General features: G+C 38.3%; 5 protein-coding genes across 7 annotated transcripts; 3 read left to right on the top strand and 2 right to left on the bottom strand.

Moving 5' to 3' along the window:
• Positions 1 to 13,606: 13,606 nt before the first annotated feature.
• On the bottom strand, positions 13,607 to 29,406 carry snap47 (synaptosome associated protein 47). 2 transcript variants are annotated; one of them, XM_041244656.1, is made up of 6 exons: positions 28,907 to 29,406; positions 26,765 to 27,316; positions 25,724 to 26,220; positions 23,295 to 23,416; positions 14,844 to 15,012; positions 13,607 to 13,646 (listed from the first exon to the last, which is right to left on the bottom strand). In XM_041244656.1, exons 2-5 carry the CDS (start codon positions 27,262 to 27,264, stop codon positions 14,866 to 14,868), a joined length of 1,266 nt encoding a protein of 421 aa, XP_041100590.1. In that variant the 5' UTR covers positions 27,265 to 27,316; positions 28,907 to 29,406; the 3' UTR covers positions 13,607 to 13,646; positions 14,844 to 14,865. The 2 variants fall into 2 exon arrangements, with proteins under 2 accessions (XP_041100590.1, XP_041100591.1); XM_041244657.1 differs by lacking the exon at positions 13,607 to 13,646 and adding an exon at positions 13,887 to 13,922.
• Positions 29,407 to 29,792: 386 nt separating this feature from the next.
• jmjd4 (jumonji domain containing 4) lies at positions 29,793 to 39,054 on the top strand. 2 transcript variants are annotated; one of them, XM_041244654.1, is made up of 7 exons: positions 29,793 to 29,882; positions 30,046 to 30,347; positions 30,744 to 30,909; positions 31,008 to 31,133; positions 35,959 to 36,226; positions 37,994 to 38,140; positions 38,564 to 39,054. In XM_041244654.1, the coding sequence occupies exons 2-7, from the start codon at positions 30,092 to 30,094 to the stop codon at positions 38,873 to 38,875; spliced, it is 1,275 nt and encodes a 424-aa protein (XP_041100588.1). In that variant the 5' UTR covers positions 29,793 to 29,882; positions 30,046 to 30,091; the 3' UTR covers positions 38,876 to 39,054. The 2 variants fall into 2 exon arrangements, with proteins under 2 accessions (XP_041100588.1, XP_041100589.1); XM_041244655.1 differs by having other exon boundaries at positions 29,793 to 30,347; positions 35,995 to 36,226.
• A 4,615-nt stretch (positions 39,055 to 43,669) lies between these two features.
• Positions 43,670 to 47,970, top strand: LOC121312836 (cathelicidin-1-like). The gene is made up of 4 exons (XM_041244653.1): positions 43,670 to 43,885; positions 44,636 to 44,752; positions 47,137 to 47,238; positions 47,771 to 47,970. Exons 1-4 carry the CDS (start codon positions 43,712 to 43,714, stop codon positions 47,864 to 47,866), a joined length of 489 nt encoding a protein of 162 aa, XP_041100587.1. The 5' UTR covers positions 43,670 to 43,711; the 3' UTR covers positions 47,867 to 47,970.
• Positions 47,971 to 59,174: 11,204 nt separating this feature from the next.
• Positions 59,175 to 62,217, bottom strand: LOC121312835 (cathelicidin-2-like). The gene is made up of 4 exons (XM_041244651.1): positions 61,983 to 62,217; positions 60,266 to 60,388; positions 59,654 to 59,755; positions 59,175 to 59,551 (listed from the first exon to the last, which is right to left on the bottom strand). The coding sequence occupies exons 1-4, from the start codon at positions 62,160 to 62,162 to the stop codon at positions 59,507 to 59,509; spliced, it is 450 nt and encodes a 149-aa protein (XP_041100585.1). The 5' UTR covers positions 62,163 to 62,217; the 3' UTR covers positions 59,175 to 59,506.
• Positions 62,218 to 66,518: 4,301 nt separating this feature from the next.
• On the top strand, positions 66,519 to 68,865 carry LOC121312834 (cathelicidin-7-like). The gene is made up of 4 exons (XM_041244650.1): positions 66,519 to 66,751; positions 67,826 to 67,948; positions 68,517 to 68,618; positions 68,720 to 68,865. The coding sequence occupies exons 1-4, from the start codon at positions 66,572 to 66,574 to the stop codon at positions 68,762 to 68,764; spliced, it is 450 nt and encodes a 149-aa protein (XP_041100584.1). The 5' UTR covers positions 66,519 to 66,571; the 3' UTR covers positions 68,765 to 68,865.
• The last annotated feature ends 2,584 nt before the right edge of the window (positions 68,866 to 71,449 follow it).

Here is a 71,449-nt window from a genome sequence, read left to right as displayed (position 1 = left end):
TCATTATGGATCAAATAAAGTTAGATATTCATGAACTTTTCTAGACTGCTATTAAACAACACTTTAAAACTATTTCCTGAATATCCCAGTCCACAAACTAGGTTTATGGTTGGCTTGGTTGGCAATGGTTGCTGTTGGAAAGCTAACCAAGGGTCAACATTGGCCCAACAATCCGCAAATGTAATCTACTCTCAAGCTGTGTATCATTATAGACCCAGTGTTCTAACAAAGAGAGTTTGTGGTGGTGGTGGTGGTGGTGAGGGTGGCATGGGGTTTTCTGGGGTGGCAGACAAGGAGTATGAGGGGTTTACAACAGCTGCCACGGGTGCCGGTGTCATGGCAAATTACTTGGATGGGCTGGTCTGACAGTTCTTTCCCAGGGTTCAAGGGAAGTCGGCCAGCCAGGAAGGGGGTGAGACTCTGTTGCAATAACGCACTGACTGTCTGTTTCATTACCGCACTGCATCACCCCTTCACCTGCATCCATTCAGCCACTTTGTCACAGGAAGTTATAATCCCACCCACCTAGAACTGCGAAAGCCGTAGCTTTGACTGCCTTTTTCAATTTTTGTTTTTATTTTGAACATAAACTAAAATATTCTATTTTATTTTTATATACAAGCCTGTTGTTATCTTTATTGGACCTGGCAGCCATCAATTACTTTGTTTTGTACAAGGAATGCACTGGGGAAAATATCAGTAGGAGAGATTTCATCAGAATCTCCAATCTGAAAACTGCAAAGCAGCAGAGTGCTGCTGCAGCTCAATCTGGATTCTGTGCTGCACTGAGTGACACACAACTAACAGAAAACACTTTTGCTTTAAATTAAAAGCTTCTTTCGTTTTAGTTTTGTATGAACATACATCTGTTTACACATCTGTTTTATTTTAGTATATTTTATATTTTTTGAAGTAGTGCTTTATATGTGGTAAGTTAGAAAAAAAAACTTTTTATGTTTAATTGATCTTTTAAATGTGGTGTTTCAGCTGTGCAGATGTTTGATATGATGTGGTTGAATAAAACTTTTGAGTTGTATCCGATGGTAACCTGTCAATTTGTCATGCACGTTTCATCCAACAATTCATCACCAACAATATGACACCAGCGACAATTTATCACAAACTTCTCATCACACACTTGTCATCACCAACAATTCATCACAGAGAATAACTGACCGATTAAGGCCACAAAATATCATAAAATCTGTGCTAAAAACAAATAGAGCTATAATAAATCATAAATAACAGATACAGTACATATTCACTTACAAATTACCTATATCAAACCCATTATGTACTAACTTTTACTAGTTTGTTACCACCCAACTAACAAAAAAACAAGCTAAAAAACAAAAACAAAAATAACAAGTTTGCTTTTCAAACCTTTATTTTAACACTAGAAGCGTGGAAATTTCGAACTACCTACAGGCGCCTCACCGGTCATTTTCACCTGTAGCATTTTAAACAGCGGTGATATGATAATGTACCCTCCGTGATGAATTGTCACTGGTGATGAACTGCTAGCGATGAATTGTCATAGATCCGTATGCGATAGTTTGTCTTTCATTTTTAATATTGATGTTGTTTAAAATGTAACCATCATAATGATTGCCTGTGGCGGTTTTAAGTATGAGTATAACTGCAGTGGTTCTAGTGGTTCTCTCTCTCTCTCTCTCTCTCTCTCTCTCTCTCTCTCTCTCTCTCTCTCTATATATATATATATATATATATATATATATATATATATATATATATATATATATATATATATATATATATATATAAAATGATGAGTGACTATGACTGAAGCATATGCACTTGAATCACCTAATTAGTGAGACAGTTGATTGGACACTGGATATGGAGTAATTTCAGCTGTTGAATTGCAAGCTTGAATAAAAGCAATAAAGAAAAGCACAAAAAAAAAAACAATGTGCCATGTCTGTCAAGAGAGCAGCACCTTCGTGCAATCGACATGTTGGATGCTGGACTAGGGCAGCGTACTGTGACTCGCCGGTTTGGGTGCTCACAGTCAATTTGCAGCATCTTCATAATGTCAATTGTTAATCAGCACAATAAAAAGTCACTGCCCCTTTCTTTTGATGCTCTCTCTCTCTCTCTCTCTCTCTCTCTCTCTCTCTCTCTCTCTCTCTCTCTCTCTATATATATATATATATATATATATATATATATATATATAGACACACACACACACATACATAAGTTGCTGACATTTGATTTAGTGGAAGAATTGTGTACATTTGAATTTAAATCAGAATCTGAATTCAATATTATTTCTAATACTTCTTTCTCACTGAGCAATTTTCGACATTTTACAGACATCGCTAAAATTTTTGTGACGGTTTATTGTATGTAATTCAGACAATATGTAGCAGAGGGCACAAGAGACCAATAAAAGGTGTTACAGAAACCTAGTGTTACAATATTATGTGGTCAGGGGTTTTGTAGGCTCAGTAATTCAAGTTTAAAGTTGCAGAACGTACTGGTACGTTCGTACCACTCAAAGGGTTAAACTCAGCCTACGGGTGGTTTTATTAGACATGGAAGAAATAGAGGGGAGGATTTTAAAAGTAAAAGCCAGGCTGGGCAGTACAGTGCATGTTTTTATTAATATTTATCCCCCCAATAGATTGGGGAATTAATTAAATTTTTTAAGAAATTGAAGCAAGCTCTTTTTAATATTAATAGTGACGATGTGGTGGTGTTGGGAGGAGATTTTAATTGTACTCTTAATTTTAATATTGATAGAAATAATGATGAACCACACCCTCAGTCCTCCAAAGAGCTTGCTGCAGTGTTAGAGTCCAGTGACCTAGTTGACATTTGGAGATGTCTGCACCCCAACTTCAAGACAATACACCTGGTCTCAGTCCCGCACAAACTGTATGTACAGAGCGAGGCTAGACTTATACTTCTAGAAATAATTGTAATGCATTTAAGAACATAATAAAGTTTACAAACGAAAGGAAGCCATTTGGCCCATCTTGCTTACTTGGTTGTTAGTAGCTTATTGATCCCAGAATCTCATCAAGCAGCTTCTTAGAGGATCCCAGGGTGTCAGCTTCAACAACATTACTGGGGAGTTGGTTCCAGATTCCCACGATTCTCTGTGTAAAAAAGTGCCTCTATTTTCTGTTCTGAATGCCCCTTTATGTAATCTCCACTTGTAACCCCTGGTCCTTGTTTCTTTTTTCAGGTCGAAAAAGTACTTTGGGTCAACATTGTCAATACCTTTTAGAATTTTGAATGCTTGAATCAGATCGCCGCAGTCTTCTTTGTTCAAGACTGATTAGATTTAATTATTTTAGCTTGCCTGCATATGACATGCCTTTTAAACATGGAATAATTCTGGTCGCTCTTCTTTGCACCTTTTCTATAGCAGCAATATACTTTTTGTAGCAAGGTGACCAAAACCGAACACAGTATTCTAGATGAGGTCTTACTAGTGCATTGTAAAGTTTTAACTACTTCTCTTGATTTAAATTCAACACTTTTCACTATATATCCAAGCATCTTGTTGGATTTTTTTACAACTTCCCCACATAAACTCCTAGGTCTTTTTCATAGATTCCTTCTTCAATTTCATTCTCTCCCATATGATATTTATAATGCACATTTGTATTGCCTGCGTGCAGAACCTTACACTTTTCAATGTTAAATGTCTGCCCAGTTGTCTGCCCAGTTCTGAATAGTGTCTAGATCATTTTGGAAAACTTTTGCTGCTGCATCAGTGTTTACCACTCCTTCACTTGTGTCATCTACAAATTTAACAAATGTGCTTACTATACCAGAATCTAAGTCATTAATGTAGAATAGGAATAGCAATGAACCTAATACAGATTTATTGAAGCAAGAATCACCCCAGCAATCTCAAAAAGAATAGAAGTGTATCTTTCCACTTGACATCTCATCAAGTGGGGATAACAGCAAAACTGTTGAAAATTAAGTTGAAAATTAACACCTGTAGCTGAAGAATGAAGGTCTGAATTGCCCTAGATATATGAATTGACAAACACATGTTTAATGTTACAAATCTTTTTAAAGTTGAAATGCAGGATTTTTTTTTATTTTTATTTTTTAACAAAACAAAAAACATACTGGTCTATGAGACATCATTTTCCCAGCCACAAGTGTGGCCAGTAGAGAAAGCCTGGATTAACTGTGTCTATGGTTAATCTTATTTTTATCTCAGCAGGCCACATTAATTAAAAGAGACAAATGGAAACCGCGCTTGGGGTGTTTTTTTATTTCAAGGGAAAATGATGTATTCCATATCCGAGGTAAATCTAAATGCAGAAGGATCAATTCTAGACAGGATTTCTCCACAGCTGTACATTATTCGGATGTTTCCACTCCCAACACATGACAACATATCTGTAGGCAGGAAATTCCAGATAGTGTTTCTGTATTTGGAAAAACAGCATGTTATTTAAGTATACTTACAAACCCATTTTCTCTTAAAATATTGTCTATTTCTTGAAATGTGCTTTTCAGTTACTGGTGGCAGGTGGCTATCAATTGGCTTTGTCTTGGGATCGATCAGAGGATGCCCACAAACATTCTACATTGTGAGGGAAAAGGGAGGTAAGATAACTAGGCCCTGTCACAAAGACTGCTGCAGTGGGTGACATCAGACCAGAAACAGGAACCAGGAAATAAACAACAGAGAGGTGGAGTCCTCAAAGGATGGGAAAGGCTCTGTCTCCTCCCTCCTGGGCTCTAGTTCCTCCTCTTCAGAACTGCGGAAGGGACAGCTTGAAAAGCGATGCCCCTGTTCGCAGAGGGGGCACACCGACGACGGCTGGTTGTATCGCCCTGGGTTCCCCACACACAAAAAAACTGCAGTCCATGCTCTGGTCTGCCTCTAGGAGACGCTGCTAATCCCGGTTCTGACACCACGTGTCACAAAGACGGCTACAGTGGGTGACGTCAGACCAAAAACAGGAACCAGGAAATAATCAACAGAGAGGTGGAGTTGGGTGGAGCTAAGTGATTGGTTTCGCTCAGCATTTAATGAATGAACAGAACAGTAAATAAAAAGGTTGTAACAAACAAAAACACAGGACACGGCTTTCGCCAAATTAAAAGAATCAAACAAAACGGACTACACAGACAAACATGGTGAGCTGATATTTGAACTATTATTATTATTATTATTATTATTATTATTATTATTATTATTATTATTATTATTATTATTATAACCTCCATCTCCAATCCCGTTCTCCACTCACTGAACACACAACCCGAATGAGTGAAAACATGCTGCTTTTATGCAGCTATACTGAGACTCAATTGCTAATCAATTATTCAATTGGAGTCGCGGTACAACTGCACATGAATTAATAAAGTGCAATTCCCCGTGCTCATATATTATTACATATTACTTGCACGTGAAGTGCTGTGCAATCCTCATGCCTAAATACAAACATACATTTTAAACACTCGTGTTACACAGACACGTTTATATCCCGTGTACCCATGACTATACAACAACACTAACACACAACACGTAACATACAACAGAAAATACACACTGGGTCAGGCAACATTGCCAAGGGCCCCCAAAAGAAATGAACATTTACTAACATTCTCTATATTAGACATACACACACTACACATCGGCAAAATGTCAATGATAAAAACATTGAAATCACATGAGCAAGCAGAGCTGTATCGCTGAATCAATGAATCTTATACTATAAGCTATTGGTGGTATTTTACAAATGTACTACTTTTACTGTTTAAAATAGTAGTGGTAGCTTATAAAATCGCTTTGATCTTTTACCAGACAAATGTCGTTTTACAAATTCGTTTTGCAGTGATGATGTTGATTTTTGCATTGGATCAATGAGGACAGATGGCCATAAAAAAAAACACATATTACCTGAACGTAGTTACAAAATTAACTTCAATTTAATTCATAGTAGTTAAATCTGCTTTAAATCCAGGAGGACATGATTAGTAAAAAAAAAAAAAAGAAAAAGAATGTCTCTATGATATTGGTGTTGTAAACACCCCTTTTAAAACCAATAAAAAACTAACTTTTGAAGCAAAGTACAGTGACATCCAAATATTAGCATAGCCCCTTCTTAGTTATCATAAAATGACTTCCATTGGCACAGACAGTGCTTTGAAATTTGTTATAAACCTCTGTCTTAATAAAAGAAGACCAGGGAAGTGTGTAAATAACTTTTTTTTTTTTTTTTTTTTTTTTGTAATACTACTGTGTATATCAACATTTAACTGTTCACCACAATACAGCACAAAAAAAGTTGTTCTATTTGAGGAATAAATAAAAAAATACAAGTATCAAGAGCTTGTACAAGAATTCCAGTTAATTCCACATTTTTCCACTAATTTCAGTGGCAGTACACACTGACTGATTCCTGATGTTGGTCAATATTTCACCACTTCCTGTGTCTTCAGCTCTCTTTATCTGCTCACTTCAGTTTTGCACAGTGGCTAACATGAACACAATCATATGTTATTTCACTAGAACTTACTGTAAATGACCACATAAGACTATCAATACATTAGTCAAATGAAAGAAACACCAGGCCATTCCATATTTCAAAAAAATGTAAATACAGTGCCACTGTTTTTTTTCTTCCATATATATATATATATATATATATATATATATATATATATATATATATATATATATATACAGTACTGTGCAAAAGTTTTAGGCAGGTGTGAAAAAATGCTGTAAAGTAAGAATGTTTTCAAAAATAGACATGTTAATAGATTTATTTATCAATTAACTAAATGCAAAGTGAGTGAACAGAAGAAAAATCTACATCAAATCCATACTTGGTGTGACCACCCTTTGCTTTCAAAACACCATCAATTCTTCTAGGTACACTTGCACAAAGTCAGGAATTTTGTAGGCATATAGTCAGGTGTATGATTAAACAATTATACCAAACAGGTGCTCATGATTATCAATTCAATATGTAGGTTGAAACACAATCATTAACTGAAACAGAAACAGCTGTGTAGGAGGAATAAAACTGGGTGAGGAACAGCCAAACTCAGCTAACAAGGTGAGGTTGCTGAAGACAGTTTACTGTCAAAGGTCATACACCATGGCAAGACTGAGCACAGCAACAAGGCACAAGGTAGTTATACTGCATCAGCAAGGTCTTTCCCAGGCAGAAATTTCAAGGCAGACAGGGGTTTCCAGATTTGCTGTCCAAGCTCTTTTGAAGAAGCACAAAGAAATGGGCAGTATTGAAGACTGTAGATGCAGTGGTCAGCCAAGGAAACTTACAGCAGCAGATGAAAGACACATCATGCTTACTTCCTTCGCAATCAGAAGATGTCCAGCAGTGCCTTCAGCTTAGAATTTGCAGAAAACAGTGGGACCCTGGTACACCCATCTACTGTCCGGATAAGTCTGGTCAGAAGCGGCCTTCATGGAAGACTTGCGGCCAAAAAGACATACCTCCGACATGGAAACAAGGCAAAGCAACTCAACTATGCACGAAAACACAGGAACTGGGGTGCAGAAAAATGGCAGCATGTGCTCTGGACTGATGAGTCAAAATTTGAAATATTTGGCTGTAGCAAAAGGCAGTTTGTTCGCAGAAGGACTGGAGAGCGGTACACGAATGAGTGTCTGCAGGCAACAGTGAAGCATGGTGGAGGTTCCTTGCAAGTTTGGGCTGAATTTCTGCAAATGGATTTGGGAATTTGGTCAGAATTAATGGTCTCCTCAATGCTGAGAAGTACAGGCAGATACTTATCCATCATGCAATACCATCAGATTGGCCCCAGATTTATTCTGCAGCATGACAATGACCCCAAACATACCGCGAAAGTCATTAAGAACTATCTTCAGCGTAAAGAAGAACAAGGAGTCCTGGAAGTGATTGTATGGCCCCCACAGAACCCTGATCTCAACATCATTGATTCTGTCTGGGATTACATGAAGAGAGAGAAGCAACTGAGGCTGCCTAAATCCATAGAAGAACTGTGGTTAATTCTCCACGATGTTTGGGCCAACCTACCTGCCAAGTTCCTTCAAAAACTATGTGCAAGCGTACCTAGAAGAATTGATGCTGTTTTGAAGGCAAAGGGTGGTCACACCAAATATTGATTTGATTTTTTTTCTGTTCACTCACTTTGCATTTTTTTAATTGATAGATATAAACTATTAACATGTCTATTTTTTAAAGCATTCTTACTTTATAGCATTTTTTCACACCTGCCTAAAACTTTTGCACAGTACTGTATATGTTACTCAACTAAAATTTTTGATCGGTTAATTTATGGTCATTAGTTGATTAATTGGTAGATTCATACACGCACATTTTTTAAATAAAGGTAACAATGTTATGGCTGTCCCACCCAATTAAATAGTTAAAAAAAAATAATGCGATCAACTCTTCAGTTGATTAATCGGTCAGATTAATCTGTTAATCGGAGCAGCCCAAATATATATATATATATATATATATATATATATATATATATATATATATATATATATATATATATATATATATACTATATACGTGTTGGAATGAAGCAACACACAGGAACAACTACCTGAGCAGCTATATTATCAACAATTGTTTTCTACCAAAAATAAATCAATGTATGCTCTGAAATAGGAAGTATTGGAGAGTGAAGCAAGCTTCCATGGTATGAAGAGTGTTTTGATCCTATCCTTCCTCAAATCTCTCCATTCCCAGAACTGTTGTTAATACTTGCAAAGGTCTGGGATATTGTCTTGTCAAATACCATATTTAATGTTTTGAGTTTTATTGGAGATTGTTATAAAAATCCAAAATTGTGATTTGTCCTCCCAACTTTATGAAGATATGAGGTCCAGACTAGGACAGCTTCACAATTCTTGTCAGATTAGAACTTATAATAAGGATAGTCCACACAATCAGCTCACTGAACCCAAAACAAGGCAGGCAGAATAAGAGCATCGACAGGTACACGGTTCAATGTAACTCAGCAGTCTAGAACAGAGATTTACTGCATTTAAGCACACACAGGATAAATCACAGCAAGCAGAGAGAGACTTACAGTGTGTAACATGGGGAAGGCAAATAACCTTCCCAGTGAGCAGAACAATGGTTCATTCCCCGTAACAAAATGGGGGAGACTAATCATGTTTGGTATAAAGAGGTATACGCATTTTGTAAACCAACAAGTTGTCCCAAGTTTCATAACACAAGTTGTCATTGAAACAAACACATATCCAAGCAGACCACCATCCATACAATAGTCTCTGAATTACAAAAAGGACACAGTGATGAGTAAACAGACTAATACCAGGGCAGAAAGGTATAAGTTATAGGTTGAGTGAACTGAGTCTACAGTATTAAGCCTTGAACAAAGGTGGAGACTTGACTGAAGTGCAGCACCGAGACCTGGACATTGGGTAGTTGGCATTTGGTAGAGACAGACTCAGGTTAAGAGAGCAAGAGACATTGTTTTACATAGAGTCAGTGTATGAAATGGTCTGGGTCTTGTGATCCTGAGCTAACTAGACAAAATTCTACGATCAGTCATCTACTAGGAACCAGACAAGCACTGATGGGCCATACCTAGCAACTTTGACATATATATCATAAACAGTGTGGGCTCTTATGGAGATAAAACAAGTAGTGTAGTGTAATATAGTGTATTCAATCCATGTTTTTTGCTCCTGTATATTTTAAATATCATGGATTCAATTAAAATTAAAATCACAGCCTCTTTGCATCCTTGCATCCACATCCTGCAGATGTATTTGTCATTAAACTGTAGTAGTTGAAGAGGGTTTTGGCAGGGGCCTCCACATCTCCTGGTCTTTCACCTGCCTTGTGGCTGTGAGAAAACATCCCCAGATTTTCATATGCCTTCATTTTTGTGGTCTGTAGGGTGTTGTCGCCAGATAGAAAGGAGATGAAATTGTGGTTCCGCAAAGGCATTCCAGCTTCGCAGCAGCTTTACTGTGGTTTAGCAACCATTATCTGCAGCAGCAGCAGCAGCAGCAGACCACATGTGGCTTTAAATGCAAATGGTATTAATAATGTTATTTCTCTGTTTGGGAGTGTGTCACACAATCCGCCGTAAACAAACACATCTGTGTTTTCCGAAAAATAATCAAAATACTGTTGTATAATTCTTGTTATGTTTACAAAGTAGTTTTTGTTAACCCTTTGTAGTGTTATCAACAACTTTTTTTTGTGATTATAAATCTACAATGAAATATGCTCTTCACTGGGTGCATGTCTTTATGACTTTCTTGCATGAAGATAGTGAGCATATTTTAAGCCGCCAAATAAAATGAAACTGCTTTCCTACTCATGGTGGTCCTTCTTCCCTGTGAAAATGGCATGGAGGGTGGTGAACAGATGTTGCAGGGAAAGTGCCAATTGTACACTATAATAACAAGGTGTAACAAGTCACAGTTGCTTTTTCTTCTTACGAGGCTTTCTAACTACTGCTTAATAACTGTAGTAAAATTATTGCAAAGTGTAATAAAAACATAGTGAAAGCATGATAAAGCATAGGTAAGCATTGGGAAGACCAGAGAGAAAAGCATATAAAATAAACATGGTAAACCATGATACAGAATGGTGAATTCATAGTAAAACCATGGGAAATGCAAGTGAAAACTGCAACATTACTGTTCAAATTTACCACGGTAAACTTTTATAGGGGAAAAGACTCCTAATAGCCAGATGGCATATAGAAGTGACCAATAAAACTGCCCTCCCTATAACTGAATTAAAAAGATGGCAGTGCTCTACACAAAATCAGTTTAAATTTTGTATTTCATAGTTAAAAAAGAAAGAAAAAAATTACAGCATATATTGTTTTCTGACTTCCACACAGCTTCAAGCTAAACTATATTTACACTCTATAATAACACTTCAACACATGTATTACTAACAATCATTCTGTACACATTATAGATTTGTTTTCTCCACAGACAACAAGAATATTATGAATCTTGCAACATCATTAACATCAATGTCCATGCCATAATGCATGTTCATTAGAACTAGTAAAACCTTACTTTCTCTTAACCACTTAAGCACAACTAACAATAATGTTTTCCAGTGTGCTTATTTCCCTAGTTGCCCAGTGGACCAGTCCCCCATTGGTAATAAGCCTAACAGATGCATTAAAAAGGAACTGGAATGAAGTCTGCCTTTTTGATACAAAATCCATTATGATCCTTGCCCACTGCAACGTCTGTTTCTGTCTACACGATGTTCTTTGTACAATGACATTTTCAAAACTAGAAGTTTCCTTAGCACGGTTCTGTTAGCTAAACAGTTACATTACATTACTTACATTAACATGTTCAGTATAGCAAGGGCCAGCGGTAGCAGACGACTTAGTGGCACAAGGTCCTTGCAGAGAATTCAAAAAAAAAAATCTCCTTGTTATCAAATGATATTACTCCAGTCTTAGCCACTTGATGCCACTACACAAGTTCTGATGGCTGAGTAAAAATATGTGTACCTTACAGAGCAGTAGACTACCAAGGAATTCTGCACTCTGAGCTTCATCTTGTTCAAAACGCCACTTTTTTGTGGTCTGATAGTTAGACACATAACAGTATTTAACAGTAATGAACGAGGCACCCATTATAGGCTATAAGAGAAATATGTTGTATTATAGTTATAAAAGACAAAAACAAAACAAAATATCTACATCATTTAAGTATATATTGCCAGATGGCCAATGGGTGAGATGATTAACGTTACAAATACCTCAATACAAAACTCTAAGCAGGTCAGCACACACAGATATAATCATCCAGTAATGCGTTCATGTAATTGTTTATTAATATTCATATTTTATAACATTCTGTCTTATAAAAATACATTACAGTCATGTTTGTACGTAAATACGCAGATAGTCTTAAGTGCAAACATGTTGCTCAATCAGAATTACAATATTATTGCACTATGAAAACAAGCCATGCACGTCAGAGTTCTTTCACAAGACTCATTCTGTTATAGTACAGACCCTCCCTTTGACTTCCAAGTCTGTCAGATTTATAATTGAAAACCATTGAGGTTTGGCTGGACTTACTTTGTCATCACCAAGGCTGCTTATATTGTGCAGGGATACCCTGGAATATATTGTTTCCTCTTCCTTTATGTTGGGGACATATGTATGTATGAAATTAAATTGATTTATTTGAATTTAGTTTATTTAAAACATTCTTGCAAGAAATATCCTGCTGAGACAGGACATTTTGGGCAGTGAGAGCGAGATCCAGGTAGTGACAGTGGGAGCAACACAAAACACAAATCTAGCGGAGATCACTGAGTTTATTTGTTATATTTTGTTTACTATTGTTTTGTTGTTACTATAAATTTTTATGATGACACCGACCCATTAACAATATAAACAAAACACTTCATTAAAAAAATCCATATTTGATTATGTCAAAACTGCAGTATTCCTTATTTAAAAGATGTTATTGTAATGAAACCATGCCTTGCAGACAGGGTAATTCAGATTTTTAACGAGTTCTGAATCTCACAAGTATAGTACTACAAAAGAAACCCTTCAATGCATTACACGACTGAACCAGACAGTTGACAGCTTATTTGATGGATTGGAAATTCAGTGGTTCCGGTGGTACATCCCCTAGAATTTTGAAAGCAGGTGAAAGAATGTAAATCATGTTTTTTTTTTTTTAGGCAAATCCCAGTGAGACCTGTCAGTTACCTCGGAACCGCTTTCACATAGGTTAGCCAGGGCAGCGGGATTGATGTCCTTTGACTTGACCTGCAGCATGATTAAAAGCCCACACTGACGACGATGCACTTTCTTTTGTATATACGTGAAGGTTTCTAATATGTGAAGAGGAACTGACATTTTAGAACCTGTATCTCAAATAGTCTGCAAATGTATCTTATACATTTTGTAAAATAGTAAAACATGTGATTTATATATATATATATATATATAATATATAATAATATATATATCTAGATATTATATAATATATATATTATATATATATATATACACACACACACACACACAGCTCTGGAAAAAATTAAGAGACCACTGCAAAATTATCAGTTTCTCTGGTTTTACTATTTATAGGTATGTGTTTGGGTAAAATGAACATTTTTGTTTTATTCTATAAACTACTGACAACATTTCTCCCAAATTCCAAATAAAAATATTGTCATTTAGAGCATTTATTTGCAGAAAATGACAACTGGTCAAAATAACAAAAAAGATGCAGTGTTGTCAGACCTCGAATAATGCAAAGAAAATAAGTTTATATTCATTTTTAAACAACACATTACTAATGTTTTAACTTTGGAAGAGTTCAGAAATCAATATTTGGTGGAATAACCCTGATTTTCAATCACAGCATTCATGCGTCATGGCATGCTCTCCACCAGTCTTTCACATTGATGTTGGGTGACTTTATGCCACTCCTGGCGCAAAAATTCAAGCAGCTCGGCTTTGTTTGATGGCTTCTGACCATCCACCTTCCTCTTGATTACATTCCAGAGGTTTTCAATGGGGTTCAGGTCTGGAGATTGGGTTGGCCATGACAGGGTCTTGATCTGGTGGTCCTCCATCCACACCTTGATTGACCTGGCTGTGTGGCATGGAGCATTGTCCTGCTGGAAAAACCAATCCTCAGAGTTGGGGAACATTGTCAGAGCAGAAGGAAGCAAGTTTTCTTCCAGGACAACCTTGTACTTGGCTTGATTCATGCCAAAGCTGCCCGATTCCAGCTTTGCTGAAGCACCCCCAGCTCATCACCGATCCTCCACCACATTTCATAGTGGGTGCGAGACACTGTGGCTTGTAGGCCTCTCCAGGTCTCCATCTAACCATTAGACGACCAGGTGTTGGGCAGCTGAAAATTGGACTCATCTGGGGGTGCTTCGGTAAGGCTGGAATCGAGCAGATTTGTCTTTGTGAAGGACGCATGAATCAAGCGCATGAATCAAGCCAAGTACATTAAACATGAGAGCTGCATGCCCAGTGTGGCTACAGATTTATTATTCTAGCTGTTTAAATGTACGGATTAGCAAAGGACTGTTATACATGTAAAACTACATGTGTGAGATCAGTTTAAACTTTGTGTTAATATGTAAATATGTTTTTACCTCTAAGTCCCTTACCACTGTAAAATAAAATGATTGTGCTACATGTGCAGGGGAATTTGCAGTATGTGAATGGCTGATTGTGCGTTTGTGTTTATACATTACCAGGGAAGGTAAGCAAAGAACATGGTTAAGGAGAAATAGAAAGCATTGCCTCAACTACTGTTTGTGCCTGTAGGGATGAAGGCATACGAATGGAAAACAATTCTATAGAATTGTACAGTAGGCCTATATACAGATGAATTCCTTTTCCTTATGTGCAGACTTCCTTGTACATTAAAAAGAAATTTAAAACCAGTTAACAGCTGCTGCTGCTGCTTCGGGACAGCTAATTCCAAAATTATTTCATCATCATTGTATAGAAACCTAACATACTGTACCAGTTTAAATTTATAATATAGTGCACAGCATAGAAATGTGTCTATATCAACCTCATTAAAGTTATATCACCAGCTAACACTACAGGAAGATTTTATTGTTTAAAAAAATGCCCAATCAAATAAAGTTTCCACCTTTTAGCAAAATCCCTTAATTAAAAAGTGTGATCATTTTTTTTAATGGCCTAGTAACGTAACACCATTCTTAAATAAGTGAAAGCTGTTTTAAAACCGTATTGGACACTACAGCTCTAAGTAAGTTCAGAAGAAGCAATAATAGAATAATAGCCAATTGGGTACTCTACATTAGCTTGTTCATATTTTTTTTTACCATGGACTTATTGGCTGGGGGGCTACAGTAGCTTCCTCATGCGACGTGTGTGTTTGTCAATTTGTGTCGTTGCGTGTTCCACGGAGGAAGTGATGATGTCTAAGGCTTCATCTTGTCGTTCCAACTCTGTCTCTGCTTCCAAGGCCAGGTTCTTCAATTTCATAACCATCTAAAAAGAATACAAATACACAAAAAAATCAGAAAAGTGCGACACAGTGCGTTGAAAACACGAGGCAAAGCCGAGTGGTTTCCACTGCACAGGGCATTGTGATAGTAGAGTATATCACACACCCGGAAGTGCCTCACTGCGCTTATTAATTGGGTTAACTAACTAAATTGAAAACAAAAAGAAAAAACAGGTTTTAATTTACAAAAAAATTTGTTTTTATTAAATATTTTTCCACTTAAAGCTGAGGTAAGAAAAAAGTTCAATTTACAGTAATTTAAAAAAAATAAAAACCAAACATGCATTAATTAAAAAAATAAAATAAAAAAAGACATTTATAGATGTTGAATTGAACAGTGCCATTGAAAGTGCAGTTTTTCTGTATTTGATTCCTTATACTTCTTGTAATTCTTGGTTTGTTCATTACATTTTAAAGTAAAATATTACTGTCAATTTTCATTATGACACAGCACAAATGAGTCTGCCTTTAAATCACAGACTTCCTCACAAGACCTTCAACTGTATCAAGTGAGAATGCTCTTTGTTTTCGAGAAATTTCTAGAAATTATACATTTCCATTGCGGTATTTAAACTTTTGACTTATATATAGTTGCCACCACTTACACTGTACAGGGTTATTTTGGGAAGCCGTTTATATTGGACAAAATAGTATTTGCCGTTTGCCATTTACATTGAATTCAATAAAAAAGGCAGCACTTTGCTGTAGTAAAAATGCTTGACAGATCGATCAACCAGCTGTGTACACTTTGTTACTGATTCCCCTGTACTGTACCTTGGCTCCTTAATCACTGTACGAAGTGTCAGGTTTATTTACAGTTTGAAAAAACAGCACTGGCTGCAGCACCAAGCATAGCTGCAAAGAGAAATGTGATGAGCATCAGCATGAAAATTCAGTGGAAATAAAATGTCTGTTAGATGCTGTGCGCTTGCAAAAGCATACTTGAAACTCTTGTCAGTCAGCAAAAAATGCAAGATTGCTTCAAAAAGCTGGGGACAATGTGGGAATGGATCTGATTATGGACTGGGGAAGGGGATGGGAGTACTCTGTAAACAATGTGTATTTGTAAAATGTGTTATTCTTGTTCAGCTCTGTTAGCGTTCTCTGTGTGTTTTGGTGCTTGTGTGACTTAGAGCTGAAAGACTGCCTGTGTGTGAGTGCGTCACTGAGGGGGGTGGGAGCAGGTCTGACATGACCAGTCAGAGATAGAGAGTGTTGGGCCAATGAGTGAGGAAGGGGGAGGTACGTGGGTGTGTGTGTGGAGACAACAGTTTGAAAGAGAGAAGCAGGATCTGGCAGGGGGAGAATTGAGAGAGAGAGTCAAGAGTCAAGTTTGCGAGTGAGAGGAAAGGAATGAAAGCCATTGTTCATTAAAAGCTAAAATAAAAAAATAAAAAATGCAGTGGTTTCCAACTGCTTTGAACCGCAACTATTGTCTGTCTCATTATAACCTAGAAACCAGCATTACAATATGTAAATAAATCCTGTTCGCATGCAGGGTGTATCAACTTCAACCTCCGTCTAGATCTACTGCCTGTCACTCAGCACCCATCCACACGGCAGGCGGCTACTCTGTCACAAGCATTAATGCCCTGTATCTTTCTAAACAAGAGATTTAGGGGAGCTCTCTAATAAAAGCTGAATCCCAAAACAATAATAATATAGTAATTGTTGCAGCTGTGTATAATGGTATTTAAAACAGGATTCATTTATCCACCTTTTTACATATTCGCCCCTACTCTGGTCCCATCACAGTAGGATATGCGATGGATTACTGTCACTTATTCAAAATCACTGCGCTGTCTCACAGAATTTAAAGTACCGGTAGCCATCTTGTTTACAGTTACAGATGTACAGTAACTATAAAACACAGTAGTCAATTACTAGCAAAAAAAATCCCCAAAGTAGTATGTAGACATGCTTATTTGGATGAAGAGTAATTAGGACAGCAAAACGAAAAAAAAAAAGTAAAAATCGCTGTCTTTCAGGACTGGCTGAAACAAAAAAACTAATTGTCTGTGGAACTGTGGAAAATGCACATCTTAAGAACATCTTTATAAAATACTCAAGGATTTCTATGGAAATGTAATACATGCCCATGAAGAATATCAAATTTCAAGCTATATTCATCTCCGAGCTGGAATAAACCACTGTCTAAATGAAAACAAAACTGTAAAAAAAGATCTGTGCTGTCTCAACTTCGCCCCCTGGTGGATCATTTCAATGGCAATGTACAACTCAACACAATATCAATCAATCAAGTTAATTCAATCAATCAGCTTAACTTAGTGTGTAGTTCGAAGTTATGAATGGGACTACTTTATTGGCGTAAAGATATGCAATAAAAATAAAATTCAATAAGGCCCTTCAGGTGTCCGTATATGTACAATATACTTGACTTTGTCTCGTGCCGTACAACACCCTGAGGGGTCAGTATATTGGATGTATACGGACACCCTGAGGGCCTTATTGCATTCACATACAGTTCAACTAATTGTGTAAATAAATACAATTACTGTATGAACATGTTTTGATGATAATAGCAACCAGGATTGTTGAAAAGCAGACAGAAACTCTCTTGCAAAGTATTTGGTGGGTAGACTTAAAAGCAACTCAATGATGGATACTGATCATGAGGCCGGTGGTCACTGTTTAAATATAAATAAGTACATGAAATCCCATAGGACCATTAAAATGTGGTAGTCTAGGTCTGTAAAGGTAGTCGTTATATAAGGTTTGATGGTCTATGTTTTTGTATTTATTAATTTCCTTAAGTCTAGTTGTTTATCCAACCCCATCTGGATCCCCAAAAGTGCAGGTCTTGTAATCAGCGTATGATACAGTTAATGGAACAATTTAAACAAACCAGTGATATTCCAAGCCAATTCTAATAAACACTCACCCCAAATCCCACCACGCGACCACAGTTACTAAACTAATATTATGATATCCTGACATATACACACAACCGATGACATTATTTTAGTCTTCACCAGCCAGCAGACATGGGCACAGCTACAGACAACAGGAACTCTGCCAGACAGGGCTCTTGTGCACTGTTGCTAACTCAATAACAGTCCAGCATACCACAGAGGTTAACTACAGCAAAGGATCGGGGGTGGGGGATGGGCGGGGGTGAAAGGCAACCCCTGACCAACATACTGAAATCAATCAATTGGCTGTACAGTAGATACATTAGAAAACAGGTAATAGCTAATCATGTATCCGATGGATGTCTAAAACACTTTACGAGTTCTACATAAAAACAGAGTGTTCCAGATCGTCCCTGTAATTTACTGTGACAGATGTTTTTGTCTGAATTATAAAACCAACGTCAGGAAGAGTAGGCCCCTATAGTTTCACATGTCCAAAGAAATACTATAATAAATAATACATTTCCAGAAAGATCCTGTAACCACTTCTAAATAACGTTTAAAAAAAAAAAAGAAAAAGTGTTTATTACCGTATTCAATTGGCACCGCCCTCGTATTAAAGACGCCCTCGTATTAGAGACACCCTCGTACTGACGGCACAGTCATATATCAGCTTTATAATAGATGCCTCCCTCGCATAAATGCCGTTATCAATCAAGAAACATTAAGGTATTGTTTTCTCCCCAACTAAAAAAACACACACAGTAAACAAATAAACGCACAACACTGACTATGTACATGTAACACCCCCGAAGAGACTGGAGCCTCAATCTAGCATGTAAATTACAAACTAATGTACATACACATAGTAACCACATTTTATTTTATGCTGGTACAGTTCTGAAGAAAATGCAAGATAAACTATGTACAGAACAGCAGTCCTTCTGAAGTTCTTATAGACGGCCTGCTCTAACCAGATTCTGGTTGGTGCCGTATACCTTCCACTTCTTAATGATCGACTTGAACGTGCCCCAAGGGATATTCAATGCCTCTGAAATCTTTGTATACCCCTCCCCTGATCTGTGCCTTTCCGCAACTTTATTTCTGAGTTGTTTTGAAAGCTCCTTGGTCTTCATGGTACTATCTGCTTTGAATGCACTACCCAACTGTGGGACCTTACAGAGACAGGTGTATTTAATCTGACATCATGTGAACCACTTTTATTGCACACAGATGGACTCCATTTAGCTTATTGTGTGAATTCTGAAGGCAATTTGTTGCACCTGAGCTTATTTAGGAGTGTCATAGCAAAGGGGGTGAATACTTATCTAATGAAGACTTTTCAGGTTTTATTTTTAATTGATTTGTTTTTAATATATATATATATATAGTAAGATAGAAGGGAGAGGGTCAGATTCTTACCTGCTAAAAACATGTGCAAATGCATGTTTTGTTTAATTATTTAATTTATTGTTTAATTATCAGTCTCACCTGGGAATTATAAAATAAATTCCATTTCTGTGTCCTGGGTCTTGCATATCGGGGGCAAACGAACAACTGTGACTGACGGCCCGTTTACAATATATACGTGTGTCTGTGTGTCTGTCTGTCTGTCTGTGTGTGTGTGTGTGTGTGTGTGTGTGTGTGTGTGTGTGTGTGTGTGTGTGTGTGTGTGTGTGTGTGTGTGTGTGTGTGTGTGTGTGTGTGTGTATGTGTGTGTGTGTGTGTGTGTGTGTGTGTGTGTGTGTGTGTGTGTGTGTGTGTGTGTGTGTGTGTGTGTCTGTCTGTGTGTGTGTGTGTGTGTGTCTGTCTGTGTGTGTGTGTGTGTGTGTGTGTGTGTGTGTGTGTGTGTGTGTGTGTGTGTGTGTGTGTGTGTGTGTGTGTGTGTGTGTGTGTGTGTGTGTGTGTCTGTCTGTGTGTGTGTCTGTGTGTGTGTGTGTGTGTCTGTCTGTGTGTATGTGTGTGTGTGTGTGTGTGTGTGTGTGTGTCTGTGTGTCTGTGTGTGTGTGTGTGTCTGTGTGTGTGTGTGTGTGTGTGTGTGTGTGTGTGTGTGTGTGTGTGTGTGTGTGTGTGTGTGTGTGTGTGTGTGTGTGTGTGTGTGTGTGTGTGTGTGTGTGTGTGTGTCTGTCTGTGTGTGTGTGTGTGTGTGTGTCTGTCTGTGTGTGTGTGTGTGTGTGTGTGTGTGTGTGTGTGTGTGTGTGTGTGTGTGTGTGTGTGTCTGTCTGTGTGTGTGTGTGTGTGTGTGTGTGTGTGTGTGTGTGTGTGTGTGTGTGTGTGTGTGTGTGTGTGTGTGTGTGTGTGTGTCTGTGTGTGTGTGTGTGTGTGTGTGTGTGTGTGTGTCTGTGTGTGTGTGTGTGTGTGTGTGTCTGTGTGTGTGTGTGTGTGTGTGTGTGTGTGTGTGTGTGTGTGTGTGTGTGTGTGTGTGTGTGTGTGTGTGTGTGTGTGTGTGTGTGTGTGTGTGTGTGTGTGTGTGTGTCTGTGTGTGTGTGTGTGTGTGTGTGTATGTGTGTGTGTGTGTGTGTGTCTGTCTGTGTGTGTCTGTGTGTGTGTGTGTGTGTGTGTGTCTGTCTGTGTGTGTGTGTGTGTGTGTTGTGTGTGTGTGTGTGTGTGTGTGTGTGTGTCTGTGTGTGTGTGTGTGTGTGTCTGTGTGTGTGTCTGTGTGTGTGTGTGTGTGTGTGTGTGTGTGTGTGTGTGTGTGTGTGTGTGTCTGTGTGTGTGTGTGTGTGTGTGTGTGTGTGTGTGTGTGTGTGTGTGTGTGTCTGTATGTGTGTGTCTGTCTGTGTGTGTGTGTGTGTATGTGTGTGTGTGTGTGTGTGTGTGTGTGTGTGTGTGTGTGCGCTCACATATCTGACCCTATAAAATTTAGATTTCAGTGACGGTTAAACGAACGTGACGCATATCTGATTATTTCATTTTGGCCCATTGCAACTCTTGTCCGTTTTTTCAGGGAATGCAAAAAAAGATACAACGTCAAAAATATATAGCTGAAAGGACTGTGTTTTAAAATAAGCAGGCTTCCATTTAGAGGTACTGTAGTTGGTTTTGTTGATACAGTACTATATTTTCAACAGAACGATTATTTATTTTAATTCAGAACGATATGATTCTGAAAATCAAATTGCAAATTTTCGATGACAAAAGGGGAAGAGGTACATGGCACAAAACATGACAGGTTTCCAGGGGGGGATGTTCTGATAGTGCATTCTTAAAATTAAAGTTCAGACCAGTTTACCTGATCTTAATGTACTGGGAAAACAATCTATAGTGTTTGTTTGTTTGTTTGCTTTTTTTCTTATTTCTAAGCAATATACCCCGACCCACTTAGGAAAACCACCAGCTAGTGGAATCATCCTGAATATAGAATCAGTTCCAGAACTGTAACAATATTAAAATATTCTGTGGGAATCCAAAGTTCCAATTCTGGGAATCAAATGGGCCAACTACTTTGTAAGAACAGCTGTAATTAATGTCATGTTTATTCAATAAAGATAATTAGTTTGCCATGTACTGTTTGCATTTCTTTACAGTGAAATCCACACATGTGTATGTACACTAATCCAATTTAGCACTGTAGGAAACTGGCTGTTACCACTGATGAATTAATATGGCATTTCACCAAGCTAAAATGTATTTGCGCCTCCAATGGTATAGGCAGTTTGTGTGTGAACAAGTGTGGAGTTTTCTTTCGATCAAATACTATTACCTTATTTAAATTAATAATATCATTTTATTTATAACTAGACAAATGGATCCATGTTAACAGATCAGTGACAGAAATCTGATATTCATTTATAATTATTTTATAAATTTTTTGTTATTTAAAAATAAATACAACAAAAAAAAGGAAAAGTATCCCTAGGACTGCATATTATTATATAATCTAAAATCATTAAGCGGTTCCCATTATGTACATCACTAGTCTTCCAGTATTGAAAGAACAGACATCTGGACTAGAGTATACTTAGCGGAACGTGTAAAACATGATTTATTGCGAAAGAGAAAACCAATTCTAGTTTTAACTTTAGATTGAACTTTATCAATATGGATTTTAAAAGACAAAGCACTGTCCAGCCAAATACCTAAATATTTATAAACTTCTATTTGCTGTAATTCAATCTTACTAGAAGTAAACATTTTGCAAGCACTATTAAGGGATTTGAGTCACAATTGCATTTTGCTCAGGTATGGTCTGCCATCTATGATCACTATACTTGCACTAGTATCCCGGAAGAGATGGATGCTGCTGGTTAAAATATTGTATTGTAATTTGAAAACTGAATTTAACTGTTTAGTTTAGATGTGCACACTGATTAACAGTTCTGTTTCTTGATTTTAAAAAGAATGAAAATCCCACTTGCTGGTACTTGTGTTGTAAAATAATATATATAGTCATATTCATGGTAAAGCAGTAGCATATATTCTTGAATATATTAATGCATTTCTGAAATATATAGTTTTTCATGTTCCTTGGTATAACTGTGCAAAATGCAAGGACATATTTTTGTCAATATAGTTTTGTTTTCCATAGTAACAAAATATACAGATGATGTGGAATTAGCTGGGTCCCGCAATGCCCACTTGTACTGTGTCTGTGCTGCCAGCTTGCAGATCTCTGATGCATCTAACAAATTTTACTTTTTGCAATCAAAGCTTGGCCCAATTGCTTAGGACGGTTCTTAATTCAGTCTGGGTGCCAGGAGACAGTTCACTTTTTGTTCCGAAAAATATCCCAGGAGACATGGCAAAAATGTCAAGTAACATTTTCTTTTTCCCCTTGCCTGTAAAACTGCTGGTGCTGCAACAAAATGGGAATCATTCTCCTTTAAAGAAAACCCATCTGTTCACAGTCATTAACCAACAGAGGATGCTCCAGCAGACTGCTGTTTAAGAGTCTGGGACTATTTTACAAGGGAGACGTTTAGTCTCAGTAGTGCTGTCGTCATCATCATGTAAGTGTAATAGCCAAAACAAAATTCTACTTGACTTAGTTTCTTATACAATTTCACTTTTGATTACATGTTTTGAAGGTGGTATGGTATTATCTGGTGTTACCTGGGTGTATAGAAAACAATACATAATGTGTCAAGTGTTAAACCAGAGCAGCATAATCTTACAATGTACCAACTACCACTGAGAGACATGCATTACATTGCCTTAAATTGTACACAAGAAATCTTTATGTCTAGATTGTGCTGACTATAATAAAGGAAGTGCCTGGGAACAGGAAAGGTGGTCTTTCTAGACAGGGGGTGTTTATACAAAATTTAACTTTGAAAACAGGTTTTTTTGTATTCATATAAATAGTCATTTTAATGTTACTTTTTTAAGTTGCATTTTTTGACCATCTGGAATTTAACTACTCACACACTTTTTCAGAACAATAACCACTGTACCTGTTTCAGCTCCTGGGCTTCTGAGTCAGACACAGGAGGCTGGAGCACCTGCACCTGCAGCTGGGCTTGTTGCTCTCCAGGTTGAGCCTCGGACAGTCTAATACAGTCAATGAAGCCACTGGCTGTAAAAGAAAAAAATTGGGGCACATGATATTGCTGCTGATTCCATTGATGATCTTATTGTTTCTGCCTTGTCCTTTTCACTGCTTTAAACTTAACACTAGCACTGCACCCAGTCCTGGTTTCAGTACTTCCCTAGTTTAAGTACATTATTAAAATGACCAGGTCCCAGGAGAATGAACAATGCTAATACTGGAAAGCAAGTCATTATTTGTAATCATATGTACTCAATTGTTTTGAGGTCACTATACTGCAGAAATCAGAAGTGCTTTCTAACTATAAATAGCTATGTAGATATATTTTAATATGCAATGATGAACTTCACCAGTATATTCTGTTTAAGAAATTGAATTGGCTTCATTCGACAATGAGAATGCAATGCAAGTTAATAGGGGCGGATCCAGACTTTCATGAAGGGGGGATCATGAAGGGGGGGGACACCTGATCAGAAACATATAGTTAAACTAAACAATCCTTTTATATTTTTAATGAAGGGGGGGGGGGGGGGACCCAAGACCCCCTCCGCCCTGGATCCGCCCACGACTGTACAAGTAGTGGTTACAGTATGTTGCAGGGTAACTAAATTGTAAATATACTTTGTCCCATGGGTAACTTTTACGATACCAAAATGAAATGCAGTATTGGGAGATTTTATTGTTGTCCTTTTTGTACAGAACTATGGAACAAATAGTTAAAAACAGGACCTTATAAAGAAAAATCTATTAAAGTATATATATATATTTTTTTTTTTTCATATTCTTCATTGTACCTGTACAGTACTAGGATGTGAGATTAACCTCCTAAAGGACATCAGGAGCTGCAAGAAGCAGATGTTAGTGTTGGTGGCTCAATAGAAGGCATACTACCATCCGGATCAAAACTCAATCTATAGCCTGGTTTGAGGATATTAAAGGTAACATTTCTGCCTGACTAATATGTAAAATAAGTCTTCAATTCCACTACCCTAAGAAAGACTGGAGAGAAATTCCCGGACTATTGAAGGGCATTCTTTATCAGCCTTTTTTAACACAATTACAGTCCCATAAAATACACTCCAAACAAAATGTGTATACACCACAGCAGGCCTTAGAGGGTTAAATGATAATGTGTTATCGCTGTAGAACTAAGAACAATATATATATATATATTATATATATATATCTATATATATATATATATAGGATATAATATATATAATATATATATATGATATATGGGACCCTAGTTAAGGTGTATGATGTCAACATGGATAGACAGCAGCTGCAGAGGCATCAGTGGTTAGGCATACCACAAGATAACCAAGCAGACATGCTTACACAGTGCCACCAAGTGGCAAGTTTGTAAAAATACATTAAAGAGTAAGCGGCTTTAAATTAAATTTTCTTAAGATTTAGTTTATAACGCTGACGATATGATTCTGTCTCTTACTTCCATACTGATGTAGCCTTTATTACATATATCTATGGTAGGAAACTAGGACTGAAGAGCAGCACCTGAACTGAGCTGAACACACCTTCAAATATCAGAAAAGGTGAGGGAGGGGTCATGATTGGTATTTGTAGCTAAAAGTACTTAATTGTTTCTTTATAGTTTTCAGCATTGGACTGGGGCCAGACTATTGCATATCATTTGTTTTACAATAAGGCAAAAGTATGAAGTTTTCTATGTATGGATATATTGTTCCCTAACTAGCTAACAAAGTTAACCCTAGCCAATATTTTAAGCACAACACAATACTTGAGAACCAGATGACACAGTCACAAATTAAGTGGAGACAGACTTAGGACAGTGGGTAACAGACACAGAGAGTGGTGAGGGCATGGAATGTGTTACCTAGCCATGTTGTTTATAATGAACCAATGGGATATTTAAGACCCGTCTTGACAAAAGTTATCTTGATAAAGTTGTCTTGACAAAAGGAATCAGAAAAGCACCTGACTGACCCTTCCATGTTTGTGAATGTTCTTATGTTATGTTTATAATGCACTGATGTTCCACTTTTTTTGAAAACTTTGGGTTGGTCTATCAAATATAATAGATGTGATAAGTTACTTGTCCAATAGTGCCATCTGTTGGACAACAACAGGACTCAACTTTTTTTTTTTTTTTTTTTTTTTTTGCAAGGTCTCTGGTTTCAGAATAAACTGAGCTATTAAAAATCAAATAACATGTTCTGTAAACAGTACAATAATATACTTAAGACACAAACAATACTACAATGATCCATTAGGAAGTAGATTATTATGAAGCAAAATATGATAATTCTATATGGTGATTAAAACATTTGGTCATAGCTGTACACTAGTTACCTGAATTCCATATTGAAGTTTCTGGATCGGAGGGAGATTGTTCAGGGGTGCTTTTGAAAGCTGAATAATCAGGCATAAACTTGATCTTCTTCTTGTACTGCATTTCCAGAATGAAAAGCACTTCAGGCATCTTAGCTGACATCAGCCTGTAACTGATGTCTGGTTTCCCAATGAACCTCTGCCTGATGCTAAGCTCAAAAGGTGTGAGAACCCGGATATCGTCCACCTCCACCCTCTGGTATCTGTGTACGTGCTGAGAGCTAGAGTCACTGATCTCCAAGGCTGAAACCAGCACTGTTAGTTTCCCTGGTTTGAGGTTTGAGTCCTCGCCTTTGGAGAAGATCACTGGAACTTCAGTAATGACTCCTTCTTTCCCAGGGCCCTTTTTAGCAGAGGCAGAGGCAGAGGCCTCATGCTGGATTTTCACTTCCTGCTGGCTTCTCCAAGGAAGTTTACCAAAGGGCCACCAAGAGGGGGACTCCAACTCTGAGAGCAACCTTGCACAGAAGGGCAAAAGAACATTAAAGACTAAATAGCTTCAAACGCCATGTTATTGTTTTGTCTTGTCCCTTTCTCCAAGTTAAAAGACCCTACGCCACATTATTTTCTACAATACGGAAACTAAACACAATGTAAGTGGGTTTAGCATCTACTCTATTTAAAATTAATCTTATATTCTACAGAAACAAGTGCCATAACCAGATTTAAATCCTGTGAACTGTTTCTTTGGAATCTGAGATACAAAAAAGGCAATAAAAATGCCAAAGTGAAGCATTAAGACTGGAGGAAAATAGACTTGATATTTAAAAATAAAGAATAGACTCTCATCTCCAATATGACTGAGATATTAAACATACTGTATTGTATCAATTTCAGGTCTGCAATGTGAAAAACAATTAGACTGCTTTTCAGGTAAACACACTTGGGAGTTCCAACTCCAGTAAAGACGAGTTTGTATTTTAAAAAGCCCAAATTGTAGAACTACTGTCTTTAACCATAAGGAACAATGGGAAAGTAACACATACTTATAGCTTTACATACTTGTCTGCCACATCTGAATCAGATTTAATTTTGTTCAGCCCCACCACGATGTTGTCAAACTGCTCCCCCTGGTGGTGTAGCACTTTCCCAGTGTCCTCCAGTCTCTTCTGAGAGCCGGACACCAGCCTGATCAGTTCTTTTCCTTTGCTAGTCTGGCTCTCAGAGGTCTCCACCCCAGCAGCAGCTCCAGAGCCCAGCAACTGCTCCCTCCAGAAGTGCTCGAGTACATTGAATACCACCGCCCGGCTGGGCTGCAGGGAGCTGAACCAGTGCTTGACGTTCCCTTCCGTGACAGTGAGAGAGCTGAATATGAAGCTGGAAGATTCCTTCTTTATCTCACTGATTCGGAAGAGCCTGAAGCTGGCCAGGTTCTCTCCATCCTTGCTGGATGTAAACCTTAGAGATGTCGGGGTCAAGGACAAGGTGCCACAGACCCATCCCTTTCCGTTGCTTACGTAGTATGAGCATGGCCAGCTGTGAATGGAGATATCCTTGCTCATCTCCGATGACTACAGTTTTCCACTTTACTAGATTTCCTGCCTAATGGCTATCCTGTAGATTAAAAATAAACTTAAAAAGCAACTTAACTAATGTGTTGTTCTTATTGTTCAGACTCACTGCATCATTTTCTGTTTTAAAACTCAGAGTTTAAAGCTCCCCTGTGGTTTCCACATGCATCTAGTACAAATATGTGGTATTTCTGAACACAGGCACAAAGTCTACATGGCAATATCTATATGAGAATAGTAACTCAGTAGGGCGGTCTCATCATAGTTTAATACAGAAGGATATCCTAACTTCTACCTATTTTACGGTAGAAGCCAATCCATGCAACATACTGCACAATTTTTAGGATTCTAATTTAGACCAATATAAGTTCCTGTACTTGAATTATGCAGAACAGATTACCAGAGCAGACTGCATGTGGGTCATTCTGTGACAAAGCAGGACACCTACAAGGGTCACTTGAGCACAACAGTGTATCATATTTTAAGGAAATGTGTTACCTATTGTTTTTTTTTTGTTTTGTTTTTTTTGTTTTTTTTAATTGTAAAGCGCCAAATTTGAAATTGCAACTTGATTGGGCCAGCGGTTCAGAAGTTAGAGGGTCACAGTTTTAGGTTTTGAGCAGACCCAGTGACCTTCAAATTGCTATATCTCAGGACCCATGTGAGATAGAGACATGGTTTTCATGTTATTTTGTTGGAATTTAAAATATTACACAGGTGACATTAAAAGTGAATGGTCTTTAATCTTGACCGTAGACCCTGAGAATCTCACAATTCCCCACCTCAAAAAAAATCATAAAAAAAAAAAAAAAAAATCATAGCCAAATTGAACACATTATAGAGTACCACATTTTCAGCGACATAATTTGCTTTATTACTTTGGCAGAAAATGACAAAGGTGTTCCCATCTCAGAATTTGTATGCATGCTGAATTACCTCACTATTTTCTCAATGGCTGCTTGACTGATATTGTACTTCCTGTTACTAGGTCACACTGAAAATCTGATTTTCACAGTGCACTATATTAGAAGGAACGCACCATCTATCTAGCCAGTGATACTGGGTTGGTATTCCACTTGGGTGCATGGGAATCTGATGAGGTAATCTGCATCCGACTTTTCAATCAGTCAAAACCAGAAAATAGTGTCACATACACTACTTTAGTCGTTAAGTTTATTAACATTCAAGACATCAAAAAAAAAAAAAAAAAAAAAAAAATGTGTGTAATAAGTTTTGGCTCAGTTTAAAGACTTTCATCAGACTTATGAAACGATGTAATCGATGTGTTCACTTGGCAATAGCCTTTGTAAATCTGGTGATTTGATCAATACCGTCCTTAATCGTCACTGGATTTGTTATTTTTGCTTTTAGCTGCTTACAGTAAGTAACGGCTCATCTCTTAACAATCTGCTTGTTTCGCGCCTATGAACACAACAATAAACTTCTGGTCAGTCTGGTAATCCCGGTTTGCCTGTCTGTTTAGCCTAGCCCTAGTCCGTCCTGTATTTTGTATTATAATCAGCTGCAGCTGCTGTATTTGTCTACAATGTTATCATCATGTAAGTACGAAAAACATATCGCTATTTTTTGTTGTAAAATAATGTAGAGGTGATGATTGTATTATTTTACCCACCGTAAACAATTGTGTTTTGATCTGTCAGTGAGATCTTGCATGATATATTTTCTTTCTTCTATCCATTTGATCGTGTTTGTGTTCTTTTTTATTTTATTTACTTATTATCCAACACCTTGCAGATATTACTGACCGCTCTTTAACGCTATTTCGAATGTACAGTACAAATGATTAAGTATTTAAATTGCTTTCTTGTCTTGTGTTTTGATTGTTTTGCTTTTACGACACTGACACCAAGGGGTCACGATGTTGTGTCACAATATTTACAATCCGACCTTGCAGGTATCTCACTTCCGCTGTGACAGTATGTATGTGTTCTTATTTCTTACTTTTAAATCAAGTACAATAATTTAAACAAAGTACTAAAAACTAGTCCCCATTTAAATTGTCCTGTAGTAAATAAATGGGAAGAAACTACAAGGATATAATATAGAAATTACAAATAATAAAATATTATAGATTTTCTTGTTATTACTGCATCTTGTAAAGTGCATTAAGATGATGGGCCACTATATAAAATAAAGATTGATTGATTGAAAAAAAAAAAAACATTACAGGGTGGGTAATTAATGCACTGCAAAAGGTCTAGTAGCGTTAAAGTGCCTCTTCCCCTTTAAGGAATGTGGCGCACCATTAATTTGTGTCCCCCACATATTGTGGAAGGTGACGTGCGCCTTCCTAAGCACTGTACTGTGTATGAATAATAAAAACTATAAAAAAACAAATATAGTATTAGCTTATTATAGTTAATTTATTTAAAATGTACAACACATTTAAAGAGTGTCTACAACGTGTTTTGGAGCAAGTCCGTCTAAACTAGCGTCCTAGTATTTTTTATTTTTTTTTTTTTACTATTTTTATTTTATGGCAAGTGTTCAAACGGGCAGTAAAAATAAAGTTGATGCAACAGCAGACTTCATGTGATGTGTGCTAAGAATAAACGTCAGAGTGCGACGTATTCTGCCAACATTTTCAGGTATGCATGAAAATGAAAAACTTAAATAACATTAAACGTAAATATAATTTTTGATTACGTCACATAGTGGTATTGTGCATTTGGTAGCATTAATAGAACAATCATAAGAGCGGAGAGAAATAAACACCTAACAAGGTACTGTATTTCAATGTTAAACCTGTAGATTTTCATTCACTGCTGCTTAACTACAAAACAGATGTACATGTGACATGGACAGAGAGACTTTTCAAACGTGCTGCAGTCTTGTCAAGAACCACAGACCATGCTATGAGAAATTATGTTCCTCTAATCTTATTAACTATATAGAGAAAAAAGATTTCAGTTATTCCAAGTTTTTTGAAAAATATGTGCTTCCAAATTACCCATGTGTGTTTTCGGGACGCTACACGGAGGACTGGAACAGTAGGAAGCGCTGGGTCACACAAGAAGGAAAACCAAATTTTCAACGATTGCTCCAGGATTTTGGTAAGACATTATTTTGTAGCAGTGTTATATAAACTGCAGTTTAACATTCATTGGAGTTTCCTCCCTAAGAGTGCTCAAACACGTCGTGCACACAGTGCATGGCTGAGGCAAAATACAGTAAGTAATACTGTAGCATTGATCTTCTACTGTGCCTCACCGGTCACTATGATGACTGCCATTGTTAAAGCTAAGGTCAGGAATTTGTGGTGGCCAGGTTGGCATTCAACCACTGATGGGTAAATTTCCAGGGAGCAAGCCATCCACCCAGTGCGATTACCTGGTGCTGAATAATTTGTCAGGCAACAAGACACAAACCTATCCAAATTGAACACAAAACATACAGACTGTATCACAGTTCTTTTAAACATAATGTGTGTCTTTATATGTATATATTAGGAGATGCATTAGTTCCTGTGGCAAACTGCAATGCGAAGGAGTACAATGCCAATCCAAAGAAGATTATCCCTTTTAAGGAATACATTGCTTATTGGAAAGATTACATCCAGAACGGGCATTCGTCTCCCAAGGGTTGTTTGTACCTGAAGGACTGGCACCTACACAGGTAAAGCATGTGTTAACAAACTCCTGCATCACACCCACTCTGCTAAAGACCATGTCCTTGGCTCAAAAGGAGAATAATCGTCTGTCTTTTTCATACAGGGAGTTCCCAAAACACAATGCTTACAGCACTCCTGTGTTTTTCACATCTGACTGGCTGAATGAATATTGGGATGCCATTGAGGTTGATGATTATCGATTTGTCTACATGGGACCTAAAGGCTCCTGGTAGGTCTTTCACTTAAGTCTATGTTGCAGAAAAAGGAGAAGTGAAAAAATCCTTCCCAACTGGTTTCACACATCAGCACTATTTTCACAACTCCCTTTATTTTAATTGTACTATTGAACTGTTATTGTCTAGTCTAATACATGCACATGGATTATGGAGTGGTTAGTATGTAGAAAACAGAAAGTACCGATTAGAGGAGAAACCTCAAAATGGAGCGAGGTAACCAGTGGTGTGCCACAGGGATCAGTATTAAGTCCTCTGCTATTCCTAATGTACATTAATGACTTAGATATTGGTATAGTAAGCAAACATGTTAAATTTGCAGATTTTACAAAAATAGGAGGAGCAGCAAACAGTGATGCAGCAGCAAAGGTCATCCAAAATGATCTAGACAAGATTCAAAACTGGGCAGACACATGGCAAGTGACATTTAATAGAGAAAAGTGTAAGGTACTGCTTGCAGGCAATAAAAGATTATAAATACCATATGGGAGTGTCACAAAGACGGCCAGAGTGGGTGGCGTCAGACCAGAGCCAGGAGATAAGCAACAGAGAAGTGGAGTTTGGTGGAACTGAGCGAATGGTCTCGCTCAGCATTTAATAAGTGAGCAGACAGGAAATAAAAAGGCTGCAACAGACAAAAACACTGCACTTTAGCCAAAATAAATAGACAAACAAAACGGACTACACAGACAAACATGGTGAGCTTCTATTTTTCTTACAATTATCAAAATTACCCCTGTCTCCAATCCCTTTCTCCACTCACCGAACACACAACCCCCGAGTATGTGAAAACATGCTGCTTTTATGCAGCTGTACCGAGACTCGACTGCTAATCAGTCATTCAGTTGGAGTCGCGGTACAACTGCACATGAATTAATAAAGTGCAATTCCCCGTGCTGACATGTTATTGCTTTTTACTTGCACGTGAAGTGCTGTGCAATCCTCATGCCTAAATATAAATATAGATTTTAAACACTTGTGTTACACAGACCCGTTTATTTCCCGTGTACCAATGACTATACACCAACATTAACACACGACATATAATACACACAGGGGCGGGCACTTTGCCACATATACACCCCCCCCCCCCCCCCCCCCCCCCCCCCCCCCTTGTGCAAAGCACACATGGCCTCAATGGCCACCTCCCCCCTTAAAATCCCCAAAGTCTCGCTCAAAGTCCTGGGCCAAGAACAGGGACTTTAAGGGGTTGATGGGCAGCAATGTTGCCAGTAGCAAGGCTGCTACTGGCCATGCTGTCAGCAAACGTGCTGACAGTGGGGCAAATCTCTCCTCCCGCTGTACCACTGGCAGCGGAAATGCTGCCAATGGTACGGCTGTCAGCAGATGTGCTGACAGCTCCCAGACTGACTCCTTCAGCCGGGGCAAGTCCAGCAGCGGAAAAGCTGCTGGGGTTGGTGGTCTCCAGACCTCCCCCAAGATCTCTGGCAGCAAAACTGCTGTGGGGGAAGGTGGTCTTCTGACCTCTCCCCCCTTTTTCATATCCGGCAGCTCCCTCTGGTGGGGCTCCGGCCACACTGACCCCTGTGGCCAAGCAGAGTTGACTGCAACCCCAGGCGATGCGGAGCGGCTGGCAACCCCAGGCGATGCGGAGCAACAGGCAACCCCAGGCGATGCGGAGCAACAGGCAACCCCAGGCGATGCCAGGCAGGCATTCTTGGGTGAAGCGAGGCAGGCATCCTTGGGCGAAGCGAGGCAGACATCCTTGGGCAAAGCGAGGCAGGGAGTCAGGGCAAGCTGGGATGCGGGCGTTGGCTCTCTTCTCATCCACTGCGGCCGGGCGGTTCTTCCCCGTGCTTCCCTCAGCAGCCTATGCAAGGGCTGCTGAGGAACGCCAGCATCTATTCCTGGTCCTTGTTTCTTTCCTCGTGATGGTGGGGGAAGTGATACCAGCAGGCATTCATCCTCTGCTGGTGGGGGAAGTGATACCAGCAGGCATTCATCCTCTGCTGGTGGGGGAAGTGATACCAGCAGACATTCATCCTCTGCTGGTGGAAAGGGACACAGCAGACATTCACCCTCTGCTGGTGGACGGGGACCCAGCAGGCTTTCACCCTCTGCTGGTGGAGGTGGCGGAGGCAGAGGCAGCTCCTGCTGCTCTGCTCCTGCCGGTGGAGGTGACGGAGGCAGACGCAGCTCCTGCTGCTCTGCTCCTGCCGGTGGATGTGGCGGAGGTGGGAGCAGCGTGTAGTCTACGCTTGTTACAGGGGACTGGTGCGGCTCTCCCTCACTTGCAGGGGACTGGTGCGGCTCTCCCTCCTCCTCTGGAGACAGCGGTGGGACCTCTCCCTCTGGCGCTGGAGACGGCAGCACCAGCTTCTCTTCCTCTGGCTCTGGAGGCAAAACCAACAGGCATTCTTCATCTGCTGGTGGAGACTTGGGCGGTGGACACTGTGCCTTCCTCTTCCCCTTTCCCCTTCTCTGCTTCCTCCTCACCTTCCTCTCCTGGGCCAGTTCCTCCTCTCCCTCTTGGTAGGGGCAGCGCACCACCGGGTGCCCGAACTCCCCACAGGTAAGGCACCAGCCTTGGCCCTCTAGACCACCGTGGAGGTCCTCCAGATCCTGGCAGCCATCTCTCCAGCTCCAGCCTTCCATGTCTTTATTTTTTTTTGTTGTTGTTTTTGTTTTGTTTTTTTTATGAATTTTCCACCCGCAGTATCCCTGGTCTGACGCTTGGAGGTGCTGTTGTCCCGGTTCTGACACCACGTGTGGCAAAGTGGCTGGTGAAGGGGAACAGGTGTAGAGGTGATGCAATGCAGGAGTGACAGGCAGACAACGATATCCAGTGAAAAAGTGATTTTATTTGTAATCCAGGTCTGGTGACCGTAAAGTAAGGTGTGCTTTAACTGTCTGGAGGTGAAGAACAGACAGTTAACAGGACAAACACAATAACGCACAACACGTATTCCTTTACACACACTGAGAGCTCCTTTCTCAATCCTTCTCTCCTTCATTTGGGTTAAACGATCAGAGAGAGAGAAGCAAAACCGGGCACCCAAGATGGCCTGTGCGGTGATGGTAAAGGACAACAGCGACAGAGATGAGGGTGCCACAGCTGTCAGGCAGACTGTGCCAGAGAGAGGGGAGAGATGCTGCTGGAGTCCTGGTTACCTGCACACCTGATGCAACCGCCCAATACTGTCAGCATCAAGGTGTCCAGCCGGCGGGGGACTACTGCTCTACCACCTTGCTTCTCTCCCCCCTCCAAAACATTGAGAGTGACCCGGAGGCGATGGTGGGCCGTATCGGCCAGGGTAGCACCTTGCCTTCTCAGTGGAGTCCACTGTAAAGTCCTGGTTGATACTGGTTCTTCCATTTCCATCTTGCGACCTGGAATCCTTCCCTCAAAGCTGTGGCAGACATCTGGAAGACTGGGCACCAACCCAGGTTTGCCTCCTCGCTGTCACTGGCCCAATCGCATCCATGCTTGGGCCAACAGTGCTTGGTGGTCCAGTTTAAGAACTGCACAATACAGCAGGAGTTCTAGCTGGCGGAGATACTTGATCATTGCCTCCTGGGCCTGGACCTCCTTGCAAAAGTGAGAGCTACCCTGGGCTTGGCTGGGGAAACAATGTGTGTTGGCTGGAACCAACTGCGACTGGCCCCAGGTCGGAAGAAGGAAGGAGGAGGGAGCTGTCACGCTGAGGCCACCTCGCGCCGTCAGCAGAAGAGGCAGGCTCATTGGACGCCGAGGGGCAGGACCTGGCAGATGACGGTGCATTAGTGACAGTGCCAACTGCAGCACTTTCACCGCCCCACACTCCAATTATAATCATAGAACAGGACTGCATGGCATCACTGGTTGTTCCAGGACCCAGATATGGTGGGAGAACTGTTGCAGTGGAAGGGGGGCTGGCATGCAAATAAAGTACAGATGATGCTGGAATTGGTAAATGTTTTAGGGAAAAGTGTTCCTGTCTTGTTAGTTAATTGTTGTACAGTTTCATGTTACGTTAAATCTGCAATGCCTGCTTGTTGGGGTTGGGAATTGATTGCTCTGTATGTGTGTGTGAGAGTGTGTGGATGGTGCTAGCTGTTAGCTGCCAATAAAAAAAAAAAGCATTCTATTAAAGAGGTTTGGTGTGTGCGTCTGTTACTGCCGTGCTCGCTACAGTATATTGGGTAAGATTTACTGGAATTATTTACTGTGTGTGTGTGTGTGTGTGTGTGTTTACAGTGCCTTGCAAAAGTATTCAGACCCCTGACCAATTCTCTCATATTACTGAATTACAAATGGTACACTGAAATTCCATTCTGTTTGATATTTTATTTTAAAACACTAAAACTCAGAATCAATTATTGTAAGGTGACATTGGTTTTATGTTGGGAAATATTTTTAAGAAAAATAAAAAACTGAAATATCTTGCTTGCATAAGTATTCAACCCCTGGAAGCTCCCAGTTTGCACCGATGAAAGAAATTGCCCTAACGAGGACACAGTTACCTTACCATTGGCCTCCACCTGTGAACTATTAAAGTTGCTGTCACATTTTCTGGATGAAAATACTGTGTCAAAAGGGAGAGACAGAAATGGAAGTTAGACTGGGAAGTTGTTTACAGTTTGAAGAACATCAGTACTGTATTTACAGTTGAACTGTTGCATGAATCACTAGTATAGGGACTTGGGGGACATGCTGTAGGAACGTTATATCCAAGGAGCGTTGTAATTTATTACTTAAAATATTTTTTATTATTATTATTCTCACAAACCTGGTATTCTTCATGCTGTCTATACCAATAAAAAAAGAGAGAACTGGAATTTAATCTCACGCTATCTCTGCTCGTATATTAATAAATACAGGACTCCCTTCCATGCTGATGTCTTCCACTCATACAGCTGGTCAGCCAACGTTTGTGGGAGAAAGAAGTGGCTACTATACCCCCCCGGCCAGGAGGATAACCTAAGAGACTGCCACGGAAACTTGGTTTATGATGTCACAGAATCCATCCTCCAAGACAAGAGGCAGTTCCCCAGATACGACAAGAGCTGCCAGCCCCTGGAGATCATACAGGAGGCAGGGGAGGTCATCTTTGTGCCCAGTGGGTGGCACCACCAGGTTTATAATCTGGTAATTACCAAATCATGGGTACACTGTATATGATTTCACGTGACGTGTATATAGCAAGGTGTAACAGCATTGCGGTTTAGGGGTAGTACTTCTCTACATTCAGTCTTGCCACTTGCACTTGGCAAACTCAATTTAGATTTTCCTTTTTCTTTAATATTTGTGTCCTTCACTCAATCATACGGCTTTCATTCACTCATTCAAATGGTAATGTGTTAAGTCGGTTTCGATGAAGTGCTGATCAGAAAGCCACACAGACAGGGTGTTCAAATGCGGTTCACTATCCACATGTCTAGGTTGTTGTTCTTGGCCACTAAACAGTCTAGACCAAATGAATCAGGCGTCACCCTTTATGAGTGTGATTTAAATCATATAAATATTTTATTTTATTTTCTCAGTGTGTGAAACTGCCTCAGTCCGGTTGAGAAAGTAGTTAATTTAGAAAGAATAACATAATACTGTTGCTAGCAATGTGGTGGAGAAACTACTGTAAAGAGAAATTTGACCGTTTACTTTCAATCAGTCTTGCGCATCATCGACGCAATACAGGAGCAATAATAAAAAAAATATGTGTATATATATTTGGCACTTAAAACAGTTGAGCTGTAGCCTTTACTGTTTCTGTCCCATTCGTAGTGGTTGCACTGTAGATTGATCGAATTTTAGTGTGGACTGATGTGTTAAGTTTGTGTGATGAGGCAGCAGCCGGTGATCCCCCTCTTTTTAGAATGTCACCAGCCAATCAGAGTGTGCTTTCAAAGATGTATAGTATTGTCAAATGAGGACAAAAAAATCCAACAAGGACCATAGCATGGAAGCCCTTCACAGACTTTCAAATCATTAAACAATAGCTACCATTGGCGATACACAGCAAATTTGTCAGATTTCCCCAGTGGAGCTAGACCCAGTCCTGGCCAATTTTAAACAGTGTGTCTGTAGCAGGGCAGTAGGAAAGCCCTGCTTAAATGTATTGTGTTGTTTATTTTTAGAACGGGGTCTCTCCCTCCACGCCTGTGTCGTGTTATTTTGTGTTTGTATTATGATTTATTTATTGTATTTATTTATATATGACGGCAAAGCGCCACGTGTTATTGTTTTTGTTTAAGTGTGTTCTGGCAGAGGCGAGGGAGCAGCTAGTCCTCTGCCCTGGAGTAATTAAATAAACACGTGCAGATTGTGGCCGAGGGGTAATAGAATAATTACTAGCTAGTTAAACCCCTCGGCCACGGTATAAAAAGCCTGTTACGCTCTCGGTTCCGGGTGGGTGTACAGAGGAGAGTATGAGAGCGAGAGGAGAAAGCTAAACTTAAAAAGAAAGATATAGGAACAGTGAAGGCGATCGCCCAGCCTGACCTGTATTTGTATTTCTGTGTTTGTGATTTGCTTTATTTTTGCTCTGTGAGCAGTGTTTATGTTTTAAAAAATATTTTATTTATTTTTGTAGTAAAATAAACGGCAGTGCAAAAGACGCAACGTGCAGTACCTGTGTGCTTCCTCATTCTGGCCTGACGTCTCCACTTAGCCATTTCCTGTCACAGTGTCCATAAGAAAGATGCCTATGGAAACGTAATTCTCTCAGAGGCATAGTAGGTAGTATTGATGGATATTGTGCTTGACGTAACTATGAGTTTTGCATTTTCCATGGAAATGGGCCAAACTTTTCCGGAACACCGGACGCACTTTTCAGCCGAAATCACGTACTAATAAGGAACTGTTTGAACTGTTTAAGCGGGAAAAACCTTCTGATACTGCTTTTTGATTATTGTTTAGGAGGATACTATATCTATTAACCATAACTGGGTTAACAGCTGTAACGTGGACACTATGTGGCAATACCTGCAGAGGGAACTGGCTGCAGTACAGAGTGAGATTAGTGAGTGGAGAGATTCAATGGACAACTGGCACCAACACTGTCAGGTAAGGTGCCACCAAGCTTGGATAGTGATATTTATTATGGTATGTATCAAACAGAAATATACCATAATAAACATCAAATAGTGTCACTGTCTTGGGAAGGCTTTGGAAAAAAAAAAAAAAAAAAAAAACAGGTTAATCTATTGTTACTCTAAAATTTTCTGACTGTACCCCTTTTAATATTTTATCGATTACAAACAGTGAAACCATATAGCCCAAGATCTAAAATTATATTTTGTCTTGCTAATTTTTTTATTGTATAGGCCTACTGTAGCTGTTGTATATTGGTCCTAATTCATTTTTTTAATAGTGACCAATGTATGATTGATGTGGTGAACTGAACATGCAGGTATTGTCGTATGAAGTGTTATGGACTTACTAAAAAGCAAAATTGTATTTCAAATACTTTATTTTTGTGAATCACAGATTATGATGAAGTCTTGCACCGGCATTGATTACAAGGAGTTCTACATGTTCTTGAACATCATCTCCAAGAATCGCATCTCTTTCCTGCAGTCGTTCGGAGGTGATACTGGTTCAAGCAGGATCCAGCACCCTCATGATCTGTCCACCCTGGGTCCTCACCACGCAGTCTTTGATTTAAACAAGGTGGCCCAGGTGCTAGAGTGTGTGCTCAGTAATGAGGAATTTAAAAAACTAGACCCAGATTCACTATCTCCGCGACCCGAAGACCTGCTGCAGAAAATTAAAGAAGCTACAGAAAAAACACCATTGTGACTGCTCCTGTTACTTTGGTAATTACATACTGTAATAGAAACTAAGTCTAATTCTGGGTTTAGTAGTTTGAAGCATGAACATTACGAATCTAGAATACTTAAAAGCCCCTGAATTAAATTCAATATAAAGTTTATTTCAATATACTGGTATTGTATTGTAACTTCAATTCAGACTTTTTTCCTTTAAAAAAAAAAAAAAAGAAAAGAAAATGTTATATTTTAATTTCATCGTATTTGCAAAATATATTTTATTTTGGCTTACAAAAACTAAAAAACCTAAATGAATTTTGTTCACGTTCATATATATATAGTATATATATATATATATATATATATAAAGGAAATAAAATTACTGAAGCACTGCAGTGACTTTGACAGTGGTTTAATCCATTATGGCAATTTAAGCCTTGATCGTTGGTAAAGCTGTCATTTAATACAACTTCTGATATTGTATTTGTGTTACAATAAAACTTTGGCAGTCCAGCCATTTTATTTGGCATTGAAAAATGTCTATCATTGAAATGTCTTATCATTTGAAAACAACCAATTACTGTAAATTGTATTATGAAATGTTCCAGTTCATTTGTTTTTAACATGAGTCACAAAACATCTGCTGTTAACACATCAATGAAACATGTAACCTATTGCACACAGAAACCCTAAGTGCAAGTTCCTGCTTATCTCTGTTGACATTTACCTTGGCTTTCGATAGGATTTTGTTTTTTTGAGTCGGTAAATTAGATGATTCCTGTCTGACATTATTGCAAGCTTTAAGACAGGAACATTATAGTCGTGTAACAGGACAGCACACTAGCTGAAGTATAGACATTGCTAAGATATAGTGAGTAGCAAAAACTTAGCCAAAGATTTTTATTTTATTTTTTTTGTAAATGTGTTGACAATACGTTAATAAAGCCCCTTAATTTAAAGGTACACATGTAGAATACTAATGAGGATTTCAGTAATTGAAATGAGCAGGTACCATAAATGTCCAGAAAATGCATAATTTAGAGAATAGTTTGAGTGATTTATTAATATACTATAAAAACAAAAGTTTGTTACTTTGTTTTAGACTCTACCAGTTTAATCGCAAAGAAAATGGGTCACAATTTCTAATGAAGTTTACATTTTTCATAGTAAAGGATATCTTAATGGGTAAGAACAGTTTTTGATACAGTAGAGTCAAGGTCACCATTTTGTATGATAGTGTCACAAAGACGGCCGGAGTGGGTGGCGTCAGACCAGAAGCATGAAATAAACAGAGAGGTGGAGTTTGGTTTCTGTTAATAAACAGAACAGAAAATAAACATTGGTAACAATACAAAAAAGAGGACAGATGAAATGAAATGATGATGGTGCTTGCTTGCGCCCGTTTATTGTAAAATAAAACAGTTTAAACAGACAGAAAAACAGGACACGGCATTTTACACCAAAACAAATAGACATAAACAAAAACGGTCTATACTTAACAAAACACGGTGCACGGACAGACACACTAGCAAACACGGTGAGCAGATAAATACAAGTATCGTGCTGGTCCCACCAGCATGCGATAGCAATTGATATTTTAACTCTCCTACTCTCCTGTTCTCCACTCCCCGAACACCCAACCGCGAGTGGGTGAAAACATGTTGTTTTTATGCAGCTGTACCAAGACTTGACTGCTAATCAATCATTCAATTGGAGTCTCGGTACAACTGCACGTGACTAAAGTGTAATTCCCTGTGCTCACATATTATTACTTTTTACTTGCACATGAAGTGCTGTGCAATCCTTGTGCCTAAATACAAATATACATTTTAAACACTCGTGTTACACAGACCCGTTTATATCCCGTGTACCAATGACTATACACCAACATTAAACACACAACATAACAGAAAATATACAAATATACTTGGGCGAAGAGTGGCAGGCATCCTTGGGCGAATCTTGGCAGGCATCCTTGGGCGAAGCGAGGCAGGCATCCTTGGGTGAAGCGTGGCAGGCATCCTTGGGCGAAGCGAGGCAGGCATCCTTGGGCGAAGCGAGGCAGGGAGTCAGGACAAGTTGATGTGCTGGCCCTCTTCATAGCCGCTGCGGCCGGGCCATTTTCCCCCGTGCTCCCCTCAGCAGACTATGTAGTGACTGCTGAGGAATGCCAGCATCAAGTCCTGGTACTCTTTCTTGTACAGGGAGAAGCAGCTCCTGCTCCTCTCCCCCTGATGGTGATGGAGGCAGAGGCAGCTCCAGCTCCTCTCCTCGTGAGGGTGGGGGAAGTGATACCAGCAGGCATTCATCTTCTGCTGGTGGGGAAAGTGATACCAGCAGGCATTCATCCTGTGCTGATGGACAGGGACCCAGCAGGTGTTCACCCTCTGCTGGTGGGGGAAGTGATACCAGCAGGCATTCGCCCTCTGCTGGTGGGGACAGGGATACCAGCAGGCATTCACCCTCTGCTGGTGGACAGGGACCCAGCAGGCATTCACCCTCTGCTGGTGGACGGGGACCCAGCAGGCATTCACCCTCTGCTGGTGGACAGGGACGTAGCAGGCATTCACCCTCTGCTGGTTCACCCTCTGCTGGTGGACAGGGACGCAGCAGGCATTCACCCTCTGCTGGTGCAGGAGGCAGGGACAGCTCCTGCTGCTCTGCACATGCCGGTGGAGGTGGCGGAGGCAGAGGCAGCTCCTGCTGCTCTGCACCTGCCGGTGGAGGTGGCGGAGGCATGTAGTCTCCTTGCGGTGGAGATGGGAGCGACGTGTAGTCTACCCTTGTTACAGGGGACTGGTGCGGCTCTCCCTCACTTGCAGGGGACTGGTGCGGCTCTCCCTCACTTGCAGGGGACTGATGCGGCTCTGGAGATAGCGGTGGGACCTCTGCCTTCCTCTTCCCCTTTCCCCTTCTCTGCCACCTCCTCATCTTCCTCTCCTGCACCAGTTCCTCCTCTCCTTCCTGGTAGGGGCAGCGCACCACCAGGTGCCCGAACTCCCCACAGGCAAGGCACCAGCCCTTGTCCTCCAGACAACCGAGGAACTCCTCCAGGTCCTGGCAGCCATCTCTCTAGTCCCAGCCTTCCGTGTTTTATTTTTATTTATTTATTTTTGTTGCTGTTGTGTCGTCAGACCAGAAGCAGGAAATAAACGGAGAGTTAGAGTTTGGTTGAGTTGAGCGAATGTTTTCTCTCAGCATTTAATAAATAAACAGAACAGAAAATAAACATTGGTAACAACACAAAAAACAGTAAGGATAAAATGAAATGATGATGGCGCTTGCTTGCGCCCGTTTATTGTAAAATAAAACAGTTTAAACAGACAGAAAAACAGGACACAGCACTTTACGCCAAAACAAATAGACATAAACAAAAACAGACTATACTTAACCAAACACGGTGCACAGACAGACACACTAACAAACACGGTGAGCAGATAAATACAAGTATCGTGCTGGTCCCACCAGCACGCAATAGCAATTGATATTTTAACTCACCTACTCTCTCTCCCGTTCTCCACTCACCAAGCACCCAACCGTGAGTGGGTGAAAACATGTTGTTTTTATGGAGCTGTACCAAGACTCGACTGCTAATCAATCATTCAATTGGAGTCTCAGTACAACTGCACGTGAATTAATAAAGTGCAATTCCCCGTGCTCACATATTATTACTTTTTACTTGCACGTGAAGTGCTGTGCAATCCTCATGCCTAAATACAAATATACATTTTAAACACTCGTGTTACACAGACCCATTTATATCCCGTGTACCAATGACTATTCACCAACATTAAACACACAACATAACAGAAAATATACACAGGGGCGGGCACTTCGTCACAGACAGGCATTGCTGAAGTTTATATTTTGAACATATAACTCACATTTAAAGCTGAATATTTGTTTTAATACATTACAATCAAGGCTACAAATGATATAGTATATTGATCACCACTGTGTGCTTCCTCAGTAAAATACTGTGGTGTCCTACTGCGATATATCAGATACATGATGTGTAAAAAAAAGTCAGTGATACGTGAAATGCGTTTTTCAAAACAAGCGCTGATTTTGTGTCTCAATTAACAAAAATATGACTAAACAAACAGAAATACTCCTTGCGGAAGTGAAACCTTCATGCAGGTGTGGCTGTTTGTTATTGCGTCGCCTCTCGAACGGCCATCATGCATTTTGTGTCGTCACACTGGGTCAAAGTGTGTCGACCCACGTTCTGTGGTGGGTCAACGCGGGTATGATCCAGGTACGGGGTTTCACATTTTACAGGACCCGGGTAGCATTTTTTATATCAATACATTTTTATGTAAATTATTTGACAAAATTAGTGATATCAAAAATAGAATTGTAATTATATTTGACACCCCGCTCACGAACAGTTTGTACACTTTCAGAAAGTGATGATAATTAAAAAATAAAATGCCCCTAATTCAATGGTGTAGTACTCAACACATCAATGTATAAAATATTAAACCATAACATTATACAGTAACCCAATCTGTTACATTGATTATGCATTATTTAGGATATCAATATATTACTACATGTACAATATAAGATATGTAAGTGTTCTTTATTTATTATGATTTAATAATTTTAAAAAAACTTCACAGCTTGGGTAAAACAAAGCTTTCTTCATAACCCTTCAAGGTGCGCATATGAATTTTTGCTAGAAATCTGCCCAACCTTCCCGCAAAAGAGCTTGTAATGAGTTACTTAAAGTAAATAACATTCTTCTGCAAGCTTTCCCGTTAGCCAGTTGCTCAACCTTGGGAATTCGGTCACTATAGTATAAAATGCAGTTTCTCCGGGGCTAGATCCACAGTCTCAGCTCAGTTAATGATTCACTGACAGTATGAAGAGCTACTTGAAAACTATGTTGCTGGTCGGACTGGCATCCCTGCTTTTAGTAGCCCAGGCAGAAATAGCTTTGACCTCGGCGGATGCCCTCTCTGCTGCCATAGAGTTCTACAACAGGGCTTCTGAGCATGACAACGGATTCAAACAAGCAAGTCTGCTGCAGAGCCTGGTGAGTAAGATTTATAATAATAATAATAATAATAATAATAATAATAATAATAATAAATGATAAGTGCTATGAAACTTGTTCTTGTTTCTAAGCTGGCAAGGAGGAATTGATTGATGCCTGATGATCAGAGCAGGTTAAATGCTTTTACCCATTCCCGAGTAGCCTATATTATGCAGTCTATTTTACATTTAAGTTAATGTTGCAGCGATTTCCTTGGTGTCGTTGAGTTCACAATACCAACAATACAATGTCCTAAGGCTCCTTAAAGCCGTTCTAAAAGTGGCAAGTGTAAACAGGGTATAGCGACCTCGGCCAAAAAATTAATTATGCATGTTTTTTTTAATTAGCTTTTATTTTTATTTTTGGTGTTTTGTGTGTTATTGAGGAATATTTAAGCGATGTAGAGTTTAATTCAACAATAATGAGTAAATACCCACATGAGTGTATTCAAGCCTGGTCCCATTTCCTTCCTCAGTGAAAACTAAAACTAGAGCCAGAATGTATTTGTGCATTGGTGACAACCTGGCCATGAGGGTACAATTTGATTTGTTATAGAATTAATATAAAATAGGTAAATGTGTATTGAGTGCATATAAGTAATGGGATAAACATGGAGAACATGAGAAAAAAAAACTGAATTGCATTCACTCAATCTTCAGACAGCAGATCAAAATATAACATTGTATGTTAACCAAGACTAAATAACATTCAAAGAGTAAAAACAAATTGTAAACATTTATTCTTCCTTAGAGAACCGTAGAGGATGGATCCAGTGAGCATTACAAGCTGAAGTTCAACCTTCAGGAGACAGTCTGCCTAAAATCAGAGAACTACAAAAAGCCTAATTGCACCTTCATGGAGAACGGAGTGAGTACTGTGTAGCCTGATGAGGAAGGATGGGTGCAAACTGGTGCAAACTGTTAATATATATATATATAATTATATATATATAGTGATATTATAGTATCTATATATTATCTTTATCTATCTATCTATATATATATATTAATATATCTATATTATATAGAGAGAGAGAGAGAGAGAGAGAGAGAGAGAGAGAGAATAATAATAATAGGCTTCAGTGAGTTATAAGAAAATAATTCCATCTAGGGTTTATATGACGTCATAACATATGAAACCATTTGTCAGTGAAGCCCATCTAATATTTTTTTTATAATACATGGATATTAGTATCTGTAATAAAAAAGACAATAAATGGGTGTTAAAGTTCAAATTGCAACTGAATTTAATGAATAATAATAACATAAATTAAGTCAATATCAACAATCTTAAATATAATTTTCTTTTTGATAATTCAGTAACGGTGAATTAAGCTGGGTAGCTAATGAACTGCAAAAAATAACGTATTTTTAAGGAAAATGTGTTTCAATTGGGTATGCTTTTCTCTTTTTTTTGCTGTCAAAGTAGAAGATTATTTGGTTTGCTTGCTTGCTTTGATGTTTGGTGGAGGGTGATTGTAAATGTTCACAGAGACAGATTTGTTAGAAATGCCTAAAAACCACCAATTGTGGGTGTTGTCAAGCAATTGAAAATAACACATTTTGTGTTTGAACGTGATCTCGGGGTGCACAGAGGTCAAAATGGGTCAAAGGTCAAGTATAATCTTAGAGACGAAAATCCCATTTTTAAGTCACTACTGTGCTATTATGCCTTTTTTTAAAATGCAAATGTAGTCTCTCTCTCTCTCTCTCTCTCTCTCTCTCTATCTATCTATCTATCTATCTATATATATATATATATATATATATATATATATATATATATATATATATGGATGAAGGGTATATTTGCATCCTGAGCCATTTGAAGAAAAAGGCATAATACCAGAGTATTGATGTCAAAAAGTGATAATTCCTCAAGAGGAAAATATACTGGAACTTTGACCCATTCAACTCATCGAGACCATCACTTTCAATTCAAACACAAAATGTATAGTTTTCAGTCACTCAACAATCCCCACAGTACAGAAATGTTCATTAGTGATCAACAAAATGTTGATGGGAAATTAAAATAAGGTAAGCAATCATCCAAATAAAGCTGAAACACTAATGGATAATGACATAGAACATCTCTACAACATTGAAGCACTACTTAAAAAAAAAAAAAAAAAAACAGCTGTATTTCTGAACCTTGTGTTCTTTAATATTAGCATCACAAGGCTATCAATGTATTATAAAAAATAATAAATGGGCCTCTTCAGTGAGTTACAGGAAAACAATTCCATCTCGGGTTTCTGTGACAGTTTATAAATTACTGGACCTTTGGTCGCGTAATTTATGATGTCACAGAAACCCTAGATTAAATTAATTTCCTGTAACTCACTGAAACCTATCTATTTTTACTTTCGTGATGCTGTTTATGGTCAATAGTTTTTTTTTTTTTTTTTTTTTACTACAAACTCCCTCAAATAACGTCATCACACTAAACGTCCTTCCTCTTTACACAACAAAGCAAAATGGCGAGCAACAGATAATTAATTACAAAAAATACTACAAAACAAAAATGCTGCAAACACTAAAATCATCATAAAAACCTTAATTTCAGTGTTTTCTGACTTCCTAAAATTCATACAAATCCAACTTGACTATGTAAGTAAATCCAATGTTCACAAACTCAACAGACTCCTCCATGAATTCTGTGCTGCAGTGAGAACGTCAGACAGACAGCTCTATGTCAAAAAAAAAACTTTAATAACTCTGTGCTATGGACTTCAAAAGCATTACTTTCTGGACTGATTCATGAAACATATGTGGACTGCAGACCTTGGCATATAGTGGGAAACTAAAGGTCCCTTGGGAAGAACTGTAGTTACCTCCGGCTTTGGGCATTATAGTTCCCTATAGGTAACTATAGTTCTTCCATCGGGGGCCATAGTTTCCCACTATATGCCTCCTCTCCAGTCCATATTTATCATTCATATATATGAATGGTAAATATGGACTGGAAGGCATCCCCTTCTGTGGCACTGTTTAATCAAATCTTGACATAAAGTACAATACAATGATTAATCCCAATAATTTGTTTTGCAATTGCTGAGTTTTTCATTTAAAACTCATAAATCACTCTAAATGTTGCCTTAGAACAGGGAATAATTACAATAATGTGTGTGTGTGGGTGTGTGTGTTTGTATTTTTTTTTTTATTGAATTCAGCCCTACGTTTCATAAACTCACTGCTATTATGGGATGTAAACTTCATATTGATTTGTTTTGTGTTTTTCACCCTTTGTAGCTGCTGTTAAAGTGTTCAGCATTAGTTTCTGTTCTGAAGGAATCCTCAGGTGTTGCCAACATTGCAGTGACCTGTGACACAAGCATCCCTGACAAGCAAGAGGTGTGTCTTTCAGTCCACCTGTCTGTCTATAGGACCTATTTACTTCAGAAGTCATAGAATCTGAGTAAAACTAATTTTGCTGAATGCATTTGTATTTGTTTTTAAATAGGTTACTACTGTTTATACAATCTAATCGTTAACACAACATGAAGAGTATTTATTATATTAGTAAAGTGGTTATTAAATGTTATTAAACAAAATATTTCCGTTATTCTCTTATGATATTGCAGTTATTATGAGTGGTTCTAGGCTCTGTTGCTCCAATACTGAATTGTTATACTTTAAAGGGCTTGGAACTTGCTTTGAGCATCACTAGAGAGACCATGAGTAATTGCACTGAACAGTCTTCCTCATGCCATTGAAACAACTTGACAAAATAACCTTTTTAACTATTACCAGCCCCATTGACTGTACTGCACACACACACACACACACACACACACACATACACACACACACATATATAGCAAACATTTAACTCTTTTAAGTCTACAGCTTTTATGTCTTTTAATGGGTCTCCTTGTATTTTCAGGAGGCACGAGTGAAGAGAGGCGTCAATGGAACTAGGGGGCGAGGGGGTGGCCGTCCAGGTGGTAGATCTTCCATTGGCAAACCTGACAAGCACTGAACAGTCTTCCTCATGCCATTGAAACAACTTGACAAAATAACCGTTTTAACTATTACCAGCCCCATTGACTGTACTGCACACACACACACACACACACACACACACATATATATATATATATATATATATATATATATATATATATATATATATATATATATATATATATATATATATATATATATATATGTTTGTTAAATTGAGAAAATTCTACAGATTTTAAAATCAGAAAATTACTCCTTGTAACATTCAGGAGGCACGTGCTAGTTTGGACTGACAAGTCAAGAGCATTCTCGAGGACTAGATCTCGAACTAGAGGGTATGGAACAATTAGAACAATTAAAACATTTTTGTTCACAGTGTATATATATATATATAATATATATATATATATAATATATGCATATATATATATATATTATAAGTATATATATATCCTGAGACTTGCAGGAACTGAAAGTGCATTTTTCAAGTTTCTGACGGCTGCCTGTAAGACTCGGAATCAGACTTGGACTTCGGGCTTCGTGTTACTCAGAGATATTAACGAAAGTCCTTTTTTATTTTCTATTACACAACAAATTCTATTAATACATCGAATCCCAGCTCAGCCACTGACTCATTGTGTGACCCTGAGCAAGTCACTTAACCTCCTTGTGCTCCGTCTTTCCGGTGAGACGTTCTTGTAAGTGGCTCTGCAGCTGATGCATAGTTCACACACCCTAGTCTTGTATCTTGTAAAGCGTTTTGTGATGTTGGTCCACTATGAAAAGCGCTATATAAAAATAAAAGATTATTATTATTATTATTATTATTATTATTATATTATATTATTAAAAAGATTATATAAGTTATAACAATACGTTTAGAGTTTCTAATTTAAATCAGAAAGTTGCTGTGTGATTAAATATTCTGCGCTTTGCTTATTTATTATAAAAAAAAACCCTCCTGATTATGTATTTTCAAAAGTTGGCAGGTATGCATTGGGCACAATGAAATTAGCAGCAAAGGAATATAAACCACCACGCTTCAGAACACATACTGACAACAACTAATTTTTAAATAGTCTTTAGTGCTGCAGTCAACAGTCAATTTCTGTTATTTTTTGTTGAATGCATTTTCTGTGAAACAGATTACCATAAACTTTTAAAGCTTTCCCAAAAAAAAATGCTTTCTCTTCATTCACTGTTTATCGTAAATGCCAAATAATTTCTCTTTGCTTGTTATGAAGGCTACTTTTAAAATGTCTTACTGTGTACTCTACTGTATTTAGTTTTATATTGCAGTAGTTTTAATCTGAAATTGTGCAGAAACAGCATAACATGCTTTCATCTATGATTTAAATGGACTACGCAGACTGTTCCCATGTCAGCATTCAATGTTTTTTCAGTACCATATTGCCAATAAAGCTCTGGAAATACACATGGTTCTTTGTTAATGTTAATTTCATTACAAATAAAATAAGTATTGAATTAAACTCTTAAATTTGTTTGGTTTCATGTTCTGAACCACCTTGTTCCATGTCAGACACAACACCCACTCACAGCCTGTAAACCTGTAAAGCGATGATTTGACACTTGGCATATATCATCAGCATCCAAACCCGCATCAAGTTTGCGAAGCAAAAGTTTCTGCGATAAATTTTAATGTCAAAATGGCTGCAACAAATCTTATCAAAATGCGCCCTTAACAGCAAACTGCTGATATTTGAACACCGTTTGACCAACAAACTCCAAACATGGTAGTTATTGTCCCAGTAACAATGGAAAACAAATATGTCAAAATGGTTATGTTTTATAAAACAAGATGGCCGCCAGGTGTATGTTTACATCTGAAATTTAAAACTGCCTCAGTTGACAAATGGTTTACTTGACTAACTCAAAACTTCACAAACATCATCCTTGACACTGTAGCAATACAACTGACTGTTAAGAAACTCGCGTTAAACAAGATGGCTGCCTGACGCATTTTTGAAAAAAAAAACTTTAAAAATCTTCTTCTGTGGAACAGTTGAAGTTGCTGATTTTAAACTTGGCACATTGAGAACTAAACACAAAAACTAAACTGAACTAAACTTAGACGGGTACTGATACTGGGGTTTGGGAGCCGTAAAACTGCCTGGCAGTTCTAGTTATTATTATTATTATTATTATTATTATTATTATTATTATTATTAATTACTACAGTTTTTTTGTATGCCTTGCTACTGGGCTGCATACTATTTATGTACATTAACTCTATTGAAATTTGATTGTATGTTTTCATTTGTACATTATTTTTACCATGTGCAGTGAATTCTTTGTTTGCCTGGGAACCCTTTGAACTTATTTTCTCTATTACACTCTTACTAATGGTGGGAATAAAAATGACTTCATGTAGATGTAGACTGTACAATGTATAAGCACATGTACTGTATTGTAGTCCTAAACTGTTGGGGTTTGAATGTGTAGTGAGAGGAGCACTTGATTTAGTCAATCGACTTATTTTATTTCTACTTTTTGAAAGATTTCAAAAGTAAAAATAAAAATCTTTCTTATATAATTAAAAAAAAAAAAAAATAGAATAATCATTTGATAATTTTCTAAAATGTCCCTGTGCTTGGTAGTGTGACAAAATTACTTCTGGCAGTGCAGCGCATCCCATTCTTATTAGAGATGCAACGGTTAAGATTTTCCCTTTACCAAAACCACCAGATGTATAAAATTCCAAACGGAACTATACCGACAAAAGAAACATTTTTTTTTTTTTTTTTTTGTACAATAAAAAAACTCAGCATTCTCTACATGTCGATGGTTCGTGTTAGCATCCCTTAATACTTTTACTATGGTAACTGTGATGGGTTGTACCTGCACTACCATAACTGAGGGGTGTTAGGACCATAGTGAGTGGTCAGGATGGGAGGTCAGGAGTCAAATGGACGCCAGTTTTTAAACAATTGGAGAGCTGCAGTTAGTTAAGCTGCAGTCACAGATGTATATGAAGAGAGCCTGTAGGCAGAATTTATTTATTTTTTCTCAGTGAAGGCAGTAGGCCCAGCCTGAATGGAAGACGTTTGTAAAGCAGTAGACACTACCAGGAAAATGTTTGGATGTATGGTGTGGGTTTTGAAGAACAGAAACTTAAAAGACAAAAGAAAGGTATTTGCAAGATGTGTGTTTGGTTTTACAGAGTAAAAGGAGTTAGCCTTCCCTACCTTAGGTTTGTATAAAGTAAAACGCATGTTAGTGCTACAAGGGATCTAGGATTCTGTTTGTTGTTTTTTGTTTTTGTTTCATTGTAAATAATAAAAGTATGAAAACTGCCCTAAAATATAAACACTGACTCTGAGACTTTCTTGGCGCACCCACACAAAAGAGGTGATAGAGCCCCGGGTCAGAGGGGCTTCATGCCCTCAGTGGTGATAACCACAGCTTCATACCAGTTTGTCTGAGTGTTCAGGTTTCTTACTGAAAGGTGATGGTACTCATAACAAAAAAAAAAAAAAAGAACTTTCCCTATTTTTTGGGATCCTGAGTGCGGGCCTGAGTTCTATCATATAATGCATTTCGAAATCCATGAGCTGCGGTTCTGCTCAAGCATGTTTTGTCACTTACAACCAACCATGGTGACAATCGCCATACCAAGAAAATACAGTAACCCGACTGCGTGGGACCAGAGTAAGGGTGGATGTGTAAAAAGTCGGATGAATGAATCCTGTTTTAAATACCATTATACACAGCTGTAACAATTACTATATTAACACAATTATTGTTTTGAGATTCATCTTTTATGCAAAATGAGATTCAATGTTGCTCGGCTCTTACGAGCTTGCCGTTCCCTTCGCCCCAGGTCCCTTTTTATACTCAATCATTTTTCAATTTAGCATTCGATCAATCCTCTCTGCCAGGCTGTGTTAACATGCCAAGTTAAAATCCAAGAATCAAACCCTGCAATCTTCACATTCACATGTAGCTTGTCAACCACGGCTCTACCAGAAATCACTCAGTTGATTTAAAATACACCTGAGCTAGTTAGCTGCATACTCCCCTGTAAAAACTCCCATTCTAGTGTATTTATTTAAATGTATTTATGCAATTAGTTTCAAATCTTACTTTCTGAAAAAGTAATTTCTGGTGTTCAACTAAAAATGTACTTCAGGGAAGAGAATTAGCGCTGTGGTGGTAGTTGAGGTTCAATGTAACAAAAGACTGTGATATTGAGAACAGCAGAGTAGTACAGGCTGAGACAAGAATCATTTGATTGGAAGGACTAACTGTTGGTGGACTTGTCCCTGCACCACAGCCAAGCTTTAGGCACCAAAACAGCTGCAGCCAAGTAAACCTTTAGATAACCCAGGAGAATGATCATGATTACTCATACATAGGCTTATTTCCTCTGTGTTTACTGTCATTTCACACTATTGCAAAACACTGCTAGACCCCAGGATCTCTGAGCAACAGACAAGCACTCTGTGATCTACAGTGGCTTGTGAAAGTATTGACCCCCCTTGGCATTTCTCCTATTTTGTTGCCTTACAACCTGGAATTAAAATTGTTTTTCTGGGGGTTTGTATCATTTGATTCACACAACATGCCTACTTTGAAGATGCAAAATATTTTTTATTGTGAAACAAACAAGAAATAAGACAAAAAAACCCCAGAAAACTTGAGCGTGCATAAGTATTCACTCCCCCAAAGTCAATACTTTGTAGAGCCACCTTTTGCAGCAATCACAGCTGCAAGTCTCTTGGGGTATGTATCTATAAGCTTGGCACATCTAGCCACTGGGATTTTTGCCCATTCTTCAAGGCAAAACTGCTCCATCTCCTTCAAGTTGGATGGGTTCCGCTGGTGTACAGCAATCTTGAAGTCATACCACAGATTCTCAATTGGATTGAGGTCTGGGCTTTGACTAGGCCATTCCAAGACATTTAAATGTTTCCCCTTAAACCACTCGAGTGTTGCTTTAGCAGTATGCTTAGGGTCATTGTCCTGTTGGAAGGTGAACCTCCGTCCCAGTCTCAAATCTCTGGAAGACTGAAACAGGTTTCCCTCAAGAATGTCCCTGTATTTAGCGCCATCCATCATTCCTTCAATTCTGACCAGTTTCCCAGTCCCTGCCAATGAAAAACATCCCCACAGCATGATGCTGCCACCATCATGCTTCACTGTGGGGATGGTGTTCTCGGGGTGATGAGAGGTGTTGGGTTTGTGCCAGACATAGCGTTTTCCTTGATGGCCAAAAGGCTCAATTTTAGTCTCATCTGACCAGAGTACCTTCTTCCATATGTTTGGGGAGTCTCCCTCATGCCTTTTGGCGAACACCAAATGAGTTTGCTTATTTCTTTCTTTAAGAAATGGCTTTTTTCTGGCCACTCTTCCATAAAGCCCAGCTCTGTGGAATGTACGGCTTAAAGTGATCCTATGGACAGACTCCAATCTCCGCTGTGGAGCTTTGCAGCTCCTTCAGGGTTATCTTTGGTCTCTTTGTTGCCTCTCTGATTAATGCCCTCCTTGCCTGGTCCGTGAGTTTTGGTGGGCGGCGCTCTCTTGCCAGGTTTGTTGTGGTGCCATATTCTTTCCATTTTTTAATAATGGCTTTAATGGTGCTCCGTGGGATGTTCAAAGTTTCGGATATTTTTTTATAACCCAACTCTGATCTGTACTTCTCCACAACTTTGTCCCTGACCTGTTTGGAGAGCTCCTTGGTCTTCATGGTGCCGCTTGCTTGGTGGTGCCCCTTGCTTAGTGGTGTTGCAGACTCTGGGGCCTTTCAGAACAGGTGTATATATACTGACATCATGTGACAGATCATGTGACACTTAGATTGCACACAGGTGGGCTTTGTTTGGACTTCAACTAATTATGTGACTTCTGAAGGTAACTGGTTGCACCAGATCTTATTTAGAGGCTTAATAGCAAAGGGGGTGAATACATATGCACGCACCACTTTTCCGTTATTTATTTTTTAGAATTTTTTTAAACAAGCTATTTTTTTCATTTCACTTCACCAATTTGGACTATTTTGTGTATGTCCATTACATGAAATCCAAATAAAAATCCCTTTTAATTCCAGGTTGTAAGGCAAAAAAATAGGAAAAATGCCAAGGGGGAGTCAATACTTTCGCAAGCCACTGTAAACAACCCATTCCACTACTGATGTAACGTTGATAGATTTTGTACCATAAAGTTGTTTCCTTTTTACTTATTCTTTATTCACTATTCCATAAGGAAATAAGTCATATTTCCAGGATCAGTGTTCCAGGAAAACGCTTATATCTGAGGCTCAAAAAGACCCAAATAGATTTAGCAGGACCTTTACCTAAAACTAGCAAAGGAAACAAAAATACATACTTCAGTTTTCTTTTTTTTTTTTTTTTTTTTTTTAATAGGTGGGCTTTCCCAATGAAGAGGGGAAAAGCATGATTACTGCCCAAGTTTGACTTCACGGGAATTCCCTGTCAGTAATGTAATCATGCTTTTACAACTCCTGAGTGTGGAACAAAATATTTCACATTCTATACCACCCACTATCCTTAGGGCTGGTGGAAAGAAGAAACAGGCAAACTGACCAATTAAGAGTTAGACATATAAGATACATTGATTGTAGGAAATATAAATGCTATTGCAGATCATTTCATGAAGCTAAACTGTGAAGGATTTAACAAAGATTAATAATGCTATGCAGAAAAGCAATTCAAGAAAACCTTCACCTGCTGAATATGATGGTATGTAAAAGAATCTGCAAAATGCAATACTACAGTAACTTACACGTTTCTGCAATATCACAAAACTGTCTCCAATTAACTTTGACTTCACAGACAAACCTTTTAAGAGTGAAAATAAACTAGAAGGCATTGTGGATTTATAGCAGATATTGATAAATTGCTTTATAACAAAGATAGTTTTAAAACATAATATTAAATAGGGTATATCAGATATAGAATTAGTGAACAATAGTGCAGGAGAAACTTATAACTGTTTAGTAAAATATATATTGTGGGGAATGTTTTAAAAAAGGGCTTATTGATTCAACAAAATTGAAAAAAAATGAACTAATGAAGGTCATGTTTGTTGAGGACTCCATATTGAGAAACACAGCAAGTTCAGTTCGTAGTTTGGACCCCCTTACTACAACAGTGTGCTGCCTTCCAGAAGCCTCTGTCATGCACATCACTGACAATGTGAACAGGCTCCTAGAACAAACAGGAGATGACCCGGTAGTAGTCGTCCACATCGGTACAAACAACATTGGAAGAGACGGACCAAAATCCCTGTAAAACAAATTCAGAGAGCTAGGAAGAAAATAAAAAAACAAGACCAAAACTGTGGCATTTTCTGCGATACTGCCGGCACTATGCAAAGGACCATATAGACAGCTGGAAATAATTAATCTAAACGCTTGGCTGAAGACGTGGTGAACACTGGAAGGCTTCACCTATCTTGATCATTCGACCACATTCTACAAGAACGATTATCTGTACAGATGGGGCGGACTGCATTTAAAATTCTAGAACTTGAAGCTACTGCACTAACAGGTAACTATGATGTGATAGGTGTTACAGAAACTTAGTTGTCTGAGAATGATGGGGACGAATATAATATTTGTGGGTATACACTGTATAGCAAAGACAGGCGGGACAGAAGAGGTGGAGAGGTGGCATTATACACAAGAAACAGTCTTGAAGCCCAGTTGTTAAACCTAGACAAAGAAAATAAAGCCAAATCAATATGGGTCAGAATAACGGACAAAAATTAAAAGGGCATAATAATAGGAGCATGCTATAGACCGCCAGATTCAGACTGCGAGCAAAATAATCTGTTATACAATGACATTAGAAATGCGTGTAGCAAAGGAGAAGCCATACTAATGGGGGATTTCAACTTCCCCCACATAAAATGGGAAAACCCGGTGGGGAGCACGATGGACGAAATTAAAATGGTGGAAATGACAAATAATTGCTTCCTAACACAATTTGTCAAGGCACCAACTAGAGGGGAGGCATGCCTTGATTTAGTCTTTTCAAATAACAAAGACAGAATAACTAAAACAGAGGTCATTAAACCACTGGCAAACTCAGACCACAACATGGTTTAATTTGAAGTGCTTTTTAAAACCCCAAAAGTAATGACTAAAGCTAAGGTTTACAATTTTAGAAAAGTAAAATATGAAGGTCTGAAATAGAGACTAACAGAAGTAGATTGGAGTAAAATAGAGAAAACATCCACAGAAAAAGGATGGCTGGTCTTCAAAAATGTAGTATTAGAGGTGCAAAACAATTACACCCCTAAAGTAGACAAATCTAAATGTAAAACTAAGTTGCCAAAATGGTTTAATAGATCAATTAAAAAAAAATATTCAGCGAACAAATTCACTTTACAGAGCGTTTAAAAGAGCCCAAAAACAAAGTACACAGAAATAGTTCACAGAACTACAAACTCAAGTCAAAAAGAAAGTTATAAAGGCTAAGAGAGAAATAGAAATCAACATTGCTAACGGGGCTAAAACCAATTCCAAAATGTTTTTCCAATATTACAAAAGTATAAGGTACTGCAAGCAGGAAATAAAAATGTGCATTTTAAATATCATATGGAGATACTGAACTTGGAGAAGGAATCTATGAAAAAGACCTAGAAGTTTTTGTTGACTCAGAAATGTCTTCATCTAGACAATGTGGGGAAGCTATAAAAAGGCCAACAAGATGCTTGGATATATTATGAAAAGTGTTGAATTTAAATCAAGGGAAGTAATGTTAAAACTGTACAATGCATTAGTAAGACCTCATTGTGAATATTGTGTTCAGTTCTGATCACCTCACTACAAAAATGATTTTGTTGCTCTAGAAAGAGTGCAAAGAAGAGCGAACATAATTATTCCAGGTTTAAAAGACATGTCATATGCACACAGGCTAAAAGAATTGAATCTATTCAGTCATGAAAAAAGAAGACTACACGGTGACCTAATTCAAGCATTCAGAATTCTAAAAGGTATTGACAATGCCGACCTAAGGGACTTTTTCAACCTGAAAAAAGAAACAAGGACCAGTTCACAAATGGAGATTAGACAAAGGGGCATTCAGAACAGAAAATCTAAGGCACTTTTTTACACAGAGAATTGTGAGGGTCTGGAACCAACTCCCCAGTAATGTTGTTGAAGCTGACACCCCGGGATCCTTTAAGAAGCTGCTTGTTGAGATTTTGGGATTAATAAACTACTAACAACCAAATGAGCAAGATGGGCTGAATGGCCTCCTCTCGTTTGTAAACTTTCTTATGTTCTTATGTTCTTAATATATTGGATGGGAAATTATCAGTGATATATTTACTCAATGATTGAATATTTTAAAATGCATCAAACAAATATCAGCCGGACAAGGGATCTAAGTTGTACTCTGCCAATTCCCGATTCTCTGGTTAAGAAACTATATCCATCCTTTATAGGGATGGATGCAGGAAATGAAATACACAAGTAAAGAACAGTAAGGAAAACAAATGGTACTGTTGTAATCACCAACATGAATGTGCTGTCAATCAGACATAATTAATTGCTTTAACACTGTCATTTATGCCTAAGAATATTGGAAGGGTTGGTTCAGAAAGAACGCATAAGGACGCCTATGCGTCTGGTAAGGCACCTAATTTCAGTTGCTGTCATTCGCTGGGTTTCAGATATATCTGCAGATGTGATGTGTTAGCCGTTAATACTGAAACATCCCAATTTTACCAGCTAATCGTGGTCACTGGGATTTACAACAGATGTACCTCGAGCATTCTACCTACCTGTCATTCTTTATTAATGTGCTGTGCCAATTCAACTAATTCCATTAATGTGTTTTGTTTTACAGCTACAAAACACATATTATATGTACCATAAACCTTTTTATTTCATTGTATTATGTAAAGAAAATGTGTCTAATGAAAGATTAACTACAAACTAATACAATGCCTATAGAAAATCTACACCCCCTTGAACTTTTCTCACATTTTGTTGTGTCAGTGCCTCAGAGTTTCATGCATTTAAATGAGTATTTTTTTCCACTTACCTTCCATTTATCTACACACCATACTCCACACTGTTAAGAGGAAAAAAGTTTTTATTGACAAAAAAATTATAATTTAAAAATATAAAACTGAAAGATCATAATTGGATAAGTCTCCACCCCCCTGAGTTAATACTTGGTGGAAGCACCTTTGGCAGCAATTACAGCTGTGAGACTGTTGGGATAGGTCTCTACCAACTTTGCACACCTAGATTTTTCAAGGAATCTTCAAGTCATGCCACAAATTTTCGATTGGATTTAGGTCGGGACTCTGACTGGGCCACTCAAGGACATTTATCTTTTCGTTCCTTAGCCACTCCAGTGTAGCTTTGATTGTGTGCTTTGGGTCGTTGTCATGCTGAAAGGTAAACTTCTGTCCCAGTTTCAGCTTTCTTGCAGAGGGCAGCAGGTTTTCCTCAAGGACTTCTCTATACTTTGCTCCATTCATTTTACCTTCTATCCTGACAAGTGCCCCAGTCCCTGCCGATGAGAAACATCCCCATAATATGATGCTGCCACCATCATGCTTCACAGTAGGGATGGCGTTCTTTTGGCGATGCGCTGTGTTGGGTTTCTGCCAAACATAACACTTTATATTTAGGCCAAAAAAGTTCAATTTTAGTTTCATCATACCATATCTAGGCAGGGTCTTGGTGGTGCCATACACCTTCCACTTCTTAATAATCACCTTAACCATGCTCCAAGGGATATTCAAGACCTTTGATATTTTTTTTTACTCATCTCCTGATCTGTGCCTTTCAACATCTTTGTCCCAGGGTTCTTTTGAAAGTGACTTGGTGCTCATGGTTGAGACTTTGTTTTGAAATGCACTACCCAGCAGAGAGAACCTACAGAAACTGCTGAATTAATCTTGAAATCATGTGAATCACTACAATTTAACACAGGTGGAGGCCACTTAACTTGGTGTGTGATTTTGAAGGTGATTGGTTACACCTGAGCTAAATTAGGATTGCTATTACAAGGGGGGTAGACAACCAAGCTATTTCAGTTTTTATTTTTAATTCATTTTCTACACATTTCTACAATATTTTTTTCACTTGGAAGTTGTGGGGTAGGATGTGAAGATAAATGAAAAAACAACTATTTAAATCATTTTAATGTATTTTAATGCATTTTAATTCCAGCTATAAGGGTAAAAAAGGTGAACATTTTGAAAGGAGGTGTAGACTTTCTATAGGCACTGTACAAGTTTTAAAGAATTATTGTAAACATAGCCATAGTAGTTCTTATTGCAGTAACTCAAATATTGTGTTTTTTCTTTAATGATACATCTGTGTTAAGATGCTTTGACTGTGGACCAAATCTCTATACAATATATTAATATGCGCCAGCACAACTTGTAATGCACAGCAGTAGAAATCCAGAAGAACTAAAGGAAATCGATCCTAAGTATTGGAACATTAGCTAGCACTAGCTCTTCTCATATAAAAACACTTTTGTGGATCTAGCCTAGATTAAATAAAGAAGAGTCTAGCTTGTCTGCAGGTGTGGTTTTAGAGCTTCTAACCTCATTTCAGAATCCATAACAGTGGTGCATCACATAAAAAAGCCTGTTACAGACTATTATAGTAGTGAAGTTGACTTGGGAATGCAGGTGCGTTTCATTAGCGTCTGAAAGGCCACCATGGGTTTTTTGGCTTTTCCAGTTCCTGAAAAACAAAAACAGTCAAAGTAAAAACAAAATCTGAAAATATCACAAGACTACTGGAAAAAAAGAACATCCATGGCTCAAAACATATTTAAAAATGTACCTTCCGCTCCTCTGGACCAACATGTTCACAGGTCACTTCACTGTTTGCTTCAGATAGGCGGTTGTTCACAAAAGTAACGGTTGACGAACACTTTTTCATCAGCTGCGGAAGAAAGGCCTATTACTTAATGGTACAAATGTATAGTACCTCTTGCAATTATGAATGCAGGGTAATCTGTTTAGCCTAATATTGTTCACCATTGAAGCTATTGTACATACACTTGCCAATCACTCTTAATAGGTTTTGCTAAAGAATGTCCATTTCAAGTTTTATATACATATATAAATTGGAACAAGCGTACATTTGTACATTTGCTTCCACTATATCACCTATCATGGATATCCATCCCCAATGGAGGACAAGACCAATGAACCCGGACATTTACTCAAAGACAAATACACTAAACTATCTCTCATGCACTGTTAGAGATGTTGTTTTTTACAAAGTGTTTGTCTTTTATTGATTAAAATGGTGTAGTTGTAGTTAGATCCACTATGTCAGTTGAATAGAGCTCAATGTGTGTCAGGTAAGTTTTTATGTTTGTAAGAAAATCCATTCTACTTCTGAGGGTCTCAGTTAAGGGATAGTGGAACAGAAAAGATGTGCACTCACTCCATTCTCCTTATAAACACACTCAGCCTTCTTGTAGTCCTCTGTTTTTGGGCAAACTGTCTCCTTCAATGTGAACTTTATCTTCATTACAGTAGGGGAGCCATTGCCAGGGATCATGATGTCCTGTATTAAAGGAAACAGGACAGGTTCTATATTCAGCTGAACCAATGGTGCCAAATACATTTTAGGCTAATCTTTTAGAGAAATTCAGTATAGTGTAAGCTATAACTAGAGTAATAGGTATCTCCAACAAATTACTGCAGTCTTCTTTTAGAAATCTTGGACATATGTAACTTGATAACTTTTAGCTTTTTGATAGAACATACCCTTAAGTGCAAGAACCAGCCACATTTTGAAGTTGAACATCCTCCTCTACTCACCAGCTGTAGTGGGACACTTCAGACAATCCATTGCCTTTGCTCTTCCTTTTATCTCTTGTTATGTTCTACACAGTTGACAGAAACCGTCCTCCTCTTTGTAACTGACTCCCTCCTCTCTGCGCGGGCTCCCTCCCTCTCCATTTGAATTTTCCTTGACCCCTCCTCTGCCTTTGACACTGTTGATCATACTCTTCTCCTTTCTCTCTCTGATCTGTGGGATCTCAGGCTCTGCTCTTGCCTCGTTTTACTCCTATCTTTCTAACTGCAACTTCCCAGGTTTCTTGGCGTGGCTCTCCCTCTCTTCTCCTCACCCCTTCTTTCCAGGTGTACTTCAAGGACCTGTCCGTGGCTCTTCCTCCTCTACTCACTCTACATCCTTTATGCTGATGATACTCAGATCTTCCTCTCCTTTGACACCCACCCCTCCCGCATCTCAGAATGCCTCTCAGCTATCTCAACTTGGACGCATTCTCACCACCTCAATCTCAATCTGTATAAATCTGACCTCTACTTTCCTTCTGCTTCTTCTCCCTCCTCTGACCACTCCATCTCCTTCTGCTAAAAACCTAGGTGTTTCTCTTCACCCCTCCCTCTCAACACTTCCACTCGGCAAGCACTTGCCTCTTGCTGTCCAGTTTGGACTACTGTAACTCAATCCTTGTTGGTTTCCCTGCTTCAGCTATCCACACCCTTCATCTCATTCAAAATTCTGCTGCTTATCTTGTATTCTCCCAATCATGCTACTCTCATTCTACCCCCCTGTGTTGCACCCTCTACTGGCTACCTATCTCTGCTCACCTTCAATTCAAGACCCTTGTTCTTGCCTACCACTCTCTTCACCACACTGCCCCTTTCTACCTCCAATCCCTCATGTCTCCCTATACCCCCTATCACCCTCTCCTCTACAGGCCGACTGGTCATGCTTTACCTGCACTTTCCATCCTCCTGTACTTGCTCCTTCTCTTCCCTCGCCCCCCTGTGGTGGAACCTGCTACTGGAGAACTTTAGAACTGTCTCTCACCGCCTTCCGCCGCCTCCTCAAGACCAACTTGTTTAGACTGCACTTATATATCTCTTGATCTACCCTCTTACCATGCACTGGACTTTCCTGACCTTAGCACCGTGTTCTGGACCCTCACCTAATGTACTACTATTATGTCATTGTAGATATAACTTATTGCAATTCTATCTTGTTGCTTCCTTCTTCATATTGTATTTTAGTCTTGCTATTATACTTATTGTAAGCTGCTGTATTTAAATATTAATCTTGCATTTTAACCCTGTAAGTCACCTTGGATACATAAATAATAATAATGCAAGGCAAGAGTAAGACATACCATTCCTCGCAGAGGATTCTTTTCAGGTGGTTTGAATGCATTTTTCTCCTCACTTCCCCTGTTGTAATGGACTGTAGAAACAGAGAGGGCATCCATGAAGTTGAATGACTTCTTGGCCAGAGCTGCAGTGAGCAGGCAGGCCAGTCCGGCCAGCAGCAGGGCGTTCAAGCAGGTCCTCATCTTTGCAGTGAATCCTTGACTCTGAGCTGGGATTGCTGATCTAGTCCTGCAGGGAGGCTGTCTATTTAAACTCTGCTTCTGGAATTTCCAATGTTGACCAACAGGATATCTGTTACATAGATTTGATTGCTTGCCAGTTACCTGAAAGAATTTCTTAATTGCGACAGTACTGACTGCCGGTAAATTCAATGTTGACAATCTATTGAAACTTCCAGTAAATTTTGACAAATACATTTGTCTGTGAAGTGATTATAAACAGGTTAGGGTTATAAGCAGGGTCTTGTGTTTTTCTGTGCTTATTATTTCATTTTTCTGTGTTTATTGTGAGCTATGATTTTTATGTAGATATTTATTTACTGCTTTTTTAAATATCCTGTAAGAAATTGTTTTCTGTTACTTTCCAAAATTATTGGTCTATTTTTCTGTAAGAATACATATAGTAACTTACAGTACTTGCACACTTGTACCTTCTTTCCTTTGCGGTCTTCCACAAGGAAATCTTCTTCTGGGGGTTTTGTGTGTCTAGGATTATTATTTATTTATTTATTTTTGTTACATTGCAATTCTGTTTTAAATCGCACAAGCATGTACTGTAAATCCTCACTACAGGAATTTGTTGCCACTCAGTAGTGGGTGGTACGGTGGGTTTAAAGTATTTAGAACAAATCAATGCTTCCTCACTGGGAAGGAGCCAAGTCAATGTGAATTGAGTAACTATTTTCCAGGGTTTATAGATATACACCGATTTCATTTTTTTTTTTGTGTGTGTGTGTGTGTGTGTGTGTGTGTGTGTGTGTGTGTGTGTGTGTGCTTCCTAAAACTTCCCCTCATGGCTCCCTCATTTGCATGGAGGGCATTCCCCGAATTTTCAGTGAAACCTAAAATAAACTTTAAAACCAGCTATGGGAATTATTACATGCATGTACATTTTTGTTATTATTTTTTAACTGCAACTGGGGCTCTACATTTAGATTTTTAACTACTGGCCCCTTGGGCCACTGAGCTTGTGTTTTTACTGGCCCGGATGTAATTTTATCTGGCCCAATATATTTATATATTTTTCATGATGGTTTTATTTTCATTATGTTTCTATCTGTGTATGGTAACCAAAGAGAGCCCACGTCTTAAAAGAAAGTGGCTAAACAAAGCCTTTCAATATATGTTTCTTCACCCAATTGTGTGCTCATCAGAAAATGAAAATACTGTATTCAATATTTGTATGTGTACAAATGATACTCATTTTTTCACAAGCAAACCCACAACCAAGCTGTTACCATATGGTTACAGCAACGCTGAATAGGGATGGTTCAGTGTAGTCGAATACACGAAAATAAAAATAAAAATTGTACATTTGCTACTAGTTTTTTTTTTAATGCTGACGCTTAACAAGTGCTATGTCAGTCTTAAACCCGTTGTTATTTGCATATTAAATGTAAGGACCCTAATTAATTATGCAATGCTTGTAATAACAACATTCTACAGTAATCGTATTCGGTTTGAAATTGTTGCCAATTTTATTGCCTTGTTTTTAGCTAATGTTAACAGATCCCTACATGAGTTCAGCTGTAATGACTGTACACACAGCAGCTTCTGTAGCTGATGCTAGCCAGTCATGAAATAGCTTCCGGGGGCACGGCACCAGCCAACTTTGAATGTGTGAAATGAAATAAAATAATGTGTATAGCAAGTGCTAAAAGAAGTAATCCAAACTTGGCTAACATTGAAATTAGAAAGGTAATTTAATGTTATAATGAATATAAAGACATACTAAATGTTAAGCAGAACAACACAATGACTAATAAGAGAAGGCAAGATACTTGGAGTTGGAAAGGAGTTATTTTTTAACTCTGGCCTGCAGTTCAATGTAAAATATCTACTGTTGACTTTCTGTTAATGGATGGAGTAACGTCAACATTTGCACTGACCATTAAAAGTATAAGTAGTAATCCTTGTTTTGAATTATTTACAGGTTATTAGAATAAACAAAGTAACTTGACTTGGATTAATCTGATGTCAGTACTTGATGACTAGTTGTAATTAGTAATGTTAAACTATTATAATGTATTTTCTATTGTTTTGGTCTGGTTACAATATTTAGACTTAATATTATTTTATAAATATTATTTGTTAGAATTAAACAGATGTAGAATATTTAGCTTGCTATATGATAGGTGTCATTTTATTCTGAATATACTACAGCAAAAAATCTTATTTGTTGGTTTGCACAATATTATGCTACTGTTGCTTTAATTGGAAGACATAAATGCTGTGACATTGCTGCTCATTGAGTTCTGTATTTTAATTCAGTAAACGAAAGGAAAAACTTGTGCCTAATGAAATAAGGTATTGAATGAAGAAATCTCAACTTAGACATTGTTTGAACACTTTGTGAACCCAACTAAACTTTACCGGCTTACACTGTTATGCTGTCTACTGCATACGCATTTCACTGTCATAATGAAGCCTTCACTCTAAATGTTCGACTTCATTTTTTTTTCATAATTACTTTCTTTATGTTTTATTGATTTCAGTGCTTTCCTTGTGGCTTATTGATTGCTTAGTTGAGGAAAACACCAACACAGCACTTCGGTATGCAGTCTCAGAGTCTGACTGTACAACAAATATGATGTACGGCGGGAAAGTGAGGATTAGTTTGTAGTTATGTTTTAAAAAAATGCTTTGTAAATGAGTTTTCAGCGTTTTGGCACACTGGCCCATTTTCCTGGATTCATGAAATGGAAGCCATGTGCACTATACAGTATCTATTATATTAGTTAAATGTAACAGGCCCAGTAGGACCTGTGGTGCTTCATAACTACAGACCAAACTGCAGTCTCTACCGGTCCCAGGCCGTCGGGCCACGGTTAACTCTTTGCGGTCCATTTATTCAGTGCTTGTCAGGCGCGTAAGGACCAATTTATTTTCACACGCACTGTTTATTTTACATGCACTGTTTAAAATATGTTTTTTTCAGAGTAAAACAGGTTTAAAAGGCCCTGCATAGCAAAAGGACATCAATACTGCATCTCTAGCCAAGCCCCACCCCTTGTTCGTTGTATTTTTCACATACCTCTTTATGGACGTGCATACTGATAAATCCTCTCCTGATCACTCGTTTTATCACCAAACTCCCCAATAATGCGATCCAAGTCATTATTTTATTACTATAACGTCTCAAAAAGCTCTGCAAATGTCTGTGATATTCTTAGAGCGCTGGATGCGGAAGCAGTTAATTCATTTGTTTGTGTCTGTGTTATCTCTGTAGTGCAGGGGCTATCTGTACTGCTCAGATACACCCCTTTTTTCGACTTCATTCGGCTCCTATTAGTCTCACTCGGCCATTGAAAGGTTTTCTCTGCTTTTTCCGGAGAAAAAACAACTAGAGACCTGTGCTTGACATCAGACTGGAAAGGGAAAATTGACAAAGGGTTAATGTCGAACCGTGAGGGAGCTCACCTATATCCCTTGTTTAGAAAGATACAGGGTATTAATGCTTGTGACAGAGTAGCCATCTGCCATGTGGGTGCGTGCATTCACTGCTGAGTGACAAGCAGATCGAGACGCAGACAAACAGGATTTATTTACATATCAACGCACTGAACAGCTCACGTGACACTACCAGCAATGGCTGCGCACGGAGAACATACAACACAGTGTACAAAACTTGAAGGATCTACAATCTCTGAATTAATCTTCTCTGTTCAATAATAAACTAACGTTGGTGAAGAGGCTGTTAATGGCCAATAAATGGTTAGAGCGGATATGTCACTAGAGGATTACGTAACGGATTACTGTGATAAATAAAGTTTAATGTGTCTTGTATTGTATTATTATTTCTACATTTGTGTGTGTGTGTTGGGGGGGCATTGTTGGTTTTATAACTAGGGCTTCTGATTTTCAGTTTAAACCAATTTCCTTGTGGAAGACCGCAGAGGAAAGAAGGTACAAGTGTGCAAGTACTGTAAGTTACTATATGTATTCTTACAGAAAAATAGACCAATAATTTTGGAAAGTAACAGAAAACAGCTTCATACAGTATATTTAAAAAAGCAGTAAATAAATATCTACATAAAAATCATAGCTCACAAAAAACACAGAAAAATGAAATAATAAGCATAGAAAAACACAAGACCCTGCTTATAACCCTAACCTGTTTATAATCACTTCACAGACAAATGTATTTGTCAAAATTTACTGGAAGTTTCAATAGATTGTCAACATTGAATTTACTGGCAGTCAGTACTGTCGCAATTAAGAAATTATTTCAGGTAACTGGTAAGCAATCAAATCTATGTAACAGATATCCTGTTGGTCAACATTGGAAATTCCAGAAGCAGAGTTTAAATAGACAGCCTCCCTGCAGGACTAGATCAGCAATCCCAGCTCAGAGTCAAGGATTCACTGCAAAGATGAGGACCTGCTTGAACGCCCTGCTGCTGGCCGGACTGGCCTGCCTGCTCACTGCAGCTCTGGCCAAGAAGTCATTCAACTTCATGGATGCCCTCTCTGTTTCTACAGTCCATTACAACAGGGGAAGTGAGGAGAAAAATGCATTCAAACCACCTGAAAAGAATCCTCTGCGAGGAATGGTATGTCTTACTCTTGCCTTGCATTATTATTATTTATGTATCCAAGGTGACTTACAGGGTTAAAATGCAAGATTAATATTTAAATACAGCAGCTTACAGTAAGTATAATAGCATGACTAAAATACAATATGAAGAAGGAAGCAACAAGATAGAATTGCAATAAGTTATATCTACAATGACATAATAGTAGTACATTAAGTGAGGGTCCAGAACACAGTGCTTAGGTCAGGCAAGTCCAGTGCATGGTAAGAGGGTAGATCAAGAGATATGTAAGTGTAGTCTAAACAAGTTGGTCTTGAGGACGCGGTGGAAGGCGATGAGAGACAGTTCTGAAATTCTCCAGTAGCTGGTTCCACCACAGGGGGGCGAGGGAAGAGAAGGAGCAAGTACAGGAGGATGGAGAGTGGAGGTAAAGCATGACCAGTCGGCTTGTAGAGGAGAGGGTGTTAGGGGGTATAGGGAGACATGAGGGATTGAAGGTAGAAAGGGGCAGTGTGGTGAAGAGAGTGGTAGGCAAGAACAAGGGTCTTGAATTGAAGGTGAACAGAGATAGGTAGCCAGTAGAGGGTGCAAAGCAGGGGGGTAGAATGAGAGTAGCATGGTTGGGAGAATACAAGATGAGCAGCAGTAATTTTGAATGAGATGAAGCCGAGAGACCAGCAAGGAGTGAATTACAGTAGTCCAAACTGGACAGCAAGATGCAAGTGCTTGCCGAGTGGAAGTGTTGAGAGGGAGGGGTTAAGAGAAACACCTAGGTTTTTAGTAGAAGGAGATGGAGTGGTCAGAGGAGGGAGAAGAAGCAGAAGGAAAGTATATAGTGAATAGAGGAGGATGTTCAACTTCAAAATGTGGCTGGTTCTTGCACTTAAGGGCATGTTCTAGCAAAAAGCTAAAAGTTATCAAGTTACATATGTCCAAGATTTCTAAAAGAAGACTGCAGTAATTTGTTGGAGATACCTATTACTCTAGTTATAGCTTACACTGTATTGAATTTCTCTAAAAGATTAGCCTAAAATGTATTTGGCACCACTGGTTCAGCTGAATATAGAACCTGTCCTGTTTCCTTTAATACAGGACATCATGATCCCTGGCAATGGCTCCCCTACTGTAATGAAGATAAAGTTCACATTGAAGGAGACAGTTTGCCCAAAAACAGAGGACTACAAGAAGGCTGAGTGTGTTTATAAGGAGAATGGAGTGAGTGCACATCTTTTCTGTTCCACTATCCCTTAACTGAGACCCTCAGAAGTAGAATGGATTTTCTTACAAACATAAAAACTTCCCTGACACAAATTGAGCTCTATTCAACTGATGTAAACAACAGCGTATCTAACTAAAACCACACCGTTTTAATAAATAAAAGAAGACCAGTTTGTAAAAACCAACATCTCTAACAGTGCCTGGAAGATAGTTTAGTGTATTTTCTTTGAGTAAAATGTCTGGGTTCTCTTGTCTTGTCCTCTACTGGGGATGAATATCTGTGACAGAGATATAGTGGAAGCAGATGTATTAATGTACACTTGTCACAATTTGTGTTTGTGGGGAGAGAGAGAGAGAGAGAGAGAGAGAGAGAGAGAGAGAGAGAGAGAGAGAGAGAGAGAGAGAGAGATGTAATAAAATTTGAAATGGACATTCTTTAGCAAAACTTATTAAGAGTGATTGGCAAGTGTGTATACAATATTAGGCTATATAGACTGCCCTGCATTCATATTTGCAAGAAGTACTATACATTTGTAGCATTATCTAATGGGCTTTTTCTCTGCAGCTGATGAAAAAGTGTTCGTCAACTGTTATTTTTGTGAACAACCACCTATCTGAAGCAAACAGTGAAGTGACCTGTGAACATGTTGGTCCAGAGGAGCGAAAGGTACATTTTTAAATATGTTTTGAGCCATGGATGTTCTTTTTTTTCTAGTAGTCTTGTGATATTTTCAGATTTTGTTTTTACTTTGACTTTTTGTTTTTCAGGAACTGGAAAAGCCAAAAAACCCATGGTGGCCTTTCAGACGCTAATGAAACGCAGCTGCATTCCCAAATCAACTCCACTACTATACTGCAGATTCACGTTTCTGAAAAACTTATGAACATTCTTAATAATATATTTGTTAGTTGTACATCTTTAGTCCTGTTTTATTTCATTTAATAGTGTTTCTTTTTGGGTGTAGGTGTGCAGCATGTACAGAACAGTCGAACAATATGTTGCATACACAGGTTCACCAAAAGGTATAAATATAGTTTCTGGGCATATTGGACAAAAAGAAAAAAAAACAACCTATTGAAAGTATTATTGGCTAGGGGTATCCAGCAAGAAACCAGTAATTGTGTTGTAACAGTGTATTTTCCTAGGGTACTGGGTAGTATTTAACCCCACCTAAAACACATATTTTACTAGAATTAACATTAATAAACTCTGCAATTACCCAGTTTAAAAGACAGGCAGTCATTAATTATACTGTGGTACTGATACATTTATTATCTGTATCAGATTTACATTAGTTTCTAATTTTCCAAATAGTTACACAAAGTATTTCACATTAAAGAAATCATACATTTTACTGCTAGGTATGCTCTCAAACAAAGCAAACAACTAACTAAATATGAATTTACCTAAAAAACACAAAATGACTGTAAAATGACTGGCCAGATCAGAGCTTAGGATAGTCTAACTGCAATGCATTGCATTTAGCGGAAAAAGACATAACCCTGGAAGGTATTGAATAATAGGTTAAAGCAATTGAAATTTACCAAATAAGATTGGTTAGCAGAGAACAAACATTAAATGCTCAGTACCCAACAATGGTTCTAAAAGTTACAAACAGTTTACCAATCAGGAGTAAGAAGGTTTGGTTAACACAAAGACATTATTGTTCATCACTAATAATAATGTTGGTTAAGGACTTTAGAGCAAATAATTAACACTTAACATGTGAGCTTTAGCACATAGCACATAAAAACAGCAACATTAAATAATTATTATGAATAAGTTTAAGCAATGTAGACTAATAATAGTAGCATTAGCACCTGTAGAATAGTAATGTAATGAACCTTCTTATTTACAGCAACTGCCACCATCTTTGTTTAACAGGAGGGTCTGGTAATTATTGATATATTTTTAGTATAAAATCATAATATGTAACAATACACAAACCACAACAAAGTGGCTCAATGAACAACAAGTAGTCAAATCAACTAACTGTTAATAACAAACAAGATAAACACTATCTATGCATCACAGCAAACTCAAACACACAGAAATAACCCCCCACCAAAGGTTAGAGTGAGTGTGTCTGTCCCTTACAGATCCACACACGATTTAAATACAGTGTATCAATTTAGAGTGTGGTTAAGACCGATAAAACACCCAGATTACAAGGCAGAAAATACAATACGATAGTATAACAGTTTAAAAAAAAAACACTTCCCTGATTTCAGAGTCAAAGTCAGTCCCCTTACAGACTATAGAAACCCAGCGCTTGCTTGGAGTAGTCTAAACCTTTACAGAACCACAACTAGTTGCCATTTGGTTAAAAAAAAAAAAGACTTTGTCTATAACAGTGGCAATCACATGCACGTTTTCATGTCAAGCAGTGCCAGTAAAAGGCAAGCGTTCCTTTACTTGAAAGGTAAATAAAATTAAATATGCCATGCATAGGGACTCTCTGCTGTTTGGCAAAGTGTTATATACACTACATATGAACTTATTAGAAATTACAAAAAAAAAGGATTGTACTCAAGAACTATTATTAAACATAAAATGTTTTATGCACTGGATGATATTAATACACAAGATAAGATGTACTTGAATTTTGACAAATCCTTTACAATGATTGATTGGTTTCTGATAAGTGATTTATAATGTCTGTCATGTTGACCAAGCTTCGATTGTTTATTAATAGCTTCGATTGTTTATTACCAGGAATTTCATGTGACAGTGCTGACTGGTGGGAAATACAGTAGAGTCAATCTTATCAATATTCCAGTAAATCTGGACTCTTAGGGGGTTAGGTTGGAAAAACAAATGTATGTAGTACCATCACCACAGAGACTCAATTTTACCAATGAGGAGAAAGGTTAAGAGACAGTGATGTAGTCAGGAAACATAACAAGGTCAATAAGATACCAGAGATGGTCTCGAGACCTAGTCTTGGTCTTGAGATCAAATTTTGAGGTGTTGGTCTCAGTCTTGGCAGGTCTGGTCTTGGTCTTGATATAGATCTTTCCACATCTGGTCTTGATCTAGATCTCAGCAAGGCAAAATTTGTCATCCAATTTGCCTTCATTTACTTTGAAATTGATGAGAGAAATAATAAATGGACAGCAAAGTGCAAGCATTGCCACACAAAGGTGTCAAAAATGTAGGGAACTTCTTCCTTTTTAAGGTAAGCCAATTATTTTACATGTGTAAAGCTAGCGAACACAGTATTTCAACTCGCTTTGTTGTTATTAGATAATCCAAATTAAATTAGGAAACAGTTTACAGTTTAAAGACAGGCTCAGTGGTTACCTCTCAGAAATAAATGCAGAGAAATGTTAGACCAATATAACAATTAATTTCTTATTTTTAATGTCACTAATTACTAATAATTACTAATACATCCAATTTTTGAAGCAATGAAAAGCAGCAATTCTAATAGCTCATTTCAAGTAGAATGTACACAATACAGTACTGTAATCTGGTTATATCAGCATCTTCTACTA

Source organism: Polyodon spathula, chromosome 3 (genome assembly GCF_017654505.1).
Source record: "Polyodon spathula isolate WHYD16114869_AA chromosome 3, ASM1765450v1, whole genome shotgun sequence".
NCBI classification, from domain to species: domain Eukaryota; kingdom Metazoa; phylum Chordata; class Actinopteri; order Acipenseriformes; family Polyodontidae; genus Polyodon; species Polyodon spathula.
Note: the sequence above shows the minus strand (reverse complement) of the source record. Positions and strands in the feature narration are given on the sequence as shown.

Excerpts from the sequence above, each read along its gene's own strand:
- LOC121312836 (XM_041244653.1), top strand. The coding sequence starts at position 43,712 with ATGAAGAGCTACTTGAAAACTATGTTGCTGGTCGGACTGGCATCCCTG. Across the intron at positions 44,753-47,136 it reads GCACCTTCATGGAGAACGGA|CTGCTGTTAAAGTGTTCAGC; the intron begins GTGAGTACTGTG and ends CACCCTTTGTAG. Across the intron at positions 47,239-47,770 it reads GCATCCCTGACAAGCAAGAG|GAGGCACGAGTGAAGAGAGG; the intron begins GTGTGTCTTTCA and ends TTGTATTTTCAG.
- jmjd4 (XM_041244654.1), top strand. The coding sequence starts at position 30,092 with ATGGACAGAGAGACTTTTCAAACGTGCTGCAGTCTTGTCAAGAACCAC. Across the intron at positions 30,910-31,007 it reads AAGGACTGGCACCTACACAG|GGAGTTCCCAAAACACAATG; the intron begins GTAAAGCATGTG and ends TTTTTCATACAG. Across the intron at positions 36,227-37,993 it reads ACCACCAGGTTTATAATCTG|GAGGATACTATATCTATTAA; the intron begins GTAATTACCAAA and ends ATTATTGTTTAG.
- LOC121312834 (XM_041244650.1), top strand. The coding sequence starts at position 66,572 with ATGAGGACCTGCTTGAACGCCCTGCTGCTGGCCGGACTGGCCTGCCTG. Across the intron at positions 67,949-68,516 it reads GTGTTTATAAGGAGAATGGA|CTGATGAAAAAGTGTTCGTC; the intron begins GTGAGTGCACAT and ends TTTTCTCTGCAG. Across the intron at positions 68,619-68,719 it reads TTGGTCCAGAGGAGCGAAAG|GAACTGGAAAAGCCAAAAAA; the intron begins GTACATTTTTAA and ends TTTGTTTTTCAG.
- LOC121312835 (XM_041244651.1), bottom strand. The coding sequence starts at position 62,162 with ATGAGGACCTGCTTGAACGCCCTGCTGCTGGCCGGACTGGCCTGCCTG. Across the intron at positions 60,389-61,982 it reads AGAATCCTCTGCGAGGAATG|GACATCATGATCCCTGGCAA; the intron begins GTATGTCTTACT and ends CCTTTAATACAG. Across the intron at positions 59,552-59,653 it reads TTGGTCCAGAGGAGCGGAAG|GAACTGGAAAAGCCAAAAAA; the intron begins GTACATTTTTAA and ends TTTGTTTTTCAG.
- snap47 (XM_041244656.1), bottom strand. The coding sequence starts at position 27,264 with ATGAGCAAGGATATCTCCATTCACAGCTGGCCATGCTCATACTACGTA. Across the intron at positions 26,221-26,764 it reads GATTCAGATGTGGCAGACAA|GTTGCTCTCAGAGTTGGAGT; the intron begins GTATGTAAAGCT and ends CTTCTGTGCAAG. Across the intron at positions 23,417-25,723 it reads AACTTCAATATGGAATTCAG|CCAGTGGCTTCATTGACTGT; the intron begins GTAACTAGTGTA and ends TTTCTTTTACAG.